At 42.6% G+C, this 72,089-nt stretch overlaps 2 protein-coding genes across 4 annotated transcripts; both read right to left on the reverse strand.

Annotated features, from left to right (window-relative positions):
* Positions 1 to 3,263: 3,263 nt before the first annotated feature.
* Positions 3,264 to 25,080, reverse strand: LOC149466459 (catechol O-methyltransferase-like). Of its 2 annotated transcripts, none has more exons than XM_089672469.1 (5): positions 24,923 to 25,080; positions 19,510 to 19,682; positions 15,899 to 16,092; positions 8,471 to 8,602; positions 3,264 to 4,467 (listed from the first exon to the last, which is right to left on the reverse strand). In XM_089672469.1, the coding sequence occupies exons 2-5, from the start codon at positions 19,646 to 19,648 to the stop codon at positions 4,288 to 4,290; spliced, it is 645 nt and encodes a 214-aa protein (XP_089528595.1). In that variant the 5' UTR covers positions 19,649 to 19,682; positions 24,923 to 25,080; the 3' UTR covers positions 3,264 to 4,287. The 2 variants fall into 2 exon arrangements, with proteins under 2 accessions (XP_089528595.1, XP_089528596.1); XM_089672470.1 differs by lacking the exon at positions 24,923 to 25,080 and adding an exon at positions 21,432 to 21,450.
* Positions 25,081 to 31,830: 6,750 nt separating this feature from the next.
* LOC149466460 (catechol O-methyltransferase-like) lies at positions 31,831 to 58,327 on the reverse strand. 2 transcript variants are annotated; one of them, XM_089672472.1, is made up of 6 exons: positions 58,113 to 58,327; positions 50,853 to 51,024; positions 45,776 to 45,969; positions 44,333 to 44,464; positions 39,372 to 39,409; positions 34,733 to 35,003 (listed from the first exon to the last, which is right to left on the reverse strand). In XM_089672472.1, the coding sequence occupies exons 2-6, from the start codon at positions 50,989 to 50,991 to the stop codon at positions 34,967 to 34,969; spliced, it is 540 nt and encodes a 179-aa protein (XP_089528598.1). In that variant the 5' UTR covers positions 50,992 to 51,024; positions 58,113 to 58,327; the 3' UTR covers positions 34,733 to 34,966. The 2 variants fall into 2 exon arrangements, with proteins under 2 accessions (XP_089528597.1, XP_089528598.1); XM_089672471.1 differs by lacking the exon at positions 39,372 to 39,409 and having other exon boundaries at positions 31,831 to 35,003; positions 58,113 to 58,319.
* Positions 58,328 to 72,089: the final 13,762 nt, after the last annotated feature.

Here is a 72,089-nt window from a genome sequence, read left to right on the forward strand (position 1 = left end):
GACGCTTACTTGTGACACAGCAATCATAGGAGGCTTGGGTTTTGTATAACTATGCCCCTTAATCCCCTCACACAGTTTGACCACACTAATCGTTCCCTGCACTGTGCATAACATGTAGTATTACTGCCCTCCTTGGGGTGCCCAAAGGAGTTCCAGGCCTGTTACAATCTTAGCAATGCTTTGGGGTTTGTTGTCTCCTGCTCCTCCTCTTCCCCTCACAGAGAAGAGTGACTGTAAATCCCACTCCTGTCAGAAGGAGCTGAGGCCTGATATCTGCTGGAGGATAGATTCTGCTTTCCCCTCCCTCCAGTAGCAGCCTTCTGTGGGCAGAAGAGAGTACATTCTGAGAACATACCTCAGTGTCAGCACAGCATCGCTGGGGAATAAGGGCAGACTGGTCTTCTTCTTTTCTCCCCTTGTCATGTGACATATCACCTGACCTCAGACGGGAAGAAGAAGAAGCTGCCTTCATTTTTAGCGGTTGCCACGCTCAGGGGTGTATTTGCAACAAGGCAAACAAGGTGTTTGCCTAAGGTGGCACTTTTCAGGGGGGTGCCCCCCACAGAAGTGACAGTGGCAGCCAGTGACTGGGGAGCAGTGGAGGCAGAGGAGCAGCAGGAGCTGGGTTCCACAAGAGGCAGCTGGATAGTGTCAGACTCTCCTTTCTGGTCCTCATCATAGCAGTGCCCAGCAGATGTCATTCTGTGAGCTCTGCCAGTGAGTGCTGGAACAGAGGAGGAGGGTGTAGAGCAGATGAGTCATCCGCGACAGGGGGGGGGGCTGCTGGAGGGTGTCTGATTGTCTAAAATGGGGTGGGGGGGTGGGTCAGCCGATGTTTGTGTTGCCTAGGGCAGCACAAAAACAAAATACACCCCTGGCCACACTGAGTTGTGAACTGTGAGTACAGAGAGGGTGGGGTGACAAGTCAGTTCCAGACCTCCCTTCTCCTACACAGCCCCTGCCCCTTAGTTATCTCCCTCCCTTTGGGCTCTTTTATACTTGTGGTGGCTCTCTGAAGAGCGATCTGAAATGGATGTCTTTGTATAGGGAATTTGACAGGCAGTGAGATTAACGCCACATAGGGGAGCGCAGTCTGCAATCTTTGCCCTGGGCACTGGATGGCCTTATCCTGATACTGCATGTGGCCACCAGAGCTGAGAGTTTATGTAGGCATCACTCCAAGTCACAGCAGGTCTGGTCACCTCTTTAGCTCTCTCCTCCACTGGAGGCAGCACTTTGCTCTTGCACTCATACACCACCATAAGGCATAGATAAAATAGCTATCATAAATAGTATTTATTGTATAGTTATCACAAGTAACAGAGTACCAGTTGATACCACACGAATAAGAACATCCTACTGTGTATGGGCCAAAAAAATGGCAAAATATGCCATTAAAATTTACATCAGTTGGCGCCACTCCGAGAATCGATGTGGCGGCGTGATGTCTGCATAAACTTGGTGTAAATACGTTTTTGCTGCACAATCCCTGGTAGTATGTTCTTGCGGTGAGTTTGCATTCTGTCTGTTTGGTGGAAGGAGGCTCACACAATATGTCATTGCACAGCTGCATCGCGGTGGTGGAAATAAGATTGGCTTACTGATCTGGACTGTTATTGTTTAGTGGGGATTTTTTCATGTATATTTCATGTGTCTAAGCGCTACAATTATTGTTTACAATCCACATAAGGATTTCTTATATATTGACCTTCATCGCTATCTGCTCAACAATATTTTCTTTAGCGCTGACTTTGATATATTTTTGACATGTCATTAAGGACCTCCATTGCTGATTTCCAGAATGGCTGCAGAGAGGGGCAGGCCTATAACATGTGGGAAAAAGTACCCAATGAGGCACCACAATGTGCACACAAGGGGCTAGAGGTTGGTTAGATACCTGGCAAGTCTCTGTTGGGTGTAATAAGCCCTATGCAGAAATATAAATTGGATACATTTGTCTCTACCAAGATCAAAGTTTATCACACAGTCCTTTAGGTCATCCTCTGTAAGGTTAGGTATATCTGTCCATTTTTGGTAGATCTAGTTTGGTGGCATAAGCTCTCTCACTCCCTCCTCACAGGATTTGACTGACAACAATAGGAGCCTATGGCTCCCCCTTTCCTAAGCGTTTCCTGTGAGACCAGGAAGAGGGAGCAGTAGTGCTGCAGGCTGGACAATGCTGGATCAGTGGAGTCAGGTGAGTGTTTGGGGGGTGAGGGTGTGGCACAACAAATAGTGGGACATTTTTTACCTTAACCTCTTCCTGACCGCCCTATAGCAGAAGTACTGCTACAGGGTGGCCTGGGCTGCACAAAATTACGTATATATACATGATTTTGTATTTCTGGGTAGCCATTGGCGGCTACAGCTGTCGATCACCGGGTCCCAGCCAGAGATTTCCTGCTGGCACCCAGCAATCACCGAGGAATACTGACAGGGGAGAGGTCTGTATGTAAACAATACAGATCTCTCCCTTGTCAGCACCAGCATGCTGCTTTGTATTGCCCCCTCATGGGGCCCCCTGCTGACCCTGGGCCCTCAGGCAGTGCCCGAGTGCTCCAATGGTCAGTCCGCCCCTGCTCCCTGGTAAAACACACACACAGCAAAACAGCACACAGTTAACCCTGTGATCACCCCAGATGTTAACCCATTCCTGCCCAGTGTCATTAGTACAGTGTCAGTGCTTTTTATTAGCGTCACTGGGGATGTCAGTGACAGTTAGTTCCCCCAGTGTCAGAATGCCCACCGCAGTCCCACAGTCCCGCTATAAATCGCTGATCCCTGCCATTACTAGTATAAAAAAAATTCCAGTATATATACCGCCATTTGGCTGTAAATTTCATTGGAGTGCAGTGTTGCATGACCGCGCAGCGCCGTATCACAAAAAATGGCCTGGTCAGGAAGACGGGTTAAATCCTCTGGAGGCCAAGTGGTTAATGCAGGAAACACATTAAGTGGTGCTCTAACTGGAACTGCCTCTTGCAGGCAAATGTATCCAGCAGCCATCTTCTCAGTCCCCTGATTCCTCTGATGATTTTCATATGAGAAAAACAGTACAACAGTGAATATTTAGGGTTCAGTCTCTAATGACATAACTGGTCACTGTGTTCAGTGTACTCTGAAGAGAAGGTACGTTGACCATATACTGTATTGGCCATATGCTGTACCTAATGATACAATGGACTAATAAGAATAATGATTTTTCCATAGTCAATTTAAAAAATAGCTTTCATTAAATGTGCAATTTAATCAATGAACAACCATTTTTCATCAGAGTAATGCTTTTATTTGTGTTAAACAAGTTAGATCATTTGAAACAATTAAATCCATAATCAAGAGATGATTCAAGTGTATGGCCGGCTATACTGCACATCCACTGCTTTTAAAGCATAACACACACAAAAGTGTAATATATTGCTGATTAACATTTCTTAGATGTGATGGCTGGATTACTTATCTCTCTTTAAGCTAAGAACGTTTTTTTTTTTAGCAAGTAGAGAAACTACCTGCTGGTCTTGTCAGAAACACAATTACAGGCATTCTCTTTCTTGTGTAAACTATCAGTGCCATCAATTCATCATGTAATGAAAATGAACAAAGGCAGACATGTTGGAAGTCCGGCCTGTGTGACAACCATAGAACTTCTATAGATACTATGAAGAAATGAGCAAAGCCTCCAAGAAATTGTATTTTTTTTCTTTACGATCACCGGGTGAAAATAAAAAAAACAAAAAAAAAAAAAAACAAAAAAAAAACCACACCTTGAAAAAACCTAACACAGCCACCACATCTAAAAAAACATATATTCAATTTGCCTGCACTGGCTGCTTTTAGGTGATCCCTGAAAACTCATTCCTTCAGGAAAGCCAATCACGTCTTCAGTTAAACATTTATCACTTCCATCAGCTCATCCCCCACAGATATAACCTTTTGTACCGCTTGCCCCCACCCTATTAGATTGTAAGCTTATGAGCAGAGCCCTCTTAATCTTGTTTTTTATTGTATTGTAACTGTACTGTCTCCCTTTATATTATAAAGTGCTACGCAAATCCTGTAGAATAATAATTCTTGTTTTGTGGTTTAGATATACTTTCATGTTTCAAGTCCTTGGTAATTTTACAAATGAATTACCATTGTTCTTGACCTCAGTGTAAGATATTTATGCAAACATTTATAATTGTACTGTACTTTCAGATGACAGCTGTGTCAGTATTCAGTTCCTTCAAGATTTTACCGAAGAGTATTTAGGAGTCCTTTTGTTGATAGTAGTCATACATGCAGCAGAACCTATTTCCTAAATACAGCCTTTTCCAGGGCATCTGGCTGATCAGTGTATTCTACATGAGCCGGGTAGTTGGTACAGTCGTAGCAACCGCTTGTCCTTACATATTCTAGGAAGTCTGGAGCACCAGGATACACAACATTGTCTGCTAATAGCACTGATCCTTTCTTGAGTAACCCGCAGTCCTGCATAGATTGAAGAAGACAGTTAACCATCGAAAATGGCAACAAACATTGCAGGTTTCAATTATTTATCATCATAATGAAAATACCAACACTGAAAATTGCTCAAAGACACACAGGCAAGCCGTACATATTAATACTGTAATGAAAAATTGACCTGTAGTACAGATAGCAGCTAAGGCCTATTGTGTACATGAGAGTCAAACTGAATCCAAGTAGACCTTCAGAAACTCAGCTTGGCATCTCTCCCCCCACCAGGCAAACTTCTTTTCTTTGCTGGCCTTTCTCCTCTCTGTTATTTTCCTTTTTTGTTTGTTTTTGTGGATTGTGGGGGGGTCTGGGTTTTTGACCCCTTGGCCCTCTCTGGATCTACTCGACCCTTTTTTCTTCCTTTGTGCTTTCATATGGTTTGTTTCCATTAGACCAATTGCCTATCATCTGTTGTTATCTAACAAATCTATGATTTTCAGGGATAATATTGCCTCAAGAGGGCGAATCTTTGTGTTTTCTGCTGCCTTTCTTGAATGTAGCTTTTATATTTCAGGATGTGATTGTGGGCCTCCCGGCCCTCTGTTTTATACAGTGTTATCTAGACCCCAGTGTGGGCCTCATATGTGTGTTTTTGTATGAGGTTTCCCTATCCTCTATTGTCTGCTGTTGCTTTGTATCATACGATTTGTCATGTTTCTTTCAACATGCTAAATAAAATCTTTGGTAAAAGAAACTCAGCTTGGTAAGTGATATGCTACATCACTTACAAAGGTCCTCAATATAGGAGGTGAATAATAAGGACAGTCCTAATGTGCTGACATAGCTCAGAATAGACCCCATTCACATGGGGCCATTTGCAATTAGATGCAGCAGACCCAGCAGGGTTCCCTGCTACCAGCTGCAGGTGAAAGGCCCATTGATAACAATGGGAGACCAACAGCTCTCAGAACTAGTCCTGGCCTCTCATGTATTCTCTTAAGCAATGATCACTTGGGAAGGGCTGCCCCTGGACACAGAGTCACCCTTCCAGGTGTCCTCTGCCCCCCCCCCCTTTCTCCCATAGCAGTGACCTCTGGTCCCCTTCCCCCCCAGCAATGTACTCTCCCCCCTTTTCCTCCAAAGCAGTGACCTCTAGCCCCCCCCCCCCCACCACCACGTGTCCTCCCCTCCCCCCCCACCTCCCAAGGACAGGTATTTTAAAAATCTGAACTCCCAGTAGTGTGGCTGGGGATTGGGATTTTTTGCGCGCCCCCCCCCTCCTTACCCTGGTGCCCTAAGGCAGCTGGCTAAGCAGCCTTATGCTGGTGCCCAGCATACGGCTATTTAGGCAGCCACCTTAGGGCACCAGGGTAGCTGGGAGGCAGAACAATCCCCAGCCACTTGCTGGGAGTTCAGATTTTTAAAATACCTGCCTTCCAATGATCCCCTTTATTGTCCTCCTGGAGCAGCTGAGCAGGCTAACATCTCCTCCTCACCCTCCCACCAGTGTACAACTGCTGCAGGAGGAAAATCCAGGGAATCAGTTCTAGTAAATGGCTCCCCCGCTGCCCCTCCCATCCTGTTCCCCTTTTTTTCTGCTGCTTGACCCTTCCCCCAAGTGCTTCCCTTTCAACAGGGCTCCTAAAAAAATTGTGAAAAATATAAAAAAAATTAAAAAAATGTAAAAATAAAACCTGCTGGACACCATCCACTGCCCTACTGACATTGTCCACTGCCCTGCTGACTGACACCATCCACTGCCCTGCTGACTGACACCATCCACTGCCCTGCTGACTGACACCATCCACTGCTCTACTGACTGACAACAACTTCTGCCCTACTGACACCATCCTACTGACTGACACTGTCCATTTTTAAGGTAAGCTAAGTTTGTATTTTTACAGTGACATTTGTTTTATTATATTTTTCTACATTTTCCTTGCTATTTAGTGAAGTCTTGCTAGGTTTTTTTTTTGTTTAATACAGCACTGAACCCTGGTAATCTTTGATCTCTTTCATGTTGTGCAGATAGATCTCCACCTTTCAAAAGTTGCCTACCCTTGTTACAATATAGCAGCTTATAGAGGAGACTTGCAACATTGTATCTTGTATGCTGATAGATCTCTTAAAGGGCCCTTTGACATGGGCTGCATGTTCCATGGATCGCTAAGGGCAGGCTGAAGTAAAACAGACTTGTGTCCATTTACACACGACTACCACCAAGTCCATCCAGGGAAAAAAAAAAAAATTATTTATTTATTACAGGTACATATATAGCACCATCAATTTATGCAGCACTTTACATATATATTGTACATTCACATCAGTCCCTAACCCTCAAGGGGCGTACAATCTAAGGTTCCTAACTCACATTCATACATACACATACAAGGGCCAATTTACCTGTCAGCATGTCTTTGGAGTATGGGAGGAAACTGGAGTACCCGGAGGAAGTATTTTAAGAAAGAGGTCTAATTAAATCCTCCATAATTTCTCAGCAGTTGAAAGAATTTAAAAATGTGCCTGTGCCCAAACTATAGATGTTAAAGTGGTATTAAGACTAAAAAAATGTGATGGCTGCATTGTTTTCCTTTTTCTGTTTCTTTATGTACATCTTATGATCCAGCCAGTAAGTCTGTTTTTCAAAAGAACAAACTCTTTTTGCAGATCGTATCAGTTACAGGTATGAGACAAACCATTTACTCCCTGACAAGGGTGCTTACAACGATCAGCTTTTATATATATATATATATATATATATATATATATATATATATATATATATATATATATATATAGCCTTTATTCCAAGGAAAGTTTGGATTTTGGCTTCGATTTGTTAGTGTATTTAAATATGTTGATCCATCTAATGCTCCCCTTCCACCCAGACTGACAATACTGCCTTCCCCTGTGCTCCTTCATCCAGCACGGGGCATCACCAGGTGAAATCAAAGAAAATATAGCCTAAGAAAAGAAAACAAATGCAGCCACCACATCTAATGATTATAAACTGCAATATATTACATTTTGGATTTAATAAGTAACTAAGTGAAACCTGCATTTTATGAGCTCATTCAGATGGGCAATGAGCCCCTTCCAACGTGCAGTGCCACTTTTTTACTGTGTCTGCATTCACCTTGGAGCTGTGTACAGGATCCAAAACACAAAATTCTGATCCGTGCACCTTCTCCCGTCAAATGTAGACATGCGACTGTCTGTGCTGCTGCTGTGTCTGCATCCACTTCTATGGACTGAATGCATGCAGCTCCGAGGTGGATGCAGACACAGAAAAAAGTGGCTCTGCATGGAGAATGGGACTCACTGCCTGTCTAAAAGAGCCCTAGCACACAACAGTGTTAAAGTGTTACTAAACCCAGGACCCTGCATTCACTATATCTGGTCTCCCACAGTACACACAACATGGAAGTGCAATTATTTTAGTAAATATAAAAGGATAAATACCTTTTCTCATCAGCAGTTAGAGCAGTCTTGTGACTTCTATTAGTGTCCAGCAGAGCACATGTTGAAGCTTGTAGGAATTTTCTTTCTGCTCCAAGAGGATGCAAAACCCCTGACCTCTGTCTGGACAGTGCTGATTGGCCCTGTGCTGATCACATGCACTCTCCCAAGAAGAAAAAAACCTCTCTAGCAATACACACTAAACTGAGCATGTGCAGAATGACTACAGTTCAGTATATCTTATCAGGAGACACAAACATTTCAACAAGAGGAGCAGAGAAGTCAGGATCAAATGGCCTTTACACAATGCGGAGGATTAACCCCTTAGGTTCCACAGTGAGTATAACAAGCATGCTTTACTGCATATACAGACTGATTTTACTGTTGTGTGTCTAGTAACACTTTAAATCTGTGAAGGAAACAGTAAATGAATTGCATCCTGGAAGACGGACACCTAGTCTGAAATTAGTCAACATTCTAATAAGAGCAACATTTGGACCATGTACCCCAGGGCAGCTCATATTCCGTCAAATGTTTTCCAAAACAATTTTTCAGCAGTTGTATTTAAGATACTTACTTCAAGTAATTTGGTATCCACAAGGTATCTGTCCTTAAAATGGTCCATAAATACAAAGTCGACATGCACCACACCATAATCGGTTCTTAGCCTTGGAATGATATGCTCTGTGGATCCTTCTAATATCTCTATCTGGAGACACGAAATGCATTGTTATAGAATGTGATTTCATATTGACACAGTTATGGATCTTTTAGCAGCTTTTCCATCATCAGAAAAACACAAATGCAGGGAGCATCATTGTATACACAATAGTAAATATTGATAACATGAGCAAATGATTTCTATGGCCTCTTCACACTGAAGCTTGAAAAAGCTCAGTACAGCATTTTTTTTTACTGATCTAAAATGCAGCCCGTTGTTTACAATGCGCCTGTACACATATGCGCGTAAACAAGCGCTGCATATTCTGGAGTATGAAAAATTTTAACCATTTACATTCCTGGTCAGTATTTTGCACCAGTGCACGCAAATACGCGCATATGAGTATAAATACTGATTTTGCCTAGGAACGTATATGCACGTATATTGATATGTGCAAAACAAACACCTGAAATTATGTCCAGAAATGCTAATGCTCAAACATCAGTACCCTGTGTAAGAGGCCTAGGACTATGATTAACAGCAGCGGGAGCCAGTGGCTTCTGCTGCTCCGGCCTCAGCCAGTCAGGAGAAGAGTCCCTGGAGAACCGAGGCTCTCGTGGACATCCCTGGATCGAGAGGGGGCTCAGGTAAGTGCTAGGAGAGCTGCTACACACAGAAAGTTTCTTACCTTCATGCATAGAATGCATGAAGGTAAAAAACCTTGAGCCTTTAGGACCACTAAAGTAGCTGCTGTCTGACAAAGTAAAGCACGCTAAAAGATCTAAAAAAGCAACACATCTAAAGCAATTCAAGAACATATGAGAAACAAAGTAATTGACATGTATCAGTCTGGAATGGGTTACAAAATCATTGCTAAGGCTGTGGGACTCCAGCAAACTATGGTGAGAGGCATTATCCACAAATAGAGAAAACTGTGGTGAACCTTCCCAGGAGTGGCCGACCTACCAAAACACAACAACTCATGCACAAGGTCATAAAAGAACCCAGTACAATATTTTAAGAACTGCAGGCCTCACTTGCCTCAGTTAAGTTCTGTAGTCAAAAAATCAATAAGTAGGAGACTTGGCAAAAATTACATCCATGGGAAAGCTCCAAGACGAAAGCCACTACTGACCAAACAGAATACAAGGGCTCATCTCATTTTGCCATTTTGATTATCCAAGACTTTTGGACAAATATTCGGAGAACGAATGAGACAAAAGTTGAACATTTTGGAAAGTGTGTGTCCCGTTACATCTAGCATAAAACTAACACTGCATTTCATAAAAAGATCATATCAACAGTCAAACATGGTGGTGATAGTGTGATGGTCTGGGGCTGCTTTGCAGCTTCAGGACCTGGACAGCTTGCTGTAATTGAGGGAACCATGAATTCTGCGCTCTACCAGAAAATACTAAAGGAGAAAGTCCAGCCATCAGTTCGTGACCACAAGCTCAATCAAACTTGGGGTTATGCAGCAGAACAATGATCCAAAACACACTAGCAAGTCCACCTCAGAATGGCTCAAAAAAAACACAAAAAACAAATTGAAGATTTTGGAGTGGCCTAATTTAAATTTGATTGAGATGCTGTGGCATAACCTTAAACAGGACGTTCATGCTTGAAAACCCTCCAATATAGCTGAATTATAACAATTCTGCAAAGAAGAGTGGGCCAAAAGTCCTCCACAGTCATGTGAAAGACACACTGCCAGTTATCGCAAACATGGTTGTTGCCGCCAAGGATGGTACAACCAGTTATTAGGTTTAGGGAGCAACTAATAAATTAAATGATTTAAAAAGCTGCATTTTGTATTTATCTGGGTTATCTTTGTGCGATCTTAAAATATGGTTGATGATCAGAATCATTTAAGTGTGACAAATATGCCCCAAAAAAAAAAAAAAAAAAAAAAAAAAAAAAAAAAAAAATCAGGAAGGAAGCAAATACTTTTTCATAGCACTGTAAATTGACCCTAATATGTGTACGTATGAAGGTGAGTTAGGGACCTTAAGGACCTTAGGTTGTAATTAGAGATGAGCGAATCGAACATGACGAAGTGGAATTCGTTCCGAAGATTTGGAAAAATTCGATTCGCGACGAATCCGAAGATTAGCAAACTTCGGATGCACGAATCGAATTTTCCCAAAAATGGCAGCGACATGTGTGGCGACAGGAGAAAATGGACAGAGAAGATGGGGCGGGGATCTCTGGGAAGGCGCGCAGACAAGGCGCGCTGACCCATAATGCATTCATGAGTCATGAATCATGACATGTGATCGCATTAGCCAATCAGCAGCCAGCCAGCACTGTGTAATGGTGGAGCTATAAATCGCGGCCATCTTAGAATTCTCCATTAGCCTCCGGTCATTCAAGAGAGACAGACCTGTCTGTATTAAGGGACAGAGTTAGGGCCACAGAGACTTTAGGCCCACAGAATCGTTACTCAAGGACACAGAATTGTTACTCAGGGACACAGAATCGTTACTCAGGGCCACAGCTATCAAAGAATCGAAAATTTAAAGTGACATACACCCTTTTTTTTTTTGGTGGCTGTCGTGCACAGTTGGTGCTGCAGTTTGCCGATTGTGCAAAATAAACTGACTTTCTGCTTCACAACCACTATTGTACGTTCAAAGAGTTAAATCCATTTACACGCCGGCTGGCGGTAATATTTTTTGGGTGATTAGTGCATTCCAGTGACATAAACGTACAGTTTACAGCCAACGGCAAGCTGCAATTGACCGATTGTGCTAAATAAACTGACTTTCTGCTTCACAACCACTATTGTACGTTCAAAGAGTTAAATCCGGTTTTATTTTTGGGGTGCTTATTGAATTAAAGAGTATGTCAGACAACACGCAGAGGAGTGGCAGAGGAGGCAATGTTTCAGGAGCGAGCAGACGTGGCAGCAGAGGAAGGGGTCGAGGCAGCACTAGTCGCAGCCAGAGGCCAGTGCTCCCGGTGTCATCCAGCGGTCGAGTCTCCACCGACAACCCTGCCGTCATCGATTGGTTGACTCGGTCGTCTTCCTCTTCCCAGGTCACCTCTGACACCTACAGCCAACGGTCGGTGGGTATGTCCGACACAACCGTTAGTTGGCATGGCCCGGGAGCAAGCCCACTGAAATCACGTGTCCTCGACCTGCCCCTGTCCTTTGGTGTTCCCTCACCAAGCGAAGTATCGCATGCTGTGGACTCAGCCCCACTGTACAGTGAGGAAGAGCTAACAGAGGGCGGTCAGGAACGGGGGGAGACATCCGCCTCTTCAGCAGCCAGGCGAAGAAGTACTGGCGAGGAGAGTGGCTCGGTAGCCGGTCTAGAGACAGGTCTGTCTCCTGACCCACACGCAGCCGAGGGGGCTAGTAGTGACGCGGAGACCCTAATTGATGATGATGAGGCTGATCGCACTTGGCAGCCTCGTCGTCATCAGGCTATTGCTTCCGCATCATCAGGAGAAGAGGGTGCCAGCTTGGCAGCGAGCAAAACAGTCGGTGGGTTGCCCAGGAGGCAGCAGGGTCGCAGCAGTGTCAGTGGAGGCAAACGGCCACGGAGTACAGCACCAGCTCCACTGCAGCCTACCACCACGGCCAGTAGTGGTGCCGGTGTGCACGGAGGAAGTAGCAGTCAGCCAGTGAGGAGTAGCGGGGGCAAAGTTTCCTACTCGGCGGTGTGGCAATTTTTCGTCACGCCGCCCGAGGAAGTAAACAAAGCCGTATGTCGACTATGTGGCCAGAAAGTCAAGCGTGGCCAGGGGGCCAATGTTGGGACTACAGCGTTGCGTCAGCATATGCAGCGTCGCCATTCGGTGGCCTGGGAAAACCGTGATAAAGATACGGCGGTTCTGCCTGCCCCAGCCCCCGCTCCATCACCCACTCCGTTACTTGCTCCGTCACCCGACGTCAATCGCCCTCTATCAGCCAGTCAAGGCTCCAACACCTCTGCTGAGGGGAGTTGTCGCTCGTTGGCATCTTCCGCTCGTTCTGATGCTCCTTCTCCTGCTACTCCTCTTCACGGATTCCGTCAGCAGTCTTTCTTGGAATCCGTTTCCAAGAGACAACAGTTTGCGAGCACGCACCCGACGGTGCAGAAGCTGAACGTCCTCCTGTCCAAGTTGCTGGTGCTGCAGTCCCTCCCTTTCCAAGTGGTGGACTCAGCACCTTTCCGAGAAATGATGGCTTGTGCCGAGCCGCGGTGGAGAGTGCCAAGCCGGCATTTCTTCGCCAAAAAGGCAGTGCCAGCCCTGCATTCACATGTAGAAGAGATGGTGGGCCAGTCTTTGAGCATGTCGGTCTCTGCCAAAGTGCACGGCAGCGCCGACGTGTGAAGCTGTAACTACGGTCAGGGACAGTACATGTCATTTACGGCCCACTGGGTGAACGTGGTGCCGGCACAGCCGCACCAGCAACTTGGACAGGTCACGCCGCTTTTGCCTCCACGTTTGCACGTCCTTGGTCCAGCAAAGATGTCCGCCTCTACCACCTCTTCTTCTGCCGTGTCCTCAGCCACCACCCCCGTGCCAAGTCCCATTACCCGACCGGCACATCACATGTGCAGGGCGCAACGGTGTCACGCTGTGCTGCACCTGGTATGCCTTGGCGAACGTAGTCACACAGGGGAGGAACTTCTGAGTGTAATGAACAGAGAAATCGACAGATGGCTGTCTCCGCACAAACTGAAAATCGGAACCATGTTGACCGACAACGGAAAGAACATGGTGTCTGCTCTGAGTCAAGGAAGGTTGTGCCATGCGCCATGCATGGCTCACGTGTTCAATCTGGTTGTCAAGCGGTTCCTAAAATCCACCATCCCACTGCAAGACATCCTTAAAATGTCACGTAAACTTTGCATGCATTTCAGCCATTCCTACACCGCAAAGCACACCCTCCTTGAGCTGCAGCGGCAGAACGGAATTCCACAGCATCGCCTGATCTGCGACGGTGCAACAAGGTGGAATTCAACCCTACATATGTTAGACCGCCTTTACGAACAGCGAAAGGCCATCACCGATTTCCTGATGTTACAAGCGGATAAAGGTACTCCCCTGTGTAACTTAGATGTCAGCCATTGGCAGCTCATGCGTGACACCTGCCGCTTGCTCAGGCCCTTTGAGGAGGCCACGCTATTCGCGAGTCGGCAGGAATATGGGATGAACGACGTCATTCCTCTGTTGCACGTCCTGGAACAAATGCTGTTAACAATGGCTGGTCAGGGTGCGGTAGACGTGGCGCACAGATCTCAACGCCACATGACCCCTGTGGGGGCAGGACAGGAAGAAGAGGAGGAGGTAGAGGAGGACATTGGTGCTCAGGAATAATTGAGTGAAATGGGTGGTTTTTCCACTCAGCGGACAGGAGTGGAGGAGCAGGAGCATCTGGTAGAGGAGGAGGAGGAGACAGAGGACCCAGACGCACCGTGGCAGTATGCTGTGGAGATGGAGGCAGGGAGTCCCTCGCATTCCTTGGCACAAATGGCCCATAGCATGCTCGGTTGCTTGCGTAGCGACAGCCGAATAATAACCAGACAGAGGGATGACTTTTGGCTGTCCACCTTGTTGGACCCTCGCTACCGTTCAAAAATGGTGGCCTTTTTCACACCTGCTGAGAGGGAGGCCAAAATAAAGTACTATAAAAACCACCTATGTAGTCATGCAGTATATAGCCCTATCGGCCACTTTCTGGCATCCAGTTGCTGTAGCCCCCATCACCACACTGTGCCACGGGCCCCTGTACCGCCTTCTCATACTGCTGCCAGATCCATCCTCTGCCATGTGTGTCTTTGTCGTCTGCTCACGCTGCTGGGTTCCAGTTTTAAACCTAGGCCTGTGTATGGCTTCCGAATACTGCTGCCTCCACCGCCACCCTGCGCCATGTGCCTCTGTCGTCTGCTCACGCTGCTGATGGCTTCCGCTTTTTAAACTAGTCCTGTGTATGTCTTCCGAATACTGCTGCCTCCACCGCCACCCTGCGCCATGTGCCACTTTCAGGTCTCCTTACACTGTTGGTGGGTTCAATTTTGTGATAGGGTGCTGTATGGCCTTCCATTGCTGCTGCCTCCACCGCCACCCTGCGCCATGTGCCTCTGTCGTCTGCTCACGCTGCTGACGGCTTCCGCTTTTTAACCTAGGCTTGTGTATGGCTTCCGAATACTGCTGCCTCCACCGCCACCCTGCGCCATGTGCCACTTTCAGGTCTCCTTACACGGTTGGTGGGTTCCATTTTGTGATAGGGTGCTGTATGGCCTTCCATTGCTGCTGCCTCCACCGCCACCCTGCGCAATGTGTCTCTGTCGTCTGCTCACGCTGCTGACGGCTTCCGCTTTTTAACCTAGGCCTGTGTATGGCCTTCAATTGAAGCTGCTTCTGCTCCGCCACTCTGCCATTGGACTCTTGATAGTCGTCTCCCCACGCTGCTGCTGGGGGGACTTTTTAACATAGGCCTCTGTATGGCCTTCAATTTTAGCTGCTTACGCTCCGCCACTCTGCCATGGGCCCCTGTACCGCCTCCTCTTGCTGCTGCCAGGCCCGTAATCTGCCATGGGCCCCCGTACCGACTCCTCATGCTGCTGCCAGGCCCGTAATCTGTCATGGGCCCCTGTACCGCCTCCTCATGCTGCTGCCAGGTCCAGAGTGTGTCATGGGTCCCTGTACGGCCTCCCATTGCTGCTGTCTCCATCGCCACACTCTGCCATGTGCCACTTTCAGGTCTCCTCACACTGCTGGTGGGTTCCATTTTGTCATAGGGTGCTGTATGGCCTCCCATTGCTGCTGCCTCCACCGCCACACTGTGGCTCCACACTCTGGTTTTGGCCCCGTGACTGCCCAAATGAGTGAAGTGTGCGGTGATTCTAAGATCGACGGCACTCATCTGCATGTCATACTGACTGACAGTATTATTTCTCTTCCCCAGCAGACTCCAAGGGCATTTAAATTAAAGGTACAGTGTTCTGCACTAATATAAAGGCTCTCTGAAGCCTAGAAACACCCTTTTTATAAGTTAAATTCGCAGCGAATATATTCGGCACGAAGCGAATTTAATCGGCGAATTCGGCGAATCAGCCGAACCGAATTTTTGAATAATTCGCTCATCTCTAGTTGTAATCTCCTTGAGGGCAGAGACTAATGTCAATGTATAATGTATATACAGTATATGTAACAGGCTGCATAAATTGTTGGCGCTATATATAAATACTTGTAATTAATAAGCCGTGAAGTTGTTAAGCAGCTACCATATATTTTGGCATTTTTTTGGTCAGGTAATGCTTTCATTATATGGCAACATTATATCATCTTTTAACAGCAAATTTCCTAATCTGATCAAGTTTTTTTAATGTTTTATATACAGTATACCTTATCCTTGAGTCCAGCAAATTCAATCATCTTCCTTGCCACAGCAGCATTAACTGGGTTAATTTCGATGGTGAAGAAACGGGCGCTAGGCTTTAGTAACTGGGCTATGCGAAGAGCAGAATACCCACAGTATGTGCCCAGCTCCAGCACCAGGGATGGGTTCGTTTCTTTGAACACCTTATCCAGGATTAGGCCTGTTACACAAATATAAAAGCTGAAGCATATTCACCACAGAAATAGTTAGCCATAGCTGGAAACTACGATGCAAGGTGGAATAAAGTTAGCATTTAGTAAACCAAGCTAGATTAGCATGTTTTTTTTACATGTTTAGGTTTAAATGTGTGCCTGTGTTTAGAATATTATAACAATCCCAGGGGCCTATTTAAAATGGAGAGCGATATCTATTTTCTGCATGCCATCAGTGTAATTTAAAACACAATTTTGTCCGCATTTTACTTGTTTTATGAAATGCAGAGCACAGTATAGAGCCTCCAAAGTCCTCTGAGTGTTCTCAGAATGCAGACAATGCACCCAGATAACAGGATAGCGATATCACGTCCTTTCAAAGTCACAGGACAGATTTCCTCTTTCTGGCAAGTTTTCTCATGCATTAGAACAAAAGTGGTTTCACTTGTTTCAGAGTTCCAAAGCAAGCTAGGCACAGTCTCTTAGAACAGTAACAGATACCTTTGGATAACTTCAGTCTGACAATTTGACACACATAATAACCTTCATTTTCTAGAACATTAGCCTGAAAATATTCTTGAGAAAGCCATTTGATTTTGGTCAGTTCTGAACCCGAAAATGTCGGTACCAGAAAACGGGCTTTAGCTGTGGTAATACAATTACGGATGTTTCGGTGATAACTAGTTCACATTTTAGCAGGTACTGTGAAAGTTTACCAGAAGGACTTTGGAAAAATAACTTGTATTTTGAGCTTTGCAGTCACGTAATAAACTATAACTCTTCCATTTTAAAGAGTAATACTCATTTGAAATATTAAAGTAGAACTATAGGCCAAACATTTCTTTTTCATTTTGGATGGAGTAAGAGAGGGTTATAACCCCTGTCAAATTTGTTTTTGCCATCTGTTTACCATTGGGGAGATTTCCCTTCAATTCCTGCCAACTGCCAAAACAGGAAATGAGAGGAAATCCCTGTAAATTAAAGGAAATCCTTGGGGCCCCCCAGGTCACCAGAACTAGTGTCCTCATTGGAAGATTTCTCCTCTATTACCTTTCTGAGGACAACCCAAAATGTTGGAATTTCTTTTACTTTCAATGATAATGGTAAACAGGACAAATAGAAAGGGTGAATCTCTCTAACGGGGGCACAGACAGCAATAAAAACTGACAGGTATGCTAAACCCACTATCCAAAACAAAAAAATAGTTTTGCCTTTAGTTATACTTTAAAAGCTATATTAAATATTAAACCCATTTATACCTAGTGCAGATGTCTGACACATCAAACTATGTTGGAGTTGAGAAGTTGTATGTGTATTGTCCTGACAAGTTGAAAACCATCTTTATCTCTCTATGTCAAACACATGTAATATGTATTAATAAAAGTCAGTCCTGCATTGACTATTTTACCTTTCATTGCTCTCTTTTAAGCATACAATACAAAACACATGACAGTCGCTAGCAGCAACACCTAGTCATATATTTGTTTTGCACATAGTATTCATATAGTTTGATTGGCAAGCATGGGATTGTGTTATATACAATACCCATGTTAACATAATATTGGGGGAAATTCAGTAAAGATCTACCAACCTTTACAATGGCATGTGGCAGATTTAAAATTCGCTATCGTGTGGCAGATTCAGATTGAAGTTTGTTTAACCACTTCCAGACCGGACACTTTTACCCCCTTCCTGACCAGGGCAATTTTCAGCTTTTAGCGCTATCACACTTTGAATGACAATTGCGCAGTCATGCAACACTGTACCCAAATGAATTTTTTACCATTTTTTTGAGACAGATAAAGCTTTATTTTGGTGGTATTTATTCACCACTGGGATTTGTATTTTTTTGCTATGTAAATGCAATGTCCAAAAATTTTGAAAAAAAGTGTTTTTTTTATAAACTTTTGCAAAAAAATAATATTTCATCATAAATCTTAGCCAAAATTTATTCCGTTATCTTTTTAGTAAAAAAAAAAAAATCCAAATTAGTTTAGAAGCAAAAATTATAATTTTTAAACATTTTTATTTTTTTTTTATATTTTTTATTTTTTTTTCAACATACTGTCACCCTAGCAGTACAGTGTCACCATGGTGACACTGTACTACTTGTGGGGGGTGATGAAGATTTTTTTTTTTTTTACACCGATTGCTTTTACACCCATATAGGATGTAAAAGCAATCATTTCTCTCTCTCTCTGTGTGCATTCTTGCACTCATTGAGAAGTACTGAGTGAGCTGTGATTGGTCACAGCTTGTCACATGGTACAAGGCTTTTGTGAATAGCCTTGTACCATGTGACCTCTGTGATCATTCACAGATTTCACACGTAGTAAGCAATGATGTCAGAAGTGACATCTTGCTTACTACTTTGCATGTGATCACTGATTGGCCAATCAGTGATCACATGATTGGGACCTCGTACAGAGGTCCCGTCCGACGATATGTGTTTCACTGTGTCCGGAGGACACAGCAGGCACCGGATCGCGGTGCTGCGCGCTCCCAGGGAGCGTGCACAAGCAGGGTGCGGGGAGGCTGTTTATAAACGGCCACCCGACCCTGCAGTGCCACCGTCCAGCCGTTTATATACAACGGCCGGTCGGGAAGTGGTTAAAACAAAAATCCAATCCGGGTTGCTGCATCTTTAATGCCCTTACAAAAAATGCATGTTATATAGAGCAGGGTTTCTCAACATTTTTTCGGTCAAGGCACCCTTTTAAAATTGACAATCCTGAGGCACCCTTTAAAATTATAGACAGTCTTGAGGCACCCCATTCTAATATGGGGTGCCTCTAGACTGTCCATAATTTTAAAAAGGCACCCCATTCTAAAATGTGAAAAACTATTTTAATAGTTTTATACAACACAGCAACATCCACACATGTAGGACACCCAACATTAGAGGTGATTTATTCTTCCAAAGCAAATACACTTTTGTACACTGGTACTGACTAGTATTCCAGTGTTTCTCTTCTCCCTCAGTTTTTCTCCATCACTGAGCTAATGTGACCCCAGCACTGATGGAAAGGGGTGGGGGAGGGTGAAACTTGGATGCTGTGCAGGCAGCTGACATCCACCTTATCATCTGATGTCATTGGTTGTCAGGACGCAGGCAGCTAGAAGGTCATAATGGTGCACAATGGGAACCTGTGGCTTTGTGTAACTAGAGGCAGGCTTGATCCACCCGCTGGCTCGTATACAAGTTTTGGGCAGTTTGACATTTTGCCAAGGCACCCCTGAAGAAACCTCAAGGCACCCCAGGGTGCCTGAGCACCCTGGTTGAGAAAGGCTGATATAGAGTTCAATGAGAACAGGCCTAAAACACAAGAAAAACACACTACACTGAAGTGAACCAGCTCTATAGTTCATGCTTCTATGAGCATATACTTATAGAACACAACCTAATAAGTCCTGTTGCATATTACCTTTCTCGTCTCCCACATTCATGGCCCATTCCTTCTGGCTGCAATATTTATCAATATGATCCACGACACTTTGAGGGTCACCGCTCACTGCATTCTTTTTCACAAACTCCAGGATCCTGTGTTCCTTCTCTCCAGCCATGGATGCTACAGAGCTTCTGTTCACCGATGTCTATCTGTCATATAAACAGACATAGCACTGAACACATTTAACTTACTGTTAAGGAACGTATGTCAGGGCTGTGTACCAAACAGAATTTATCAGCAACAAATCAATATATACAAATATGATGAAATTTGGAGAGTACAGTCCTAATGAATGTTGCTGAAAAGTCCTTCCTTTAACCACTTGCCCTCCAGAGGATTTACCCTCTTTCCTGACCAGGCCATTTTTTGTGCTGCATTATTTTAGCTGACAATTGTGCGGTCATGCAATGCTGCAGCCAAATGAAATTTACGTCCTTTTTTTCCCCACAAATAGAGCTTTCTTTTGGTAGTATTTGATTGCCTGTGAGTTTTTATTTTTTGCGCTATAAACAAAAAAATCCAACATTGGAGGAAAAAAAAAAAAAAACTATATTTGACTTCTTGCTATTAAATTTCCAGTAAAAAATGTTGCCATAAATTTAGGCCAAAATGTATTCTGCTACATGTCTTTGCTAAAAAAATATCCCAATACGTGTAAATTAATTGGTTTAAGTGAAAGTTATAGCATTTACAAATATATATACTGGGATTTTTTATTTTTTTTTACTAGTAATGGCGGCAATCAGCAACCTCTAGTGGGACTGCGGGACTGTGGCAGGCATTCTGACACTGGGGGGGAACTGACTTGGTGTCACTGACATCCCCAGTAACACCAATACAGTGATCAGTGCTAACAAAAAGCACTGATACTGTACTAATGGTACTGGGCAGGAAAGGGTTAACATGTGTGGTGATCAAAGGGTTAACTGTGTGCTGTTTTACTGTAAGCTGTGTGTGTTTTCAACTGTAAGCACACTGCTTTGTATGGCTCTGCTATGCAGAGCCATACAAAGCAGTGTGCAGGAGCCGACAGGGGAGAGAACTGTATTGTTTACATACAGTTCTCTCCCCCCATTGGTAATGCTCAGCGATCACAGGATGCCCGCGAGTGATCACCGGCCAGGACCCGGTGATTGACAGCTGAGGCCACGAATAGCGGCGCGGGTAGGGCTCGTGCACGCCCCCTACCCGGAAATGCAAAATCACGTATGTATGTATGTGATTTTGCGCACCCCTGCTGACCTGTAGCAGTATCTCTGCTATAGGACAGCAGGAAATCGGTTAAAGTGTTACTAAGCCCACAACCGTAAAATCAGTCTATATATGCAGTAAAGCATGCTTGTTATACTCACTGTGGAACCTAAGGGGTTAATCCTCTGCATTGTGTAAAAAGGCTGATTGATCCTTTCTTCTCTGTTCCTCTCCTTTTTCAAGCGACCACCTCTTATCTCCAAACTGAACTGTAGGCATGCACATGCTCAGTTTGGTGTGTATTGCTAGAGGTTTATTTTTCTTGGGAAAGTGCATGTGATCAGCACAGGGCCAATCAGCACTGTCCAGACAGAGGGTCAGGGGTTTTGCATCCTCCTAGAGCAGAAAGAAAACTCCTCCTACAAGCTTTAGCTAGTGCTGGGCTGGACACTGATAGAAGTCACAAGACTGCTCAAACTTCTGATGAGAAAAGGTATTTAGCAGTTTATATTTGCACTTCCATGTTCTGTGTACTGTGGTAGACCAGATATAGTGATTGCAGGGTCCTGGGTTTAGTAACATTTTAAGACCTCCAACTCATCACAATTGCTTACTAAAATACACATCACAACTGTATACACATCAGCCTGACATGCTTCCTACTCATACAGAGCTACAGCGCTGTAATCAGCAAAGCTTACTCTCACCTAGGCTCCAGTTCAGGGGTTAGACTTCCAACATTTTTTGTAAACAAGCTGGTAAGAAAAATATAGAAGGTATGGTGTAAGTTAAACTCTAGCTTTAAAGCACCATTGATAATCCAATATATGTAACCTGAGCCTAGGAAAGGAAGGGGCAGTACTGCAAATGAATCATTGCACAAAGCCTTTTAAACACTAAGGCCACTTTTACACTATTGGGGACATTCATTTTTACAGGCACTCTAATGCACTATTACAACGCACCTGCACTGCAGCACTTTTTTTAAGGCTTTGGGTGGAGTAAAGGATTATAACCCACGTTAGGGTTTTTATTGATGTGTCTGACCCCACTGGGGAGATTCCCCTCTCTAATGGTTCTCATGACCATGGTCATCAGGACTTAAAGTGATAGTGATCACTGTAACTGGACTCTTCCAATGGGAAACTTGTTCCAGAGACAGCCATCTGGAAGGTTATTTCCCCCACTTTGGAGAGGTCTCCTTTTACTGTCAGTTTTGCTTTGGGACAGAACAAAGGAAAGTCTCCCCAATGGGACACACAGTCAAAAAACACAGAATGGGGTTTTAAGCCTTTCCTACTTATACTAAAACATAACCAAACCCCAGGGAGTAAATGTTTGGAGTGTCCATGAAGGTGCTCATTCATCCAGGTCATGGTAAAGCAGGATAGCTTGAAGTTTGTCTTTCAAAAGGGACTTGCAATGAAACATCTTCAACATTACAAAATATCTCCAGTGGTATATTTTCTAGATTTGTTTTACTGAATAAAAGTAGAAAGGATTAGTACTTCTTTTTAAATGATCAATTAGACTGTGTAAACTTTGCCAATGAGACTAAGGAATCTGCAAAGATTGTTTGGTAGCCGGATTGTGTGTGTAGAGTCTATGGGCACCTTTAGTATTGGGAAGCTCGGACAGTTTGACCTTTTAATGCTTCTTAAGGACCACAGCCGGGAAATACTGCAATAACCTACAATCAAATGTTATTTCTTCAGCAACTGCACAGCCTTTTTTTGCACATTTTGTTTAACAAAACCCATGCAGGTACACCAAGTTGCTGGATCTGTACAAGATACCCATCTGAACTTCCATTCTATGAGGACATTGAAGCCGACTTCTAGGCATCTTCAATGACTTTGTGTCTCTTATTCATACGCACACTATGTTCCTACTGATTTTCTGTCAAGCTGAGAAGGCCAGTAAAAGAGTAAATGCAACTTCCATGCAATCATTTTGACCTGTATCCTTAACATAAGGGTAGAGTAACATGTGAGTGTTGTTTGTAAGTCTATATGAATGCATGTAGTTGTACCCAAGGTCCTTAGCTCTTTTCTGGCTTTGCACAGCTACCCTTTTTTTTTTTTTTTTCCCAACACAGTGGTTACCGTTTCTGTTGTACTCTAAATATGCAAAACTAAATAGCACCTTAAAAAAAAAAAAAGTTAGGTGGCTGTTCAGCCAGCACAACATGTACCCACCCTATGAAGCAGCCAATTGCATTTTGAAGGTAAAAAAAATCTATACAAAGTCGAATATTGCTAGATTTCAAAGTCATTCTGTATTTCATTAACAGAAACAAATATACTATGATATACAGTAGTTCACTTATGCAAACATTCGATCCTGCTGACTAGCATATCTAAGAAACCAAACATTGTGTGACTTTTTTCAACAGACACTGCACTGCAATAAAGCGAATATTCTAGGACTCCAGATATTAAAGCAGCGTTGCTCTCTTCTCTTACTTTACTTTGGTGAATGGCAAATGGAGTGCGTTCTACATGTGGTCTGGATCGCACAGGAACTTGTTAGCATGTGCGGGCATGGTGTTAACCAGTCCTTACACACAACATAATATTTGCTTTCATGGTTTCTTTGTTCTACTTGTAAATGGTAAAAATTCAATCATTTATTGAAAAAAAAAATTAATGTCCAAATGTAGTGGAGACAATTTTCTATACTGTCACATGATGTGCTGGAATCTGTAACTGGTATACAGCAGTCATAAAGTTATAAAGTGATGCCAATTTCCCTTAGTCAAGATGGCGGCGCCAGCACCCGATAACCGATTGAAGAATCAGCTTGGGGTGAGGACACCGCTGGATTCCTAGACAGGTACATAAGTTCCCTAATATTAAAAGTCAGCAGCTACAGTATTTGTAGCTGCTGACTTTTAATTTTTTTTGGCAGGGGGGCCAGGGACTGGATTCCACTTTAAGCACAACACAATATCTACACACTATTCTGTTTCATGGTTTCTTTGTTCTACTTTTAAACAGTAAATACTCAAAATGTATTGAAAACAAAAAAAATAAATGTCCAATTTTAAGAGAGGACACACACACTGCACTCCAGACTAGGTACAGTCCCTTCCATTGTCCACACTGACCTTGTCAAAGTGCTTCTGCTTCATTGTTTAAAACTAGACTGGGCTATATTGCATAACATGTCAGATAAAAGTGAGGTTACAAACAAGGCAGGGGGTCCTATAACAAAATGGGTGACTAATGCACAAATCTCTTGACAGACACAAATTCGCATGCAGGTCAGCACTGCTGGAAACCGTTTTCTGTCTTGTCATATGCAGTGCTGTAATCTGTTCTGGCATTAGGCTACGTTCACACTTGCCCACAGTCTGTGGACTAGTTGCAGGTGCAGGAATCACAACTATTCCCACATCCAAAACCACCCCCAGTGCTCTTATGAGATGGACAGGGCTGCCATTCGTTCTGAATGTCACCCCGTGCTTCTCAGCCCACAGCACATTTGCGGGTTTGGGAACCACATAGTCAAAAAAAACATGCAGTTTCCCTGCCCCCCTGCGTTTTTAAAAAGCACATTCTTTCTGCTTGATACATGAGCACAGCAGCCCATTCAAATGAATAGGATACCACGCCCAAGCAAACGTGGCTGCATGGCCCGCAGTACTGTGAAGCTAGATTTTTAAAGACGTCAGAGTGATAGAGATGTTACTATACAATCTCAAATCATCGCTACTACTGGTGGCTGAAGTCCTCTGTGGTGATATACATGCTCCATAGTCTCTGTACTCTACAATAGCTGGGATTTCATGCAACACTTTTTGTTGTAAGAGCATTTGTTAATTTTTCTAATCATTAGTGGGGGTCAAATTGATGTTAATTTTCAATTGTAATAATGAGAAAATTCCAAGGAACAGGATGGAAACTTTTTCCTGAATGCACGAATCTCAGTGTGTGATTTTCATTCAGTAAAGTCCATTCATTCCAAAATCAAATGTTAAAAGCAAACAAAACCTTTTGAACGACATTCAAATTTGCACATACAAAATTCTACTAGTGTATAGCCAGCTTTAGCCATAGAACATGATCACAGGGTAAAGGAAGTCAGATATACACAGGTTCTTAGTCCAGGCAATGCAGACTTGTGCTGTCCATGGGTACAGAATCATTGAGCTGTGCGCTCGCAGTCTGCATTTAACACATATACATTCTCTCACCTTTTGTGATCCTTGTACACTCTCCTCTGTAGTCAGGAAGGACTGGTTCCCTATTACACCACATGTGATATATATCCTTTCAGTGGAGCAGCCCACACTGAGAATGACTAAGCAGAATGGGTGTGTGCAATCCTGAGCCCAGTGTTCTCCCAGGCAATGTGTGTGCTCAGGAGGTGGTGGGGGAGCGCATTGTGAGCTGTGTGCTCCTGTCCATTCACAAACATTCCCTGTGACACCAATAAACTAGCCAGTATATTCCCTTTAGACTTGGAAGACTAAGTATACACTAGTAGAATTGTTGTAAGAATGTTGTTTGTTTATCTAATCACGAGTGGGATCAAATTGCTGTTCATTTTTGACCATGGTGATGAGAAAATTCAAAGGAGCAGGATGGAACATTTTTCTTGACTTGTAAGAATTCCTAACAGCCTAGGTGACTTTTGTTCAGTAAAGTCCATTCATTCTAAAAGCGGATGTTACAAGCAAAAGAAATCTTCAACTACTTTTAATAACAGTTGAATGTTCTGAGAATTTTTGTACATATTTCCCTAAGAATGTTCATAAGAATAACATATAATTAGCATCTAAAGCTGTATATTTTAAATGATATGCACAACGCCACTGGCTAAAAGTGATGAGGCATTTCTCTTCCTCCAAGCTGATGGAAATGGGCATAGCAGCACAGTTTGGGACTCAGGGCTTTGGATTTTTAGAGCCCATGTAGACCCACAGGCATGTGTTATGCTCTGTATAAAGTGTGTTTATTGGTTTGCATTGAGCAAGGGCAATGGGATGTGTTGTTTTAATGCATTGTACTGTATTACTTTTTTCTTTATCTTATATGGTGCAGATGGATCCTCAGTCAAAGCAGAAGTGACCTGCAAATACATAGAGATGTTGCTGTGCCTGACCTTTCATAAATGTGTCAATGGATGGTAACGCAAAGGGGTCCCCAAATAAATCTGTTTTTCTCAAGTTAATAACTCTTAGGTGTATTTCCCAGAAAAAAAGGTCTCAGATATTATAAACTAATCCTCGGCCTCTCGTATGCTTCACTATGCTTCCATTACCATGTCAACAAAGCCATACAAACAAAAAGAACTGTGGTTGCATATGACATTGTGGGTGCACTTCACTAGTGAAGCCATAAGAAAGGGGCATTATTGGGATTGTGAAAGATCTGGGGAACTGCAAGTGGAAGCATGTTGTGGTGCAGAGTGTGCCTTGGAGAACAGTGAACAGGGGTGTAGCTAGTGTTGGGCACCCATGGCACATGCCCCACATCTCCTGCAGGGTGCCCTGGCCACCCGTACAGATGCAGTGATCTGTGCTGTCATTAGATACTGCAGATCATAAGCAAAGGCAGAGAGCTAGTCAGAGTGGCTCTGTGCATGTGATCACTGTGATGGCCAATCACAACGATCACAAATGTAAACACAGCTTGTGTTTACATTTCAAACCTTGTCCCTTCCTCCCCTGCTGCCCATCCTCTTCCTTTTTCCCCTACCATGCCTTTGCAGGTCAGGCAAGTGTAACGCTATTCCCGCTGACCAACTAAAGGGGGTCACATTGACCACCAATGTAAGGGTTGCACACCGATCGCCAGTTAAATAGGGGGATACACATCACCAATGTAATTAAGACACACTAACCACCAGTGTACAGTAATGGGGGCTTACTGACCATCAATGTAACTGGGGCAAACTGATATGGGGGTAAACTGATCACCAGTGAAATGGGGCAAACTGAACAACAACTCCAGGGAATGTTCCTTCCTGTTAACCAACACTGGCCTTTTTTGCCTCCAGCTGACCACTAATACCAGGTATTTTTCCTCTCCTTGACCAGCGATATTATGCATTTTTTCTCCTACTGACCACTTGTAGGTGCTGAAGAACTTTGTGATTTGTGTGACATGAATACAGTGAATAAACCTAGAGTTTATTTAACCACACCCACCTATGTTAGTGCAACTAGACTATTCCCAATTTTTCGCCACTACATATTTGATGCACCTGTCCATTTCTGCCACAGGAATAGTCCAGGCTGTGTACAGTTCTGGGCAACTATGTGAATGTCACAAGATAGCCTGCAGTTTCTTGTTTGTGTATTCTTACCCCCTTGCTGCAGTGCTGCTCCTGATTCCTTTCACATGTGTGGTTTGTCTGTGCTCACCTATGGGCGTCATCTGCTATTCTCTGGGCTTTATTTCCTTCCCTTCCATCACTTCCTGGCCCGCCTCCTAGTTTGCTTGTCTATATAAGACATGCTCAGTCTAACCCACTTTGCCTGAGCAACATCTTAGTTCTCTGAGCTCCTGGCTATTGCTATGCATGTATCTGGCTACCCATGCACCGACCCCGGCTTCGTCCACTGACTGTGCTGATCTCCACCCGTCCTGACCTCGGCTTGCCTATCGGCTTCCCTGTTGTCTCCTGGTTTACACTCTGCTCACGTGATTGGTGTCTGCATCCTCAGCTGGGTGTACCTGGGGGCTGCGACCTGGTTCCAGCTTGCTGCAAGTCCATCCCGACCATCAGGGGCTCTGGTGAAGAAGCAGGCTGGGGCTTAGACTCTGTGCCCTGGGGAACGCCGAGTTGGCGGTCTACAAGGGCTCACTACCATAGATTCATAACAGTGAATGAGGCCAAACAGCTCCAGAAAGAGTCTCCCTAGAGCTGTAAGGGCCTTCGAGTGAAAAAAATGCTTTAATTCACTCATTCATTAATTCACTCATTCATTCATAGTATCAGCAAGCAGCTCCAGTTTTCAACCTTTGCACTAATTATCAATGTGCAACTTTACAGGAACTTTCTCCAGAGCAAGGAGACTCAGGAGCTTGATTATTATCGTTTAACACATGCATTATTTGTTTGCCTTTAAATAATTTTGTCCCTATCTCACTCCATAGCTAGGGGATGCTCTATATAGTTGGTCCCACCCTTTTTCTTCACGCCTAATCTCCATTCCCCACATGTACAGCATTCAGCTGGAGCAAGACACACTATGATTTTTGACCTACAGTATCTGTTGTTCATTTGTTAAGATCTACACGTTTTCTGGATTAAAAAGCTTTCTGCGATCTGAATTATGTCATTTGGATTTAGTCCCTGTCGGCTAGTTCTACTGAGATGGTAAGTTACAGCTATCGTTCCAAAACTGGATCAGTTGTAGAGGTCACACTTGCAGTGCTTAGTTTGGAGAAGCAGAACAGTTATACCTGTGCTACTGACTGCAGCTGTGTGCAAAGATGATAGTGCAGAGGCTAAAAGCAGCGGCAGTATAATAGAGTATGCATCTGCTGCACTCTACTGGTAGCTGCTAATATAACAGTGTTATATATAATTATGTATTACCACTTCCTGTCTCTAGAAGGCTGGTTTTTAAAGCCCAGCAGGAGGAAGTGGAGAGAGACTGAGAAAGTCTGGGACAAATGTCCTGTCCATGGTAGAGTTATTCCTGAACCCAAACCAGAATACAAAGAGTACTATGCAAGTGCTCAAATGTTTAATAGTTTACTTTTGTTGCCCATAGTTTCTGGGTGTATATATATTTACTGTATATATCCAAGACTGGTGACAAACACTTTTTTTTATCTCACATCTACATTGCCAGATAACTAAGTCTGTGCTACTGTATGTAGTGGTCATCTTCCAGTATATTAGTAGGTTAACTTATTTATTGCAATTGAATTTATGTACAGCTTTTATCTTAGTTAACCCTGTCCCTTCTGGTCTGGGATACTATAGCTAGTTTTAGCTTAGGGCTCAATAACAAGCATAGGCTAGAGACAGGGTAGGCATCTGACAGTCACTTCTGGTAATTAGAGGTCTGATTGCATGACAGATTAGAAACTACTAGGGACTAAGATGCTGAGTAGATAGGAAACACTCAGTGCCACACGACAGTTCATAGGTCGGTCAGAAGCTGTGTTCCAGGCTGATTGGACAATGATTGGAGGATCTCCCCATCATCGCTGATCTTGTTTTCAGGTCTCTGACACAAAGACAGATGCTACATTGTGATCAGAAGTCCCTGCATGTGAACTTTGCTACAACATTCATCTGGAGGTATCTTTATTAATAACTGTATATACCCTGTTAACTGTGCACAACTCCACCAGGACTCTTGTTGGGCCCTTTGCTGGAAATATCTGTTTGTACACTGGATGTATGTACTATAATTAATCTTTTCTTATATAAAGCTTGTATTTCCATACTGGCACACATCCATATACTTATAGTTAATGTTATTTGCAGATTTCAGTAGTTCTTCTGCTTCCAATTACTTTGATTAGATCACTGGTTAATTCCCAAGAAAAAGGAATCCCTTCTGTTCACAGATGCCCTGTCCTGGGTGGAAGCACTGTCGTTATTATCAAACCCTCTCTTCCACTTGGCAAAGGTTCTGGTTCTCTAATTTACCTACAGGTTTAACACAATGTTCTGTTTGAGTAGGGACATTTCTCAAACCCCACCAAAAAGTGATACAAAAGAATGAAAATAGAGAGAGCCTGAGCACCAGGACAGCGGAAACACCAAGCAATTGTCCACATTATAGAGAATAAACATCTCGAGTTATTTTTAAGAGGCATGGTGAATGTTTTGAAGACTTCATTTTTTTTAACATATGTTTTGGAAAATGCGGATAGAAAATAAACATGAATTCTTATATTATATTCTTATATTATTATTATTATTATACAGTATTTATAAAGCGCCAATAGTTCACTCAGCGCTGTACATTACAAAGGGGGACAGAAGATGTGACAGAACAATACCAATACAATGTAAAACATGAGGGGATTGAGGGCCCTGCTCTTTCGAGCTTACAATCTAGAAGAAGTTGTCAATTTAATAAGTTTTCTCTCACACACAGCATGAGCATACTTTGAATTACAACCCAAAACATTCTACTACTCCTGAGTATGGCGATATCACAAGTGTGAGACTTTTTCACAGTCTGGACTGATTATTATGGGATATGTATATTGTGTGAGTGTGTATATATAAGTATTGAACACGTCACTATTTTTCTCTATAAATATATTTCTAAAGGTGCTATTGACATGAAATTTTTACCATATGCTGGTAACAACCCATGCAATCCATACATACAAAGAGAACAAACAAAAAAGTTCAGAAGTCAAGTTGTGTGTAATAAAATGGAATGACACAGGGAAATAGTATTGAACACATGAAGAAAGGGAGGTGCAAGACACCAGCTGAAATCTATAAGTAATTAGAAAGCAATCCTGCCCCTTGTCAGTGCAAATTAATAAGAGCTGGTTTAGTCTCAACTGATGGCCTATAAAAAGATGTCTCATTACCAAGGTGTCACACAAGAAACCTCTCATCATGGGTAAAAGCAAAAAAGCTCTCAAGAACTTCTCAAACTTATTGTTGCAAAACACACTGAAGGCAGAAAGAACTTCTGAATGTTTCAGTGAGCACTGTTGGGGCCATAAACCAGAAGTGGAAAGAACATTATTTCACCATAAACCGGCCATGACCAGGTGCTCCTCGCAAGATTTCTGAGAGGAGTGAAAAGAATTATCAGAAAAGTTATCCAAGAGCCAAGGACCACTTGTGGAGAGCTTCAGAAAGACCTGGAATTAGCAGGTACAATTGTTTCAAAGCAAACAGTACTTATTGTTTTAATGCCCTCAACCGCGCCATGGCCTGTATGCACACTCACCACACAAGACTCCATTGCTGAAGAAAATGCATGTTGAAGCTCATTTGCTGCACAACATTTAGACAAGCCTGTGAAATACTGGGAAAATATAGTCTGGTCAGATGAGACCAAAATTTAACTTTGGATATCATACTACACACCATGTTTGGAGGTCAAATGGCACTTCACATCACCACAAAAAACACCATACCATCAGTGAAGTTTGGAGATGAGAACATCATGGTGTGGGGTTGTTTTCAAGCATACGGCACTGGCAAACTTCATATCATTCAAAGAAGAATAAACGGAAAAATGTACCAAGACATTCTTGATAAAAATCTGCTGTCATCTACCAGGATGATGAAGATGAAACGAGGGTGGACATGTCAGCAAGACAATGATCCCAAACACAAAGCCAAGGAAACTCTCAATTGGTTTCAAAGAAAATAAAGCTGCTAGAATGGCCCAGCCAATCACCTGACTTGAATCCAATAGAAAATATATGGAAAGAACTAAAGATCAGAGTTCATAGAACTGAAGACTGTGTGGAAGAATGGGCCAAAATCACACCTGAGCAATGCATGTAACTAGTTTTTCCATACAGGAGGTGTCTTGAAGCTGTTATTACCAACAAAGGATTTTGTATGAAGTATTAAATAAACTTCAGTTAGCGTGTTAAATACTTTTTCCCTGTGTCATTCTATTTTGATACACATAACTTAATTTCTGAACTTATTTGTTTTGGTTTCTTTGTATTTATGGATTGCACCAACATGTGGTGAAAATTTCATGTCAATAGCGCCTATAGAAATATATTTAGTGAGAAAAACGGTGATATGTTCAATACTTAGTTTACCCGCAATATACATAGGCACATTCATGAATGTACATGCATAGACAGGTAGAGGTCCCTTTACACATTAAAAGGGAAGTCGGCATCCTCAAGATTGATAGAGTTGGCAGAGTATTCCCTTGCTAATTCTAGGAAAACTGTAATGAGAAAAATGTTAATTGGCCAATTAACATTTTTCTCATTACAGTTACAGTTTGCATAGAATTACCATAGGAATACTCTGCCAACTCTATCAGTCTTGATGACTTCCCCTTTAATGTTTCCTCTACCTGTCTATGCATGTACATTCAAGAATGTACAGTATGTATATATACACTACTGTAGAATCGTTTTAGGCAGGTGTGAAAAACATGCTGTAAATTAAGAATGCATTCAGAAATAGAAGTATTAACAGTTTATTCTTTTTTTTTATCAATTAACAAAATGAAAAGTAAAAGAACAGAAGAGAAATCCAAATCAAATCAATATCCGGTGTGACCACCCTTTGCCTTAAACCTTTTAAGTATACTTGCACACAGTTTTTGAAGGAACTTTCCCTGCAGTTTTAATTTGAAAAAGTGCAGAGACATTTTTCTGTGTTTCCCACAGATACAGCAGCCCATTTAAATGAAAGTGTGGCATGCAGAAACCACTTCTATGTGAACCTAGCCTTAATAATCATGCACTTACCAGTCCAGGGATCCAGCACTGTCCTCACCTGGGCCAGTTCTTTGATGGTCTTTGTGTCCACGGTGCCACCGTCTCAGAAGTGGGAAGCTGGCTGTGATTTCCTGTTGCTTCACAGTTAGCTTCCCACTGTGCAGGGAAGAGTAGCACTGTGGGTAGGGGGGTAAACTTCCGCTTGGATAGCCTATGTGATCCGAGTGGAAGTGAAGCAAGTACCTGTAGAAATAGGTACCCACTCCAAGAAAAAGAAAAACATCCAAAAGTAGTAGAGAAGGGAGGATGAGGAGGAAAAGTCAAAAGCCGAACTTCCCTTTAATTGGTTTCCAGCTCTCAATGTTGGCGTGAGGATGCTTACAGTAATGGCAAAGGTACATGTTAGCACTTTATGATGGGCCCTAATGGTTTTTAGCAATTTAATTTTTTTTATTTTAATGTGTATATTAAATAACTGAGCTGATATATAACTTTCTTGTTTTTGACAACCATTTTCATTTTGAAAATTAACATTTAGGGCCAATTTACACTATGTGCAGTGACAGATGTTTTACAGCACAGTAAAACATCTGTCACTGCAGAATACACAGGAAACAATTGTTTCCTATGTTTCCCATTCACACTGCAATGCAGCCTAGCGCTGCACTGCAGCATGCAGCAATAAAATGCAGACATTCTGCATTTTTTTGCAGTGCACTGGCACGAATTGCACTGCAATGTCAAGCAGCGCAGCATATCTCACCACCCAACCTTGCAGCGAATGAAGTGTACATTTTGTACACTTCAAATAAAGCTTATACAAAAAAAAAAAGGGGGGGAGCATTTCATTATGCTGAATCGCGCACCACACTGCCCCCTAGGGCTGTCGCAGCGGTAAAGCATGAATTTGCCTTTAATACAGGGTGCTTCCAAAACAGCTCCCTTGGGTTTTCTTATCAGACAGCTGTCTGCTCACTAGTAACCATTTCTTTCTAATCAAACATTGTAGATTCCCTTTAATTTCCCCTCTGTATCAGGTGAAATCAATTGCTTTAAACTGAATGTAGTATAATACCAGAACAAATATACAGTTTTGGTGATTTTTCTATGAGTAGACAAGAGTGGTAAAATCATTAAAAAAAAAAAAAAAAAGTTAAAACGCAAAGCCATTTTGATTTTGAGTCCATGTTGTGTGTCCCACTCATTTTAAATGAGTCGACAGTGCACCTTACACCTGAAATCTGGGTAAAACAAACTTCAATAATGAATTAATCTAAATATAGGAGGAATGATGGTGTCCTTTGTATATTTTTTCCGTATCTGTGCAGTAATCCAACACAAGGCAGTGGATAAGGGGGTACCACCAGTCCTCCTGTACGGGGCCCAAGCCAGCAGGGGGGGTCCAGGCAGCTGCGTGAATCGGATGTATGCAAGGATGGTGATAGGAACGGCGGGGTGGCAATTACTGGAACTCATCCCCTGTATGGCTCTCACTGCAGCAGCTGAAAGCCGGCTGCTTCTCCTTTCCCTCCTGCTGGCTTCAACTACTACAGAGAGAGCTATACAGGGGGTGGGTTACAGTAATTGCCCCACCCCTAGTGCGCCCATCACCCTCCCTGTGTGCCATGTGTTTAGCCCTGCTGCCCAGGCCCTTTTGTGTGCCCCCAACCCTGCAGTGCTGCTGGCTTTGCTCCTCTCCTTCCCACCTGAAGTTGCAAGCATACAATAGGATTTCAGGATGGAGAGTGGGGAAGGGTCCGGTAAATATGTTACATTTACAAGCCCCTTCCTTTCCTTAATGGACACAATGAGTAATCAGTACCGCTGACTCACTGTGTTCATTCAAACTGAAGTATAGTAACCTGTGTTTTTTTTGGGGGGAGGTGCCCTATCAGGTTGGCTGTATGGGGCTACGTGGTTTCTAACAGCAGCCCTGATCCAGCATGAAACACCGGTATATTGCCACTGTGCATGAGTTTCCTGTAAAGACCTATCACTGCTGCTCTCTCGCCTACTGCAGGATGACTGGTCTTGTCGCTTCCTTCCTATAGTTTCACACAGACAGCCTGTAGTGGGTGGAACTGCTTGGTCCCTCTCCCTGCTCTGCTCTCTGCACAGCCTATGTTACTGCTACTTTTACAAGATTAGTATCTGGGTTTAGAAAGACATTTGGTGCATACAGAGTAGATTTATATCCTCTAAGGCTGTCAAGGATTATATTTCAATGAAACTGTGTTGTATCTTCAGACATGCTCGTTACCATAATACAACTCTTTGCATGAGCCCTTAGGATTCCTGCAGGCTTTGGAAAGGCAATTTAGTGAAGAGGTAGCACTCCAATGAAAAACTTAATTACACAGTTTGTTAACTAAGTTTTATAGGCTATTTCTTTATATTTAGCTGAAGAGAGCAGGTTTGCTGAAGTCATTCCACAAAGACATAATTGAAACAACATATTAACAATTTCTGGATAAACATCAGGATATCAAACTTGGTCAGCATTGCCTTTTTTATGTACATTGCCTGTTAAGTATAATTAATTGTATTTTATACCTTATCTATGAAAAATTATGAATTGTTTCATATTGTAACCCATGTTAATATACCTGTTCTTAGTCTCATAAATAAAAGAATTTATAAACTGATTTGCCAAAGTTTCTTTATGTATATTCAGATTTTTTTTTTTTTTGTGTGTGTTCATTAATATTATATAATTACTACTGTTGTTTACCGCTGCCTCCTATACACAGCCCTCTCCATTGCATCAGGTTTATCTGAGTACTCTAAATGAGCAGGATAGTTGGTACAGTCATAGTGGCCGCTTGTCCTGATATATTCCAAGAAGTCTGCAGAATTCGGAAAGGAAACATTGTCTGCTAATAACACCGTTCCTTTTCTGAGGACACAGCATTCCTGTACAAAATGAAGGATAAATTAATTAAAGTGGAATTAAGGGCAAAACCAAAAATGACATATATGATGCAACCTGGCACTGGCAATAACACAGCAGTTTTTCTGAGTGCCCTCTGTAACATACAGTAGTTTCACTATTTGTTGATCTGGCTAGTAAGTCTGTTAGTTTTCAACTTCCTTTAACAGACCAAGCTATCCAGCAAAAGAGGCTGGAGAGTTGAGACAAACCATTTAACACTGACGGGGCGCTTACAATGATCAGCTTATGTAAAAATGTATCCCTGAAAGGAAAAAAAAAAGCTGTTGCCATAATTGCTTAAAAAAAGTGTTTGCTGTGGTAGGCTGTTATTTGTTAGTCACTTACAGGTATACAAAATGCATGTTAGCCTGGGATCACATATATGCGGTGCGGTATACAGGTGAAACTCGAAAAATTAGAATATCGTGCAAAAGTTCATTTATTTCAGTAATGCAACTTAAAAGGTGAAACTAATATATGAGATAGACTCATTACATGCAAAGCAAGATAGTTCAAGCCGTGATTTGTCATAATTGTGATGATTATGGCTTACAGATCATGAAAACCCAAATCCACAATCTCAGAAAATGAGAATATTACATGCAATCAATAAAACAAGGATTGTACATAGAACAATATCGGACCTTTGAAAAGTATAAGCATGCATATGTACTCAGTACTTGGTTTGGGCCCCTTTTGCAGCAATTACTGTATCAATGCGGCGTGGCATAGAAGCTATCAGCCTGTGGCACTGCTGAGGTGTTATGGAAGACCAGGATGCTTCAATAGCGGCCTTCAGCACTTCGGTCTCATGTCTCTCATCTTTCTCTTGGCAATGCCCCATAGATTTGAGGAGGTGAAGAGCATTCTAATGTCCCTAATGGTCAATGAAAAGATGACTAGCATCATAACTCCCACCCTAAATTTCTCAAGGTGTGGGTCCCATGGTGGTCTTATGCTCTGCCAAATCTGCACCCGATCAGTTTGTGTGTTCTCGGTTAATTTTACCACCCTCCAACCTGGAGGAACTCCCCTCTTCTGCCTTGCTTTCTCCCTTTGTCTACTTTTCACCCTTCTCCTCCCACCTCTTCTTCTTTTCTCCCCCTTTCTCTCTCCTCCCCTTCCTTTTTTTTTTAATACCTTTTTTTTGTTTTGCCTTCAATTTATATTTTCCCCATTTTCATGGTGGACCAGCGAGTCCACACCCCAAAACCCTTTCCAGTCCCTGGATCTAAGATCTCAGGCATCCAGTGTTCACCCCCGGCCAAGCCAGAGGGTTATTGTAGTTTGACAGTTCCTATTCCTTTGAATTTTCAATGTTCTCCATACTATTCCATGATGTGTCTATTGTTCATTTCCTCTGCGTGGGAATATTGCAACTATCTTTCCTCTTTTGCATTTCAATGAAAATATTGTACCAGAAAATGCTGCTGTCCAGAGGTGGTCATGTTGTTCTTTCAAAGTAACAGTGGGACAGTAAGGGTAGCCACCCTAAGACAGGAGGTGTGTAACGGGTTGGATCACCAGGTGAAAATAAAGAAAAAAAAAAGACTAAAAAAGAAAACAAATGCAGCCACCACATCTTAGAAATGGTAAGCTTCAATATAAAACATATTCTTAGGGTTAGATATACTTTAGTATCCACAGTGACTGTAAACATAAGATGCACAATACTTTCACTGTTTCTCCCTGGACAATAAACAGTTCCTTCGGTCCCACATCTTGTCATTTTAAGGAGAAAAGACATTTTTTGTCAGGTAAGTGTAAAGAACTTGAGAATTTAATGATACTGATAAATTATCTCTAGCACTGTTTTTCACAGGCAACATCAAACTAACAGCAAACATAAGGGTCATCTAAACATGTAATTTATGGCCTGCTAACAAGGTGCTTCCTGGCCTGGGTCTGCATTCAAGATGGCTCACCTTCATATCCTTATATCATATTTATTTATTATTTATTAATTTCAGGTAGTTATATAGCAATGTCAATTTAGGCAGCGCTTTACATATACAGTGGGGATCGAAAGTTTGGGCACCCCAGCTAAAAATTTGTATTAATGTGCATAAAGAAGCCAAGGAAAGATGGAAAAATCTCCAAAAGGCATCAAATTACAGATTAGACATTCTTATAATATGTCAACAAAAGTTAGATTTTATTTCCATCATTTACACTTTCAAAATAACAGAAAACAAAAAAATGGCATCTGCAAAAGTTTGGGCACCCTGCAGAGTTAATATCTTGTACTGCCCCCTTTGGCAAGTATCACAGCTTGTAAATGCTTTTTGTAGCCAGCCAAGAGTCTTTCAGTTCTTGTTTGAGGTATCTTTGCCCATTCTTCCTTACAAAAGTCTTCCAGTGCTTTGAGATTTCTGGCCTGTCTGTCACGCACTGCTCTTTTAAGGTCTATCCATAGATTTTCAATTATGTTGAGGTCAGGAGATTCTGAAGGCCATGGCAAAACCTTCAGTTTACGCCTCTTGATGTAATCCCCCGTGGATTTTGAGGTGTGTTTAGGATCATTATCCATTTGTAGAAGCCATCCTCTCTTTACCTTCAGCTTTTTCACAGATGACATCAAGTTACCATCCAAAATTTGCTGAAATTTTATTGAATCCATTTTTCCTTCTACTCTTGAGATGTTCCCTGTGCCACTGGCTGCAACACAACCCCAAAGCATGATTGATCCAACCCCATGCTTAACAGTTGGACAGAGGTTCTTTTCATTAAATTCTGTGCCCCTTCTTCTCCAAACGTACCTTTGCTCATTCCGGCTAAAAAGTTCAATTTTAACCTCATCGGTCCACAGAACTTGTTTCCAAAATGCATCAGGCTTGTCTATATGTTCATTTGCAAAGTTCAAACGATGATTTTTGTGGTGAGGACGTAGAAGAGGTTTTCTTCTGATGACTCTTCCATGAAGACCATATTTGTACAAGTATCTCTTTATAGTGGAATAGTGTACCACAACTCCAGTGTCTACCAGATCTTTCTGGAGGGATCGTGCAGTCAAACGTGGGTTTTGATTGTTTTTCTCACAATCCTGCGAGCTGTTCTGTCTGATATTTTTCTTGGTCTTCCAGATCTTGCTTTAACTTCCACTGTTCCTGATGACTGCCATTTCTTAATTACATTCCGAACAGAGGATATTGACATCTGAAAACGCTTTGCTATCTTCTTATAGCCTTCTCCAGCTTTGTGAGCATCAACTATTTTCAGTTTCAGTTTTCTAGACAACTGCTTAGAAGAACCCATGGTGCTGATTGTTGGGGCAAGGTCAGACGAGTCTGGGCATTTAAAACCTTTGAGATTGACATCACCTGGTCTTCCCAGACGATGATTGAGAACAATCCATGACACTGGCAGGTCTCAGCTTGGCAAAGGGGGCAGTGCATGCTATAAATTCTGCAGGGTGCCCAAACTTTTGCAGACGCCATTTTTTTGTTTTCTGTTATTTTGAAAGTGTAAATGATGGAAATAAAATCTAACTTTTGTTGACATATTATAAGAATGTCTAATCTGTAATTTGATGTCTTTTGGAGATTTTTCCATCTTTCCTTGGCTTCTTTATGCACATTAATACAAATTTTTAGCTGGGGTGCCCAAAATTTCGATCCCCACTGTATATATTGTACATTCACATCAGTCCCTAACCCTCAAGGGGCGTACATTCTAAGGTCCCTAACTCACATTCATATACAAGGGCCAATTTAGACAGGAGCCAATTAACCTACCAGCATGTCTTTGGAGTGTGGGAGGAAACCAGAGTACCTGGAGGAAACCCAGGTACGCACAGGGAGAACATGAAAACTCCAGGCAGGAGGTGCCGTGGCTGGGATTCGAACCAACGACCCTAGTACTGCCAGGTGGAAGTGCTAACCATTTAGCAACTGTGCTGCCCATATGTGAATCATTGTTCAGCTTCTATCTGCCTTCTTATACAATGTTGTAAAACTCAACAATACTACATTATATTTAATTATTATTTATATATATCCCTTATTCCACCTCCCCATCTCAATATACATTGACCCCTTACTGCACCCCCCATCTCTATGCATCATTAAGCATTATCAAACCTCCACATCTCCATATGCATCCTTAACCCCTTTACTGCACCTCCACCATCTCCATATACATCAGTGACCCCTTAGACCCCTTACTCCCCCCCCCAATCGCCACACATTGATCCCTTAATTCACACCCCCCTCCCCCATTGACATATATTAACCCCTTATAGCACCCCCCCATCTCTATGTATCATTAACCTTTTATTGTATTTCCTCATCTCCATATACATCATTAACCCTTTACTGCACCCCACCCCCCAATCTCCATGTGTCATTAACCTGTCTTGCAGCTCTCTTCTGATCTTCATAGTCAGTGCCTGGGGATCGGAGTAAACATTCACTTCTTATAATAAAGATAAAAGCAGCTTGCATAAGGAAAAACCTCTAAATCCTTAAAAACATAAAAATCAAAAAATGCAGCACTAAAGCAAATATAAATATCAATAGATCTCATATAAATAAATAATAAATAGCAGTAAATCTTATATAGATTAAATGTAAAGTGACCGGTGATAGTAAACAAATCAGAGCGCTTTAGACGCGGTAAAGTGACAATAGTGCGTAATCTTAAATCAATCTAATAACAGTAAAAATAAACGCACAATATAAACGTATAGCAGTCCACAGACTACTTTTCCTTATAAGTGCCTATGAGACATCCAGTGCTTGGAAATAGTGATTAATTCTCACTGGGGTTGCATTCAAAAGGTGCTTGTGCTTCTGTAGATTAGAAAGAGATATGCTTGCACTCACCAGATGCACAATTTAATTGCGCATTTATAGTACACTCAGTAGGGCACTAGCTGTCATCTAGGAACCGATATACATGAGGCACTTCTCAGGTAATCAGTACGCCTTGGGAACGGACTCCCTACACTAAAAATAGGTATTGCTAATTGGTATCGAGAAAAATCGGTACTGGGTCTTACAAAACTGGTATCTGTGCATCCCTAATCAAAAGGAGGAGTATGGACTGGAATTTGGAAGGGTAAATTTATTTATATTATCCATTAATAGTACAGAGAACACCTGGAGACATTCTGCATAATCTGAAAACTATTTGAAGACATTCTACACATTCTAAATACTATCAGCTAAAGTCTTTGCATATAAAACCATACAAATAGGTTTGGGAAAAAAATAACTTATAGAGCCTAGGAGTATTTTTACCAGTCTAGTACCCTCTAATACACTGAGGACGCATATATACTACTATCTCAAACTCTTGAGCTACTGATTTAACACAAAGAGCTGTAGACAAAGTAAAAACCTCTGGAAACATATATACAACATGATACATTAATTTCTCCATGAAAAACTAGTAAGAAACTCATGGAGCCCTACTAACTGAAGTGGTGAAATTACTTTACAAATATGAGACAAAACTTGTAGCATTAATTTTTTGACACAGGACTAACAATCACTAAGGCTTGCTTCACACTTATTCGGTTTACTGCTCCATACCTCAAAGCACATTAAAGTGATTGTAAAGGTTATATATGTGTGACTTGCGAGCCAAACCTACTAAATTACTTCAATGGATCGCCAACATTAAACACATAACTTCAACTGTGCAAATTAAATGATATACCTATAAATGTAGCGCTCCTTATTACCACAATAACAAAATAATATATCCCTTCTGTGATATAACACACCATAAATTTAAACTAAAAAATCAATTATAACAAGTGACAGTGTTACATAATCAAAATATTGTGACACAAAACAATTTGAAATTTTAAATAATAGTCCCATCAATCAATATAGTCCAATATTAGTGATAAGGTGATCATTAATCATCAATTTGTGACTTTCCGTGAATCCTCCAACTGATAAAGATGTATGCTCACCTCCTTTAATGCCTAAAATTAGGCTATACACACTTGTGGTTCACCCTCCTTGGAACCTGCCAGAATGATTTCTATATAGAATAGTTGTAAGGGACTATTATTTAAAATTTCAAATTGTTTTGTGTGACAATTTTTTGATTATGTAACACTGTCACTTGTTATAATTGATTTTTTAGTTTAAATTTATGGTGTGTTACATCACAGAAGGGATATATTATTTTGTTATTGTGGTAATAAGGAGCGCTACATTTATAGGTATATCATTTGATTGTAAAGGTTCTTATTTTTTTTTAAATAACAAAAATGTCATACTTACCTGCTCTTTGCAATGGTTTTGCACAAAGCAGCCCTGATCCTCCCCTTCTCGGGTCCCCCTCTGACACTCCAGGCCCCCCCCCCATGCACTTGTGCCCACTTGCTCTGGGGACACTTGTGCCCACTTGCTTGCAAGCTGCCTCTGTGTGAAACATTCAGAGCGTGGCTCAGACTCCCCCATCCCCCTCCCTCTTCCCTGATTGTGATTAACAGCCAATGGCTTTCGATGCTGTGTCTCAGCCAATTGGGCTCAGGTGAATATAAGGGGGCTGAGGGTGGAGCTGCACACTGAAGGTTTTTTTACTTTCATGCATAGAACTGGTTGTGCCAAACATCTTCCATTTGAGAATTATGGAGGCTACTGTGATCTTGGGAACCTTTTGTGTAGCTGAAATTTTTTTTGTAGCTTTCCCTAGATCTGTGCCTTGCAACAATCCTGTCACTGAGCTCTGCAGGCAGTTCCTTTTTACCTCGTGGCTTTTGCTCTGATACAGTATGCATTGTCAGCTGTGAAGCCTTTTATACAGAGGTGTGTGCAGGGGCGGACTGACAACTCATGGGGCCCCCGGGCAATAGGGGATCATGGGGCCCCTGTGTCCTTGCCCAAACTCAAAAAAGCCTATGAAAAAGGTACCAGGGGCATCTCATGGAGCTCCCTACTGACTCTGGGCCCTCGGGCAGTGCTCGAGTTTCCAAATGGTCAGTCCGCCCCTGAGTGTGTGCCTTTCCAAATCATGTCCAATCAATTTAATTTAGCACAGGTGGGCTCCAATGAAGGTGTAGAAACATCTCGGCAATAATCAGGAGAAATGGGAGGCACCTGAACTAAAATTGTTGTTGCTAAGGGTCTGAATACTTATGCCAATGTGATATTTCAGTTTTTTATAGTTAATAAATTGCAAACATTTTTAAAATTCTGTTTTCGATTTGTCATTATGGGGTAGTGAGTGTAGATTAATTATAATAATTTAAACAACTGTGGTATTATGCTGCAACATAACAAAAGTGAAGGTGGTCTGAATACTTTCTGAATGCACTGTACATGAAGAGTAACTTGCAACACATCACAACGCACATGTGTGCACAGCATAATTTTTTATCCCTCAAATGTTATACTAAGGTTATTATTATATTACCGTAATTCACATGCAGCAGCACACTTATAATCTAAAAATATAGACCCAGTAAAAAGACAGATAGGTGAGGCTGCTATACATGCCTAATCTTGAGTGGTTTTAAAGCAAAGGTGTAGGCTCCGCTTTTCTGCCTCCTCCCCTCTGCTGCCACATTTGGCACTTTTTGGGGGGGAGCAGGTACCTGGTTTTGATAGTTCAGCTTCCCCGCAGCCCTCTGGGACACTTCCAAGGACCCAAAGGAATGCAGCCCATTCATAAAGCACAGCACGCTTCGGGCATGCACAGTAGGAAACCGGTGGTGAAGCGACAAGGCTTCACTGCCAGTTTCCCTTAGTCAAGATCGCGGCATCAGCACCCGACAGCTGATTGGAGAATCAGCCTGGGGCGAGGACACCGCTGGATGCATTTTTTTGGAAGGTGATAGGGGCCGAAGCTCCACTTAATTTGTGTTTTTAATCAATTTGTGCTGAATTGTATTAGATTGTGTTGGCAAAAAAAATTACCACCTATTCTAAAATCTCTTACAATATGTATCAAGGCTAGGTTCACACTGTAGTGGGTTTGTGGTCCACGTTGAATGGGTTGCTGTGCCTGAGTTTGCTGCAAAAAAAAAAAGTTGGATTGCCTCTCACTGTGCTGTGCTGATAAAAAGTACTTCATGCAGTACTTTTTCTCAGTGTACAGTGCCTACACAACACCACAACGCAGTGGTGTGAAGCGGGCACATAGGAGACAAGGCATTTTGTCTTTTCCATGTGGTGGGACTGCACTGGAATAACCACCCAATGCAGTCCCTCCGTATCTGGTGTGAATACACCCTAACACACATGCACTAACTCAATGCACTACCATGTGTTAAGGCTTGCTGTGTTAAGGCAGCCCATCAAACGTAAATGAGCTGGCAGTGCATGTCAATGCATGAAAAAAAACAGGAATGACTTCATTTTTTAAAGCAGTGCACCACAATGTGTAACATGTGCACTGTGGTGTGTTGCAGTGTGGGTGTGTTGCCTGCTACTGTATTTGTTCATTGGGGGCTAATCTAAATCAATGTAATTCATTCTAAAAATTGCAACACATTAATGTGAATGGGCCCCTATTCTTTTTTTGCCCTCCTGTTAAACGAAAAGATTTGTGTACACTCATTAAAAGGAAAATGGAGAGCTGTTGTATTCAATATATAACAAATACTTTTTCTTATTTCCAGGCCACAGAAAGTAATATCATTCTGGTGCAGGGGTCTCCAAACTTTCTAAACAAAGGGCCAATTTACTGTCCTTCAGACTTTAAGGGGGCCGGAGTTTGGCCACTTGGAGTAGAAAATGCCATAGGCTTGGTGGTCAGTGGGAGTAAAAAAATTACATAGCACCTGTGATCAGTAGGGAGTGGAATCATGCCTCCTCATTGATGTCAGTAAGAGGAATAGTGCCCCATCGTTGGTATCAATGGAAGGAACAGTGCCCCATCATTGCTGTCAGTGAAAGGAATGGTGTCCCATCATTGGTGTCACTGAGAGGAATAGTACCCCATCATTGCTGTCAGTGGGAGGAATGGTGCCCCATCATTGGTATTAGTGGGAGAAAGTATTCCCCATCATTGGTGTCAGTATGAGGAATTATTCCCCATCATTGGTGTAAGTGGGAGGAATAGTGCTTGAATGTTGGTGTCAGCTGAAGGAATGGTGCTTCATTGTTGGTGTTAGTGGGAGGAATAGTGACCCATATCAGTGGGAGGAAAAGTGCCACAAAAGCTGGATAAAGGCAAGCAAAGGGACACATTCGTCCCGTGGGCCACAGTTTGGAGACCACTGTCTTTTTAAAAAGTGTACTGATAATGTTTAGTGGTGTACAGCTTCAAAGAAACATACTACTCATATCATTTTAAGAAAATGTATTACTCATTATATTATTTGCAATAAAGAAAATATTTTCCTTACCTCGAGTAACTTAGTATCTGACAAATATCTGTTTCCAAAATGATCAATGAACACAAAGTCAAAGTGTTCTACTCCATGCTCTGCTTTTAGCTTGGGGATGATGTGTTCTGTGGAATTCTGCAATATCTTCACCTACAGAAGAATTATATGGATTAGGATTCAAATATATGGGCAGAATCCAATTAACCCACATAGAGATCTTGATAACAGCTAGTTGCAGGCAGATGTGCTGAAGGCGTAAAGCATATGTTATTTCTCTTATGGTTATAAACCAGTGTGAAATATGGAAATTAAAGTTTTTTTCCATTATTTCTGTGGTTATATGGGAAAACATTATATGCAAGATATTATTAGAGTTACTTATAAACAGTGGTTACATATCCTATTGACTTTTTACAGCTTGCAAACATTATTCATCATCATCATACAGATTTAAACCCTACATGGTTTACTTATCGTGAACTAAGCACAGACTGGTCATATTGCATGTAAAAATTGCAATGCACATGTCAAGGTCTATGGCCATCTGTAGAGACATGTCTGATTTAATGATATCATGTAGAAAATAATTACTTAGTTATTAACAAATGCATATATTTATTAAAGACATAAACATACAATATAGAAGCAAAATGCAAATTTCTAATGTACTGTATATAGCTGTACAGCTATTAGTCCCCACCCATAAAAAAATTGGTGCACCTAAAACTTTTGTGGAGGCTTATAAAACTATTTTGTGTCTATGCCCGGGATGCTCAACCTGTGGCCCTCAGAGCCATCTGATGTGGCACTCGACCTCAAACCAGGAAAGTGCATTTCTATTAAATCCTGTAAGTTTGGTGCAAGAGACAATAGAACTCTATGGCAAACTGTAGCTAAGCCGCAGGAACAATGCGATGTACCTGCGGTGCGGGTAAACGGCAGTGCATCAGTGTCAAAACAGCCTTATAGGGGGCTCAGAACAGTAAGGGTTTGTTTGCATTTGTGGTTTGGGGGGGTGGTAAAACCCCAAAACTGAGATGTTTTACAACACCCTCCCAACCACTGGTTTAGTGTCAGGGGTTGCAATGATGACACTGCCCCATGCTTCAGGGGGCCCGTGCGGTCTCCCTGTCACATTCTGTTTTACACTTGGACAGGAGTTGCAGCGGGGATATACAGGAACCAATCCTCTCCATTTTACTCCTACAACTGATGAAAGTCGCCTTCTCCTCCTCTCCTGCTGGCCGGAATTCAGTGGCTACAGGAGGAAAATGTTCATTATGCTAATCAAAATCAAAAAATTGAAATTCTGAACCAATTAATTTCATTGTGGCCCATGACTGGTTACGAAATCACTTAAGTGGTCCTTGCTCTTCAAAAGGTTGAGCACCCCTGGTCTATGCTGAGAAGTTAAAGCAGTCTTTAATAGCAACTCAGTGTTGCTTCATATGCAAAGTGTACCTTGTCTTTAACTCCCGCAAACTCAATCATTTGTCTGGCCACATCAGCGTGCGCAGGATTCATCTCTATGGTGAGCAGCAGAGCTTCAGGCTTCAGTAAGCGAGCTATACGGATGGCGGAATAACCACAATAAGTGCCCAGCTCTAGAACCATGGAGGGGTTCGTTTCTTGAAGCACATTATCCAGAATCAGGCCTAAAAGTGGAGTGACACAGTAAAATTTTCATCTGTAATGGAGGATTACCTAGGTGTATAAAAATGTTTGAATGAATGCAGTAATAAGCGATGCATGAATGTTAAGATAATATAATACTTTATTATCATTGTATACATACAAGGTACTCTTAACAACAGCAAAATTAAAAAAATATTTTTCAAACACATGCATACTTCCTAACGGATGCTCATATATCTATCCTTTAATATGGCAAAAATATAAATATTTTAAAAAAGTAAACATTTTACATGGAATTCCTGAAACACTGCACCTAATGGATTTATAGACAATACAATACAGTATTGATCCCAAATATGCATTTTCCCCATAAGCCTTAAATGTATGGGTTTTGTATGTAAACTTTTTTGCTTGAGGTGATTGTAGCCGTATTAGTGCATTTGTGGCAGAAACAATTGAGTACTGTCCGTGATACTTTTTTTATTTGCACTAACATACAATTTTGAGGACAAGCTTTTGGGGTATGTCCCCTTCTTCAAGGTCCTGCCTGGACTTGCTGTATATCTGAGTGGGATTAGGAAAAACCTTCAACCAAACAATCAGCAAAAAAACCTGAAAAACCAGATTGAGGGAATGTGTATTCAGTGCCTTTCCTATCTTGGATCTCTTGATGTTGTTAAAAGGTTTCCAGGGCTTCCAAGTTTAAAGTAGCAATGACAATGTAACCTAAGGTAAAAGGTAAGTATTTCATTAAGAGGGCAATAAATTAAAGGTCCCTTTAAGATCCAAATGACAGGGTAGCACTGACTTTCACCAGTGGCACTTCTTTTTCATAAACTGACTTGAAATCATATCTAAACCTCAAAAACAAAAATGTAATAGAGAACAGTTTACCAATCCTTAACCCTAAGTTCACACCTAAGCATTTTCTGCAGCGTTTTGCATTTTGCAGAAATGCAGTACAGTCCATTTAACATGATTTCTTATGGGACATGTTCACATCTGTGCGTTTTCACCCAGTCCGTTTTTTGCAAAGGGTTAGGGACTTTTTTGAACGCAAAAAGTTGCATTTTTGGTTTTATAGACTTCAATGGAAACACTGCAGAAAAGCATGTATTGCATTTTTGCTGCATTTTTTATGCATTTTGCGTTTTGTATTTCAAATCTACCTAGCAACAACAAAAATTAAAAAAATGCAAAATGCATCAAACACGTGACAAAAAAGCAATGCAGAAACAGCTCAAACATAGCCTGCATAGGTGTGAACCTAGTCTGAGGCTACATTCACACTTTTGCATAGCGGGAACAAGTATTTCCACTTTTGACAGGCGATTTTGCCTGTCACACAGGGCAGCTCGTTCTCTTGAAGGGGCTGCCCTATGTGCAATTGTTGCCTGAAAAGAAGCTCCTGCTCCTTTATGGGTGACAAGCTCCACCCAATTTTGAAAGGTGTGGTTTGGCAAGATTGCCATGAGATCCTGTCGCGCAGCAGAGTTGCATTGCATTTGGGCCATTGAAGGATAGTGGCAACCAAAGATGAGCAGCATGTTGTACAGTGATTGCTATGAGATCTTGAGATGTGAAAGGGCCATAATGTGGTGGCTGCATTAGTTTCCTTTTTTATCACTTGGTAATTCTGCAAATAACATATCCCCTGTTCCTGGGTGGCCACACTCACTCCTGCTCTGTATCTATGGAGGGAGCAATGCTGCTCCCTAACCTTTAACTTCTCTATTAAAACTGAAATGATGATTAAAAGTGTGTCAGGCAAAAACCCCCCAAAATTCCAGTTTTCAAGTTTTGGGCAGGCTGAGGAAGAATTAGAATTGCTTTTAGGTTTCTACATTCACTTCCTGCCTGAGTGACAATGGTTTCACCAGAAGGAAATGAAGGAAAACCTACAACAACAACAACATGGTAAGGCTTAAAAATCTTACAGAGGTTCTAGCTCTTCTCCGCTAAAAAAAAAAAAGTAGTTTTATTTTCTGTTAGCATTTAAACAAAATCTTAACCCCTTTATTCTTCCTAACCTTAACCCTTAACTTGACACTGAATTAACCTGTTCCCACGTGGCACATAGCTGAATGACGGCTGAGCGGGACTTTCGCCGATCCGGGTGGGCATCATATCAGATTCTTCCCCAAATGCGCCTCGGACACAGACGATGACAGATCTGTGTACCTTCACATTTCAAGTACCATGTGATCTACTGTGACCAATCACAGCAGATTACAGGACAATTGTAAACAATGGATGGTTTCCTTTCATGCCATGCATTGTATACAATTGTGTCACTAGCTGTGATTGGTCACAGTGATCACATGTACAGACTGGCCCAATCACAACCCATCTGTGCCATGTGATTAGTTATGGCCAATCACAACAAAAAAAGCTGAATGAATCGATTTAATTCAGTTAAATGCTTGCTTATAGCAAATAATATCTTTGCTGGAAGCAATCATAATGTTTAAAAAAAAAATAAATACTGATCACTTCCCCAGAGTAGTACAATGTTACTATGGTAACATTATACTACTCTTGTCACAGTGCATCATGAAAACAATCTTTAAAACATTTTTATTAAAGTAATAAAAATAAAAAAAACACAGAAATAAAGTTAAAAAAAATATTTTTTTTTTGTACTGTCATTAGTCAGTGTCCCTGATCAGCACCACACCAGTTATATGATGAGGTGACAGTAAGTAAAATAGAAAAAATAATTTTGTGAAATTTTTTTTTTTAATTTCCTAATTTTTCAAAACATTATGACAAAAAAATTACAACTTCAAAAAACCCACCATGCCTCTTAATGAATACCTCTGACTGTCTGCTTAGCAAAATGGGTCATTTGAGGGATATCTGTACTATCCTGGCATTTTTGGGCCTCAAGAAATTAAATTGGCTGTCAGTACTTCAGGATTGACCTATTTTCAGATATATTTTCAGATATATCCCATAGTTTGTGAACTCTATAACTTTCCTACAGACTAAATAATAAATACTGATTTGGGTTATTTTCACCAAAGAAATGAAGCAGAATACATATTGGCCTAAATTTATGAAGAACAATTATTTATTTGCTAAATTTTAACAGAAACCAAGAAAAACATGGGGTGTTTTTTTCCAAATTTTTGGTATTTTTTAGGTAATTTAGCAAAAAATAAAAACCCCAGCGGTGATTAAATACCACCAAAAGAAAGCTCTAGTTGTGTGAACAAAATGCTAAAAATTTAGTTTGAGTACAGCGTTACATGACTGCGCAATTGTTATTCAAACTGTGAGAGTGCTGAAAGCTGAAAATTGACCTGGGCAGGAAGGGAGTAAAAGTGACCAGTATTGAAGTAGAATTCTTAGCTAAACCTAAGTAATCTAAGCGGAAAAAGGGTGGAAGGTAGAAGTAGTAAGGACTAGGGAAACCTACAACCTAAATCCTCCTGTAAAATAGGGCAGGAAAAAGAGATTAAACAGTAATGGCCTGCTAGACTGCTCATCAGCACACATAGAATATCACATTCAGCTGACCCTAATAGAGCCGATGTAAACATAGGCAGGACACACAGGACTGACAGGAGAAACTGCATACCCTTGTCTGAGGGGGGGCCAGTTTTTTTGTTTGTATAATTTCAATTCACATTTAAAGACACAAATTATATTTTAGTTAAAAACTGAGCTTCTACATTTGTTTGGAGTTCTGCTTTAGGGACTTATTTTTCAGAAAACATTGTGTTTATAATTATCACAACAAATTAGGATATAAGGGCTCATTCTGACACCCGCCTTGCACGCTGAATCGCTGTTTTCTGCATGTACATCTACGTAGAAGATGCGCACAAGCAACTTATAGCAGTGGATGCAGACTAGCAGCTGCATGGACACAGTCACATGTCAAAATAGGACATACGTTCAGGAGCAGGTTTATGGATCCAATAACAGACAGTATGCTTTCTGCATCTGCATCCAACTCTATAGGCCGCCTGCACGCAGTTCGGGGCAGATGGAAGCGCAAAAACAAATGCGGACTGCACACAGAACAGTTTTCAAACTCCTAAACAGTACACTCATATTAAGATAACGGAAAATTGAATGTATTCTTACCGTAGATTTCCTTTCCTGATGAGCTTCATGTAAGCACAGCTGGGGGTGGGACCCATTCCCAGCTGTGCTGACATGGAGCCGTCAGAAAAAAGAAAAACTGAATGGCACTAACACCTGGTTCACATATCTGCGTTCCTGCGGTCCGCGTTTTGCGTGGGCACGAGAGCCCGTTCATTTGAATGGATTCCCATGCCCCAGGACACGCAGGGAAGAAGTCCCTGCACGTTTTCTGAAAACGCAGCCCACACGGGAACCTCGGTTCCCAGTATGGTTGCGATTTCCAGTGCAGGCGGCGTGCCATTAGAATTAATGGCACCCGCCCACGGGTCCGCATTCTTCTGTGCGGGTGGTGCAGCTGCACACCCGCCCATATGTGAACCTAGCCTTATAATTTTCCTGTCCTGACGAGCTCCATGTCAGCACAGCTGGGTATGGGCCCCATCCCCAGCTGTGCTGACATGGAGCCATCAGGAAAATATTTTACCCTAACCTGTGCCCAGTATACTACAAAAAGTGTAGTGTTGTTTCACTGTTGTAGAGAAATACCCTTCCTGTCTAGGAGACTACACAGAAAGTAATGGTAAATCTCCCCTTTAGGGACAAAGATCAGTAAAACCAAGACAGAGATTCTATCTACACCACTCCATCAAAACCTAAAAAAATAAATGCTCCGGTTGGAATTGGGATTTAACAGGTGCAATCTCACATGTCATTTTAGTGTCAAATATAGTTATGTTTATATACTGTATAAACATAACTAGTAAGACAATGCACTAGTACGTAGATCCCATTGCACTTGCAGAAATACCTTTTTCATCTCCCACATTCATGGCCCATTCCTTTTCTCGGCAATATTTATCAATATGGTCCAGCACACTCTGAGGGTTGCCACGTACTGCATTCTGCAGCACAAACTCCAGAATCCTCTGTTCTCTGGTTTCAGCCATAGATACTGCAAAGCCTCAGTTCAATCCTGGTACCTAGAAAGTTGAAATGACAGCAATGGCTCATTATCACCATATACAAGGTATGCATTTTGTTGTGTTCCCTAGTGCAGGCAAAGGTCATGCCATTACAAAGCAATGCACAAAAGTGAATGTTATGTAAATGGAAAACCTTCCTCATGTTGCATAACCCCCTTAGGGATTGCTGATGAATTTGGATCCCCATATAGTCCTGCACAGCCAGACAATTACCATTTCCTACACATCTTTTATCCACAGACAGAAATCAGGCCTTGAGCATTGGTTTTGTTGTTTTATAGAGGGAATTAAACTTAGGGTTAGGGTTTAGGGATGTATAGGATGCCCAAGGCAACTGAAGTCTTAGGACAACTTATTGAACTACTCACAGCTTCTTTTCTCTGACACCCAGTCTCTGTTGGAGTGCTAGCCAGTAGCTCCAGTTGTACTACCCCAGGCTCTAGATGAACTCCTCTTTACCCAGCAATCTGAAGGTTTTCTCCATGAGCAGGGGATCTGGCTCCTGTTCCCCTAAATAAGTAGAAGGCTAATCTGGTTTTCCACCAGAGTGCTCTTTCCCCTATCCACCAAGGGGGTGCAGGTGTACTCACTCAGACGCTCTCCTGTACCACTTGCGGAATGGCTGCTGCTACCAGACCTATCAGCTGGGCTGTTCCTTCCCTGCCACGAAGTCAGCCACGAAGTGGTAGGCCATGTAAAATGAGAGTGGGGTCAGCACATGCTGAAGCGCAAAGTGCACAGAAGTCACCAACTGTCTGCAGAGTCAATAGCTAAAGACCTCCAAACTTCATGTGACCTTCAGATTAGCACAACAGTGCGCAGAGAGCTTCATGAAATGGGTTTTCATGGCCGAGCAGCTGCATCAAAAAGTGCAATGCTAAGTGTTGGATGCAATGGGGTAAAGCACGCCACCACTGGACTCTAGAGTAGTGGAGACGTATTCTCTGGAGTGAAGAATCATGCTTCTTTGTCTGGCAATCCAATGGATGTGTCTGGGTTTGGCAGTTGCCAAAAGAATGGTACTTGCCTGACTGCATTGTGCCAAGTGTAAAGTTTGGTGGAGGGGGGATTATGGTGTGGGGTTGTTTTTCAGGGGTTGGGCTTGGACCCTTAATTCCAGTGAAAGGAACTCTTAAGGCATCAACATGCCAAGACATTTTGGACAATTTCATGCTCCCAACTTTGTGGGAACAGTTTGGGGATAGGCCTTTCCTGTTCCAACATTACTTCTCACCAGTGTGCACAAAGCAAGGTCCATAAAGACATAGATGAGCGAGGTTTGGGGTGGAAGAACTTGACTGGCCTACACAGAGTCCTGTCCTCAAACCGAAAGAACACCTTTGGGATGAATTAGAGCAGAGACTGCGATCCAGGCCTTCTCATCCGACATCAGTGCCTAACCTCACAAATGCGCTTCTGGAAGATTGGTCAAACATTCCCATGGACACACTCCAAAACTTTGTGGACAGCCTTCCCAGAAGAGTTGAAGCTGTTATAGCTCCAAAGGGTGGGCCAACTCAATATTGAGCCCTACAGACTAAGACTGGGATGCCATTAAAGTTCATGTGCGTGTAAAGGCAGGCGTTCCAATACTTTTGGCAATATAGTATATTTACTTATTATTTATTTATTTCAGGTACTTATATAGCACCGTCATTTTATGCAGTGCTTTACATATATATATTGTACATTCACATCAGTCCCTAAGGGCTCATTCACACTTGACTGTTTTACCAACGCCTGCCAAACGCCCCTATAGCGTTTGGCAAGCGTTGGTCCGGCATTTGCGGAGCGGTTTTTTATGCTCGCAAGTTTAGCGGCGGTTGCTAGGCATTTGGTAAAAACACTTCCCAAACGCCTCTCTGCCGCCTGCACACAACACTACTGTGAACGTAGCCTAACCCTCAAGGGGTGTACAATCTAAGGTCCCTAACTCGCATTCATACATACACATACTATGGACAATTTTAGACAGGATCCAATTAACCTACCTGCATGTCTTTGGTGTGTAAGAGGAAACCGGACTACCCGGAGGAAACCCACACAGGCACATGGAGAACATGCAAACTCTAGGTACAGTTGTGGCCAAAATTATTCAACCCCCAATGCTGTAAAGGGGTTTAGGGACTATAGTGTACATTTGGAATTGTATTCAGAATCAAATCCTACAAGGACGTTGTAACTACCCAAATGCAACTAAAATGACATCAATTGTTTATGTAATACAGTAGTAAATGGTTCTTATGTGGTTTCTTCATTGCCACAATTATTCAACCCCTTAAAGACTACCACTCTGAAGAACAGAGGTTCATACAGGTGCTTTCCATCAGGTATTGAAAACACCTGTGGATGTCACCGAGCAGCAATCAAGCATAATAAGCACCAATTAGGCAGCTTTAAAATGACTGTGATACTCAGCTCCTTCTAGACATTTACTGGTGTGGTTACAAACATGGTGAAGGCAAGAGAATGGTCCAGGAAGACAAGAGAAGAGGTGATTTCTCTTCACAGGAAGGGCAATGGCTATAAGAAGATTGCAAAGATGTTAAACATACCAAGAGACACCTTAGGAAGCATCATTCGCAAATTCAAGGCAAAGGGCACTGTTGAAACGCTACCTGGTCGTGGCAGAAAGAAGATGCTGACTTCGACTGCTGTGCGCTACCTGAAGCGTAGAGTGGAGAGAAGTCCCCGTGTGACTGCTGAGGAACTGAGAAAAGATTTGTCAGATGTGGGTACAGAAGTTTCAGCCCAGACAATAAGACGCACACTGCGTAATGAAGGCCTCCGTGCCAGAACTCCCAGGCGTACCCCCTTGCTGTCTCCAAAGAATAAGAAGAGTCGACTGCAGTATGCCAAAAGCCATGTGGACAAACCACAAAAGTTGTGGGATAGTGTTCTGTGGACTGATGAAACAAAATTAGAACTGTTTGGGCCCATGGATCAACGCTATGTTTGGAGGAGGAAGAACAAGGCCTATGATGAAAAGAACACCTTGCCTACTGTGAAGCATGGTGGAGGGTCAATCATGCTTTGGGGCTGTTTTGCTTCTGCAGGTACAGGGAAGCTTCAGCGTGTGCAAGGTACCATGAATTCTCTTCAGTACCAGGAGATATTGGATGGAAACGTGATGCAGTCCGTCACACACCTGAGGCTTGGGAGACGTTGGACCTTTCAACAGGACAATGATCCCAAGCATACCTCCAAGTCCACTAGAGCATGGTTGCAGAGGAAAGGCTGGAACATTTTGGAGTGGCCATCGCAGTCACCAGACTTAAATCCGATTGAGAACCTCTGGTGGGACTTAAAGAAAGCAGTTGCAGTGCGCAAGCCTAAGAATGTGACTGAACTGGAGGCCTTTGCCCATGAAGAATGGGCGAAGATACCCGTAGATCGCTGCAAGACACTTGTGTCAAGCTATGCTTCACGTTTAAAAGCTGTTATAACTGTAAAAGGATGCTGTACTAAGTACTAAGATTGAATGTCACTTGGGGGTTGAATAAAACTGATAATGCTGTGAGCACAGAAAAGACATTTGTGGTTATTTCATTATAACTGTTATGTTATATTTGTCTGACCTACAAGTGCCTCTTTAATGTAAATGTAAGCAAGATGACTGAATGATCAAAAGCAATGTCAAACTGGCCAAAACACTCAATTTCAGTGGGGGTTGAATAATTTTGGCCACAACTGTAGGTGGTGCAATGGTTGGGATTCGAACCAACGACCCTAGTACTGCCAGATGGAAGTGCTAACCACTAAGCCACTGTGCCGCCCCATATATGTTATACTTACCCTGTATATGGCATTAAATATGGTTCAATGCTATCAGCTCTGTCTCCACCCCACACCAGGGGGCATGCAAGTGATAAAGGTTGGGAACTACTGCTGTAATCATAGAGTGTAAATTCTCCACCACATGTCCTTTGGGCTTGCTCTAGCAGGGTGTGCTAGAGATACAGTAAGTCATTCTGTGTTATAGGCATTTGCTAACCTAGCCAATCAGTGGGCCTGGAGAATCTGCTGAGACATGCTGGGGAAACAATTAAATATCAAAGGCACTTCTTGTTCTGCCTCTTTCCTCCTGGGCTTTTGCCCTGTGAGGATGTCAGCCGAAAAGTTGAGTTCTCCTAGGCCCTGGGCCTAACATGGAAAGATGCAGAGATCTGTCCCCTGAATTCTGCGTACTGTAACTTGCTCCTGACTCCTGAACTCTGCGTTACTTATTTCCCCGGAACTCTGTGTCACTTACTACTATACATATTCTAGAGGTTTTATTATAGAGGACCCAATCATGATCATCATCATAGATAGCTGTGCATCTGAGTTCTTGTAAGTAAGCGGATTATAGAGGCGTATATAGAGAAGTATACAATTGTAATCAGCCCAGGAGATATGGGTCTGATTTTTGCACATAGCATTGAAAGGTAGAAGAGGTGTAATTGTATATTGTATTTTATATTTATAAAAATCATTAGAGGGTATATGATGGTAAATCTTTTAGATGCACATCTTGGAATTCATGAGTTGTGCACCATCAGAATTTTGAAGCTAAAATAGCAGATGACTGGCGTCAATGTTTTGAACCCTATGGAAGGGATAAGGGTGGACAAGAATTATATATTAAATTGTCAAGAGGCCATTTGGTAACTGCTTTGCCTAGACAACACAACAGCACATCAATGTGTATGCAGAGGCAGCATGACCCATGCAAAACAGTGCAATGAGCTATTTTGTTTCAAACGTAGCTTTTAAATTGTATACTGTATCATCAAGTGGCCAAAAATTGTACTGTACCATTTAAAACAATCCACTCTAAGGCATCTATCAGTTTACTAGTATTACTGGAACAAATGATCAATTAGATGCATATATGTACAAGTAAAGTAACAACATTTTGGACTGTTGCAGAGGGAGAGGAAGTCAGTGAGAACTTAGTCCTTTATGGTTTCCTGGGTCACTGGGAAGTGATCCGGTTTGATAGTGCTGTCCCATGTGACTCTGGTGGCCATCTTGGATTGGGCAGAGTCTATTTAAAACCCTAGCCCCTGGGTTTGGCACACATTTTTATGAGTGGACAATGTAGGGACAGGTTACTCCTCTGTCAGGGAAAGCGAGTAGTGGTAGGGAAAGGTTCCAGATGAGTATAGACAGGATGGGACAAGCTATCCTCCCTAGGAATCTTCCCCATTGGGTTCAGACTGGCCAGGACGCATTATGACCATGGAAACAGATGCATCAGAACCTGATCCACTCCACAACCTTGCACAGAACTGTGAGTGTTCTCAGCTGGGTGCCCTCCTTCTGGACTGCTTGTATTTGTTGTCATTCTTTTAATACAAGTTTTGTTAATTGCAGTGTATTTACTGCTGCTGCACCATGCTATACCCACCAACAAACAAGTAAAAGATCATTTGTGTAACAAAGAGGCCTAATTAACATATATGTGGAACACCCTGCTATTGTTCAGACTGCAGGATGCTAAAAGAGACACAAGATAGCAGTGTCCTGCAACTCCATGGCACAGATTCTGGTGAAAAGCTTTATGGATTTTGTAGGCTGAACTGCAGGACTTTGCTAAAAGGCAGCCAACTGGGGGACCACATTTCCCAGAAGAGCAGGCGTGTGGGCAGAGGCATATAAATGTAAAAGCCCGGGAGCGGAGGCAGGAAGTGAACTTGGAGAGAGCTAGAAGGAAGGAGTGAGGAGAGAGCTATGTAGAATGACAGAGAACCGGACCGGAGAGAGAGTGAGAATGGAGAAAGAGGGAGGAACAGCCAACCACTGACGTCGTCCAAGCATCAGGAGAACTACCCTGTCACCTGAAGTGATGCAGCCACTAGTTAACTCTTCAGGAGGAACTGCAGGACCACTGGGGGCCCCCATCTACAGCGAGACCACCAGTGACTGAGATGATGCAACAGATCAGGTGAGAGAGCCCAATTTCCAACCAATTAAGTTGTCACTGACATTCTATTGAATCATCCAGTCTCTATCTAGCTACAGTTATTGTTCACAAGTTATAAAAGTCAGAGAACACTGCATTGCCTGCCCTCTGTGAGCCAAGCCACAACACTGTTTCCTCTGCAATTGGATTAAGTCCATCAAGGGACACTTGTCATTGTTCCCATTTGCTGTTGTGGCCTAGTGAGGAATGAACCCCTTGTCAATAAGTGCTTGTTCGGGTGACTTGTTTCCAAGCCACTTGAGCAGGAGGTCTATGTCTTCACTACATGACAGGTCTAAGCCTCTGGTAGTGTTTTGGAAAGAAGATTGCCAGGCTCTGTAACATTCGAGGCAGTCATTAAACTTTTCAAGTCCCTTTGTGACTAACTTGCATTGTGCAAAGAACTTGGCAAAGTCTACTGTGGCTTGCTTAGCTGGCTATGTATTGCTATGGTAAAAAAGGTGAAACACCAACCCTCCCGACTGGGGCAGCATAAAACTCAAAGCGTGCTGTGTGTGTCTATGAATTTACAAAGCCTGATTTCGGAACTCACACACGAGTGCCTCCATAGCAGCCAGTTTTCTATTGGGACACGCAAAGAAGAGGAGGACAGAGAGCGCTGGTGGGGGACCCCAGAAGAGGAAGTTTGGGGCTGCTCTATGCAAATCCATTGTACTGAGCAGATAAGTATAACATGTTTATTATTTTAAGCTTGGGGTTCAGCTTTAAAACAGCCGTTCTTGAAAAATGACAATATTGGTCATTGACAAAGCCCTGGGGACACTGTTAGACTGGACTTGACACAGCTTGCATTGTTATTTTGTAGTGTATAATCCTGGTACAGTGATCACATGAATAAATGGCCTTTTGTTTCAGGTCCAGCTGACGTTAGCTGAACAGTAATCAAATACACTACAGCTCAGACTTGTAGAAGGCTCTGGCAGTGAGTTTCCGGATATATTCTGGTCTGACTGCCTACCTTAGAAAATATTTCTAAAATGCATGTTGATGTTTCTACAGATTTGTAGTACACAAGCCTCTCGTTTTTCAAGTAGAAGTAAAATTATTATTTTCAAGTACCTATGTTTCCTGACATTTGTTTATCCCAAGTGCAATCTTTACAATAAATTATACTCACAGTGTATATGTAAGTGTCCTTCTCAGCGCTCAGTCAGGAAGTGACTGAAATCACATGCTGTTTTCTTCTAATGTTCTTTAGAACTGGCCAAGCCACAGCAAGGAGATATTAAGCAATGATAGTGCAAATCGCTTGTTATTCCTGGCAGGATGAAAGCAAACACGTCTGCCCACTGGATTTGCCTTACCTGGCAGACGAAGAATGAGTCTCACAACTTATCGTGTTCAGCACATAATTAAATAATTATTCTGCTTAATACAAATCAGTCGGTTCCGTCTCCCTCACAGAATGTGTAATCAGAGCTGAGCTTGGCAAATAAATGAGTTGTCAGATTTGCCAAATCCTGCCCTTTGATACAGGACTGTTCTGAACTGGGCTTTGATGAGAATTTCCCTAGATCACATGCCAGGGTGGTCTGCCAGACTGTTCATGCAGAATAAAGGCAATAGAATGTTTGTGGCACGTTACTGATAAAGCAGAAAACTACTGTCATACATAGGTCAAAATGGGCTGGATCAGCAGGAACAATCAATGGGATTGTACACCCCATTAACACCCATCATACCATAAGAATATACCTAAATAATAAAATAAATAAACAACAAGGATTGTGGAAAAGTTTAGGCTGCAGCCCCTTTATTGGGTTTAAATCAATTTTAACTGCTTCCCCGCCGTCCTATAGCAGAATTACTGCTACAGGGCAGCAGGGCTGCGCAAAATCACGTACATATACGTGATTTTGTATTTCCAGGTAGGGGGCACATGCGCTGCCCTACCCACACCACCACTGGCTACGGCTGTTGATAATCAGGTCCCGGCTGGAGATTTCCCGACGGCACCTGGCAATCACCAAGGAACACTGACAGGGGAGAGGTCTGTATGTAAACAACACAGATCTCTCCCCTGTCAGGACCAACATGCAAAGCAGAACAATACAAAGCAGCATGTTTCCCTAGTAAAACACACATAGCACATACAGTAAAACAGCACACAGCACACAGTTAACCCTTTGATTGCTCCAGACGTTAACCCCTTCCTGCCCAGTGTCATTAGTACAGTGTCAGTGCTTTTTATTAGCACTGATCACTATTTTAGTGTCATTAGGATGTCAGTGGCAGTTAGTCAGTTCCCCCCCAAGTGTCACAATTCCCGCCGCAGTCCCGCTATAAGTCTCTGATCGCCACCATTACTAGTATAAAAAATGTTGTAAATTCCAGCATATATACCACCATTTGTAGACGTTATAACCGTCACGTAAACCAATTAATTTACACGTATTGGGATTTTTTTCAGCAAAGACATGTAGCAGAATACATTTTGGCCTAAATTTATGATGAACTTTTTTACTGGATATGTTTTACATCAAAAAGTCAAAAATATTGTTATTTTTTCAAAATTGTTGGTCTTTTATTGTTTATAGTGCAAAAAATTAAAAACACACAATCAAGTATCACCAAAAGAAAGCTCTATTTGTGGGAAAAAAAGGACATCAATTTCATTTGGGTCCAGTGTTGCATGACTGCGCAATTGTCAGTTAAAAGTTACGCAGCACCGTATTGTAAAAAATGGCCTGGGAGGGAGGGAGGGGGGGGGGGGGGTAAATCCTCTGGAGGGCAAGTGGTTAATTATGAAATGAACTTTAACCTTTAATACCAAACAGAACTCTGTTAACCATTACCAGACCAACATGCTTAGTCACTAAGACTCAAGCAGCAGTATCTTATACCAACCAAATAACCGTTTACCAACCACTGTCCACCCACAAAATGGACAACATTGCCCAAAAGCCAGGTCACCAACCTTGCCCCACCCTGCAACCGTGGCCTAAACAATCACTCTACAATCCAACATTCAAAATGCCCCTACCAGTATCTGAGAAAATGTATCAAAAAACATACCTCCCAAATTTCTGAAATTATAAAGAGGGACATCCTTTCACACACAGTAAATAGCAAAGGACATGTCCCCAGTTACAGGGACCTCAAAGATCTAACATGAAGAAAATGATTGGCAGCATAACACTTTTGACAGTAAAATAGTACCTTTCGTATAGAGATATACACAAACCAAAAAGATTGACAACTGAAGCTAAATGAGGGACAGAAGAATTTGGTCTCAAAGGAGGGACAATTGGGAGCTATGCCAAACACTGCTAAACCTCTGATGAAACTCTCCAGTTTACAATAGAGAAAAAGTGAAGTTACCAATAATGAGTATACAGTAAATCAGCATATCACTCCATTCACATGTTATGGTAACTTTACAATGAACTGAAGCCCAGGCTTAGAAAACCACTTATTTGTGGACAGAACAGTTACCATTTTATTTAGAATGTCTAAGATTTGAATCAACCCAAACCATTTCCTTCCAGATGAACAACAAAGATATCCAACACAGATCACAGTTGCAAATAGGGAATGTGAGCAGCCAGCTATTCCAAATACTTACCCCATATACCCTGCAAGAGAACGGTCATTTTAATAGGAGGAAAAATAAAATCATTCGCACCAGAAAACATAGGAATGTCAACTATTCATACTATTATTTTTTTTTGTATTAATAATTATAAAAGACGGGGCTTGTGTAATAAATGCAAAGAGCAAGATAACGTATGCCTATTGTGGCAGTGTGGCAATCTGTCACCCTGGATTCTCAACAAGGCAGGTTGAGGGGCTCCAGGGTAAGTGTTTGATACGGAGGAAAGTGGCTTTTCACTTTCCTCCTTTGTTTGTAAGGTCTGTTTTGGGATCTGGAGCCTGGAGATTTCAAAGAGATCTGGGAGGGATGAAATCTCCAATCCTGGGACCAGGTTTTGGGAATGGCCAGGAGACTGATTGCACAGGTGTGTGTGGGCCTTTTCATAGATTCAGGACCAGGGTTCTGGGCTCCACCCCGGCAGATAGGAGTCAGGTGGGCTTCACCTAGGAGAGGTGGAAGTCAAAAGCAGCAAGGGGCTGCTAGAGACTAGCTGTGTGCTAGTGGCCAGTGGTGTGCAAGAGCCATGTCTTGAAGAAGTCTGCAGGAGACAGACATCAAGCTGAGTATAAGCCAGGAGGCTGAATCGTTGTTTTGTGTGATGGTGGATACCCCTGTGTGGGAAACTTCTGTTATTGAACTATCATTTAAATAAAAGTGGGCTAAAAAAGGCCTTAAAAACGAAAGCGAGTAGCTGTGTGCGGTTAAAAGCTCTACCACTTTGAAGCGAGTTCCCACACTATCTACATTTTGATGTACTTCTCATGTAGCAGCTGCATATCCTGCAGCATCAACATCTTTCAAGGACAGATTTAAGTTACAATTCTGATAAAAGAAAGCCATTCACATGCAACAAAAAAAAGAAAGTCTTGCGAATAGTTAAAATTGTGAAATCAGCTCTGTTGGGCAATGTGAATGGCCTAAGGCATGAAATGATAACTGCCTATCCTTGTCTTGCTAATCCTATTATGCAAACACTTCTGTCTAGCAAAGTAACAACATACATCAACTAACCAGACTGAACTGAGTGGGAGCGCAGTTCTGGAGTGTTCTATGTGCAGAAGAACAGATTGATTTCATACCAATAGCGATATTACATGACACGTTGAATGCAATTTGTGACCCAATAGCAGCATGTAAACATAGCTTCTAAAGCCCTTTTAGGGACAAGAATTATATGCAAAGGCATTGCGTCTCTTTCTAAAAAGAGAAGGGAGAATGTCACCAGCACACCGGGGATCACCAATATGGGTTCAAAAGTTTTAATGAACGATCACATAGTTACTACAAGGCAACGTTTCGGAGTCTCACAAGACCCCTTCATCAGGCATGTGTGTTGGAATTACCGACACTAGATATAGAAAATCAGACCTCTGCTTTGCAGGAGATTGACATCGAGATCGCCACATACACCATAAGAGAGAAGCAGTCTAAAAGAGACAAATTTAAACAGGTAAACCAGGATTACCAAGAAGGCAGAGTTTATCCATGGTTAACTGAGACCTCTAGGCCCAGGACATTACGTACTCGACCTCTACCCCAGAAGCCAACAAAAGGAAGCCCCCACATTTCATCTGAGAGCGAGCGTCTAACCGACAATCCTTCTACAGACAGCAAAGTCGCTCCATAGCCCTTGTTACTGAAAGTAGCACACCCCTTTTCCAAAGGGTCAGAGACGGCGAAGAACCAGGAGGGGTAACAAGAGGTCGCAGATATCAAAACAAGCAGCAACCGCCAACGTACAGGCAGAGGAGTCCAGTAGTTAATCTATCATCCAGACACATCACAAAGAGTGAGTCCTGTCTCTTGTCTAATGGTCTGTCATTTTGTCCTGTATCGAGATTTAATGACTTCAACTTTGAAATAGAAATGCTCAAGTTTGAGAGGACATTGATAATCAAACAGTTCTTTCATACACAAGGACGAACTATGCCTTTCAAGCTTAAAAGCAAATTCATGCCCCCTGGACAGTACCAATCCATTGATTGCTACATACACACTCTGAAACATGATGTTCTCTCTGGCATGCCCATAAGGAGATACACTCATTTTAGTCCTGAGGAATGTTAAGGAGACCATAGATTTCCGATTTTCTTACTGAATTATGGGCCGATAAAAAAATTGGCCGATATTCGTACCGTTAGTGGGGAAAAATGTCGGCCGTTTTTCTTACTTTTAAGAGATTTTGAAAATCATCCAAGCTGGAAAATCCTGGGACGATTTGTTAGATCGGCCGATTTTCGTGGTAATTTATGGTCAAATTGGCCATTCTTCTGGCCGCTTTGACAATAAATTGACTATGAAGAAAAAGAAGAAATAGAAGAAATCGATTTTGCAGGAGAAGAAGAAATAGAATATCAAGAAGAAGAATAGAAGAAAAGAGGAGAAGATGAAATAGATTTTGCAGAAGACGGAGAAGAAAAAAAGTTGCAACATTGTATCTATTTGTATGCATTTCGGATACAGATGTTTCTATTCAAGTACAAATAGATACAATGTTGTTTCTCTTCTTCTTCTTCTGCATAATCTATTTCTTCTGTCAAATATAATAGCGGGTCTCTATGCAGGGACACCGCTATTATATTAATTGACGGCCGTAGAAGGGACTAAACCTGCCGATTTATGATTTTAAAAAAAAAAACGGACGATTTTCCCCACGTCTATGGCCTGTTTAATCCCAAAGGACACTTATTCTCATCAAGCCCGTGAATAAGAGTGGTGCTATTGTGTTCATTGAATATAAAAACTATAGGAAGGGGCATGTTATCATTGTTAGCTGCTCAGCTGCTAGCACAAAAAAAGACAACCCACTTTTATCCTCACAAACATGTAATAAAAAGAAAGTGCAGCGCTATAGTGAATAACATGGGTGACATGAAAAATTAAAAAACAATGGGTGACTTGCGTGAGCAAATAATTAGTGCATAATTAACAAAATAATTTGAACAATCAATCTCTTATGTATAGTGTCCAAAAATTGTAAATAAACCTGACATCAAGTGATAAGTGAATCCGTGACAATTCTTGCTCCTAATGCACTCACCAAAAACATGTAATGAATGCACATTCAAAATAGAAAAACTCCTCCAGCAGGTTAACCTTATCCACTGCCCGGTACAGGTAAAAGGTATGCACAGCTTTAATTCAACAAAGACAGTTGGTTCCCCCAGAAGGTGGCTCGATTCTCGAAAGTAAAATGGCCCAACCTTGAAGGAAACGGCTCACAAAAAGAGCCAAAAGGAAACCGCTTATGGTGCAGTAAATTTTATTAAACTATAAAAAAGAATCCACGTGGAGCATAAAAACAAATGTAATCCACTTACAAAGATGGCCGCCGGACCATTGTATGGACGCGGGGGCATAACGTCAGCACGTAGGCTCTTCCCTAAGGGATGCTTCTTTATATTTTAATAAAATTTACTGCACCGTAAGCGGTTTCCTTTTGGCTCTTTTTGTAAGCTGTTTCCTTCAAGGTTGGGCCATTTTGCTTCTGAGACTCGAGCCACCTTTTGGGGGAACCAACTGCCTTTGTTGAATTAAAGCCGTGCATACCTTTTACCTGAACCATGTGTTAACCTCTTGCCGACCGCGCATAGCCGAATGACGGCTTCACCGCGGCCGGCCAGTTCTGAGTGGACGTCATATGACATCCTCCCAGAACGCGCTCTCCTGCGCGCCCCAGGGGGCGCGCACCCGGCGATCTCCGTGATCGCTGTGTCCTACGGACACAGCTGATCACGAGATGTGGTAAAAGGCCGATCATACCGGCCTTTTACCACGTGATCAGCGGTGTCCAATGACACGCTGATCACAGGGAAATGCAAGTGCCGGTTCTCGGCTGCACTTTCCTCACGCTGTCAGATCGTGAGGAAAGTACTGCCGAGAACCGGCAGTTGTCAGAGCGGGGATCGGCACCGATCATCAGGGCACTGATGATCAGTGCCCTGATGATCGGTGCCCAGCAGTGACACCCGCAAGTTCCGCCCAGCAGTGCGCCCACTAGCTCTGCCCACCCGTGCCCAGCAGTGCCCCCACCTGTGCCCAGCAGTGCACCCACCTGTGCCACTCTGCAGTGCCACCTACCTGTGCCCAGAAGTGCCACCTACATGTGCCCAGCAGTGCCACCCACCTGTGCCCACCCACCTGTGCCCACCAGTGCCACCCACCTGTGCCCACCAGTGCCACCCACCTGTGCCCACCCACCAGTGCTGCCCACCAGTGCCACCCACCAGTGCAGCCCAGCAGTGCTGCCAGTCAGTGCCACCAGTCAGTGCCCAGGGGTTGTGCCAGTCAGTGCCGCCAGTCAGTGCCCAGCAGTGATGCCAGTCAGTGCCGTCTATCAGTACCCATCATCAGTGTCACCTATCAGTGCCGCCTATCAGTGCTGCATATCAGTGCCGCCTATCCGTGACCCCTAATTAGTGCTGTCTATCAGTGCCGCCTATCCGTGCCACCTCATTAGTACTGCCTATCAGTGCCCTTTAGTGCTGCCTATCAGTGCCCATCAGTGCCGCCTATCAGTGCCCATCAGTGCTGCCTCATCAACGCACATCAGTGAAGGAGAAAAAATACCTGTTTGAAAAATTTTATAAAAGAAACAAATAAACTTTTTTTTTTTTCAAATTTTTTGCACTTTTTTTATTTATAGCGCAAAAAGTAAAGCGCCCAGTGGCGATTAAATACCACCAAAAGAAAGCTCTATTGGTGAGAAAAAAATGATCAAAATTTCATATGGGTACAATGTTGCATGACCGCGCAATTGTCAATCAAAGTGCGGCAGCGCTGAAAGCTGAAAATTGGCCTGGTAAGGAAGGGGGTATAAGTGCCTGGTAGGCAAGTGGTTAATGTTTCATCTGTCAGTGGGGTTCCCCAATGACAGATGAATGAAAAAAAAAGAATTGCTGGCAATTAAAAAAATAATTTATAAAATGGCATGGGGTCCCCCCTTCCATCCATACCAAGCCCTTCGTGTCTGGTATGGATTTTGAGGGGAACTCCCACACCAAAATAAAAAGAAAATGGGGTCCCCCCAAAATCCATACCAGATCCTTATCTGAGCATGCAGCCCGGCAGGCAGAAAATGAGCGAGCGCCCCCCCCCCTCCTTAACCACACCAGGCCACATGCCCTCAACATGGGGGGGTGCATTGGGGGGGCAGGCCGGTGGTTGTGGGGGTCTGAGGGCAGGGGGCTTTTCAGAATCTGGATCCCGCCCCACCATGTGAATGAGTATGGGGTACATGGTCCCGCTACTCATTCACAAAAAAAACAAAAAGTGTAATGTGAAAAAAGACAAGTCCTTTATTAAATGAAAAAACTAAAAGAATTTCCCCGCAATAGATCCAACATCAATCACGATGCCCGCCACCAACCCGAACAAAGAATTAAAAAAAAAAGGCACCACTCCCAACAGTGGCTCCCAGCTGTCTGCCTCTGAGCTGGCTTGCCAGTTCTTAAATATGTAAGGGGCATGGCCACCCAGTGACATCACACATGTGGCCCCACCTCCTTGTGACATCATTGACCCAGCATGCCCTGGTTGATGACGGTGTTAAAGGGGGCTTCCAGATTCCGATAAGCCCACTGCCTGCAGACCCCCACAACCACCAGCCAGGGTTGTGGGGAAGAGGCCCTTATCCCCGTCAACATTTCCTTTCGTGGTCCTGACATTCTTCCCAAATGGGACTGTGTGTATAATTTTGCTCATCAGCACCTGCAGTCAATCGGCTGTAATGCTGATCAATGTATTCTGGCAGGAGGGAAGTCCCACCTGCCAGAATACAATAGTGCAGTGGGGGAATTCCCCCATTCACCTTGAATGTGTGGATGGGGGAATTGGTTGTTCTTTTTATGATAAACTGGCTGGATGATGAAAAAAAAATGTCCTTCTGTGGCCAGCTTTAGTTTTATATGTTTTGTGATGCACATTGACATTCTGCAATCCTCCGAACTGTCCCTCATTTGGAAGGGATGTCCCTCTTTTTGAACCCAATCCCTCTGCCCCCTGCAGCCTCAGTTGTCCCACTTTTTAGTCTGATGCATAGGTATTCAGGACTGCTGTTAGAAATCATGGGGCACTGTACAGCCTACTTGACAGCGCCCCCCCACCCTGCAAAAATATCAAATGATATCTTCACTAAAATGCCATGGTCGCAATGCTGTGTTTCGCAGCCTTGGCAGAAATTATAATCCCATCGAACAAGACCTATTGAAATGAATAGCCTTGCTTTGTATTCTCCCTGAAATCATGTATGGTGCTCTTGTGCAGGGTTAAAGCAGGCAGTGAGGAGACAATATACCTCCTCACCGCCTGTCAAATACTGTCTGAAAAGTGATCTAAATGCTGACTGCTCTTCAGAAAGCACAGCACATTTTAAAAAGTGCTTAACATTTTTTTAATTCTTTTTTAGAGTTTTGAACTGTTTTACTTTTTTTTTAGAATTTTATTTTTATTTTTTATTTCTAAACAGACCCCAAATGTCTGACATTTGAGACAGAGAAAGGGACTGGGGATATAGATTTATCAGTCCTTTTCTCTGCAACCTCAGCTGCCTTGGACAGTGAATGAACGGGAAGCACTCTGAGGCTTCCTTTTCATTAACAAACTGCAACATAATAAATACAGTTAGACAATGTGATGTATGGACACAGGAATGATCGGTATAGATTGCTCACTGTGTTCATTCAGGAAAGAAAAGGGCTGGTAATATGATATATTTACCGCAAACCCCCCCCCCTTTCCCCCCGCTCTCCATCTAGAAACAATCCACCTGTGTGCCAAAAACAGCTTCCAGCAGGAAAGGTGAGGACTTCGGGGGAGGGGGGGCAGACAGGGACCCAATTGCAGGTGGAAGAGGGAAATAGATCCAAGAACTGATGAACTGATGCCCCTGCAGCGCAGCCCAAAGGAGGAAGACGAGTAGAAGCCAGCAGCACTGCAGGGGAATCCACAAGAGTCACAAGTGTCAGCAATAAGGCAGTACAGCCAACCCTTTTGCTTGGCAGGTGCTCGGGCCCCCTTTTTAAACTGATGGGGCCCAGGCCCAGTACAAGAGGGCCAGCTGTACTGCTTTACCAGCAGCCATGCAGCTATCTATGAAAATGTATTAATTACCAAAAGTATTATTTGCACTAAAAACCTTCATCTAATCTCTGAATTTTCTTGTTTGCCATTTTGAAAATCTAGTATAAAAAAAGTGATGGTGGATTTAACCAATCATTTCTGGAATATAAATTCTTTATGGTCTACATAACTGGGGTTCTGACAGGAGTATGTCCATTGACTAAATACATTGTGCTAGATAGTGTGTGTCCCTCTTTCCCATTTCAGACGCAGGGGAAAAATGCAAGACATACAGAGGCTATTGAGTATGACATGTTTTTTTTCTACTTATATCCATCTACAATAGGTGTGTTGGATGCCAAGGTCCAGGGTTACACGTTTTTAACCTCTTCACTCCTAAGGGAAAATAAATCTTAACGCCTAAGCACAATTTTGCAATTTTGACGTGTTAGGAAAACCGTTCATATCATCACAACTACAGTGCTTTGTACATCCAGGTGAATTATACCTTGTTTTTTTTCAGTACAAATTGGGGTTTCATTTGGTGGTAAATGTTAATGGCTATCTCTTGTTTTTTTTTATTATCAAAGGAAAACTGGTCCAAAATAGTAAAAAAAAAAAAAATCTTTTTTTTAAATATAGTATGTTTTTTGTTACTACCATAACCTACCACCAAAGAACAACCCAAAATACATTTTCCAGCTCTTGAAAATCACAGTGATACCATATATGTGTGTGTTATTTGTTGTTTGTATCCACAGTACAGCCCAGAAACAATAATGCGCGTTATTTTTATTTGTTTGTTTTCTTACCTAAAACACACTGACACTAACTGACATGGATACCAATGTACTTTTTTTTTACAAAAATAAAATCCTGACCTTTGACCCTGACATTTGACCTTGACCTTGACCCAAGCACTAACCTTGGCACCGAACTAGATCAAACATTGATCTAGGTATTTTTTCTTTATTTTTTCTTTTAATTTTTTTATATTATTGCAGATAAGGCACTAAGTGGGTTTAATTACTACCTTAATCAGCCACAGAACCTGTGTAATTAATATGTGTTTGGGTTTAAAGGGATGAGGTGGCAACCCTACCTCTAATCTTTACCTGATTCTTCACCGCCCCTTACATTTAATCCTCCCCTCAGCACAAAACTTAAACTAAGGCTGGCCATACATTATACAATTTTTTTTTCGATTTTTGGTTCAGATTTACCAAAAACCATATAATAGGAGGTCAAACCTAACAACACGTTGTCTTGGAAATTCGCTTTAACGAATTTCTCCTTACCGTGAGTACTCGCAGTTGGATGCGCAGAAATCCCCCATAAAGCTGTGCGAATCTCGCTTATCACGACTGCAGCCAAACTACACGATTCCTGCCCATCCAAATACTTTGGTTCTGTTGAATTTGTGGGTGATTGGAGCTCCGTTACCCTAGAATGATCACACGACATTGTACAGACCACATAACACAGATCTTACAACAGTTAACAATTAACCTAAGCCTTTCAGCACTGTAATAATTACCTCACGTGGAGGGGGGTAGAGCAATTACCACAGTACCTACAGCCCACAAATACTTACCTAACACTATGCAACAACTTTTACCCACTAAAACATATACCCGTTTAATTTTTGGTTGGAAGATTTTTAAACTTGACCAAATCCAGCCAACCAAAACCCACCCCTCTGCTGCTCTCCGCAGAGACAAACCCTTGTCTTTCACCCACAAATCAAGAGTTTAGGACAAAAAACGAGGTCCTTGTTAAGCGGTATTTCTTGTTAGCTAACAGAGAGCGAAATCAGCCACACGAACACGCAAAAAGCGATCCTCTTAATGGCAGAGAGACCTGAAATGTGCCGGCATACTTTTTGCTAGTTCATGATAGTTCATTTCCCCCCCGTTCTTTGTTAGCTATGCAATAATACGCGTTAGTATCCACCAGGCTCGCCAAACTGTCTTGGAAATTCGCTTTAACGAATTTCTCCTTACCGTGAGTACTCGCAGTTGGATGCGCAGAAATCCCCCATAAAGCTGTGCGAATCTCGCTTACCACGACTGCAGCCAAACTACACGATTCCTGCCCATCCAAATACTTTGGTTCTGTTGAATTTGTGGGTGATTGGAGCTCCGTTACCCTAGAATGATCACACGACACTCTAAGGCTGGTTGCAATCCACATAAGGGCCGGCTTTAGGCTCAGCTCTCTGTTTTATTAAGAATACACACATGCCCCCCACATGAATAAAGTCAATCCCTCCCACCGAACAATACAATGGGGATTGCCTATACAGAGGATGTACATTCCAATTGGAGCATAGCCTTTGCTATTATCTATCACTGGTCCTCCCCCATGAGTCTTCTGAGGTCAGCAGACTTCCTCCCCTTCCCCCCTATGAGCCATCTGAGGTCATATTTCCTGTCCTACTAGCTTCTATTGGTATGCAAAATTCTCTGCACAAGCATCTCCCTAAAAATATCAGTCTGTACCTGGATGGGCCCGATACGATCTTTATTAAAACACATCCATCCCAGATACAGTTCAGATTAGTAATGGGTTGTAAGATATGCATAAGCCTACACGTGGAGTTCACACCGCTTGCGCATTGCGTTATGAAGCCCACGTGGTACCATGCTGCTGATATGCAGATACAGGCCCACGGTCTACTGACAGCAGCATTCGCATGGAATGCCGTGGTGGTATACACGCCGGTCTATAAGCGCAGATCTGCCATCTCATCCACTACCAAGCTGAGTACTGTAATACATACATTGTACATGCGCATGGCCCAATTGCAGCCTTCAGAGCTTTAATTAAGCCACACGAGAGACATATGAATAACACGAATATATGACACATTTAAAGTTCGACCAACAATACAAAATTTCCATGACATTCCCTCCTGTTTTATCATATTCTCCTCGTGTCCCTTCTTGATCTTCTTCAGCTTGATGGGTGTAGTCTCAAACTTCAAAGAGTTCCTGTAGTTGTCCCTGAGAATAAAGCTCCACGGGGTACCTGAAACAACAAGACCCGACGCAGACTCGACGCAAACAGGCTTGATTGAAGCGATGATCCTCAAGAGCGTTGGAACCTTCACTACAGGAAGGCTCTTGCAAAAACCACAAACAGACTTGTGGTATGAATAAAGCTTGTGATCCCACGGTGGTCTGGGGAGATCCAGCAATAGATTCTCAAATTGCCCCTGCAGACGGGGCCACACAAGGCTGGTCTCGACCCAGACAGTTTTCCAAATCGCAGACACAAACAATGATGAGGCTTGAAGCTTGCTTGAAGGTCTTGGAGAATGTGGTCTTCAGAGAGATAAATTAGAGGGAAGCCAGGACGTAATCTGTAGAGAAGGTGGTTGGTTGGTGAGGTCTTCCCCCGATCAGTGGTTGGAGTGGGATCCCCGGAGCGGGCATGGAGATGTGGTCGTCTGCCCGAGCTTGGCTTACACGGTCGATGAGGCAACAGGAACATCTCACCGCGGCATATAAAAGGCAGATGAAAAAGAGAAGCATCAGGATATACACTCCCACTTCCTTCAACCAAGATCCGATGGAGAACAGGAAATCTCCCAATCCTCCCAAACCCTTGAACGGATTCCAACCCTCACTAGCTATAGCTCTAGCTTTTCCCTGTAGTTCACTAACTTTGTCCATATGGGCCTGGACCTTGTCATCGGTGTCTTCTATCCAAGTACAACAATCCTCTCCGATGAACTCACAGAACCCCCCTTTGGCGGCTAAAAGATAATCAAGGGCCATCTTCTCCTGAAGCACTAAAATTCCCATCTGCCGTTGTTCTTGGGCAATTTCTCTGACAGCCTCTACGGTCTCGTTAAACATACTATCCACGATGACAGAAAAATTGTTCAGGCGCTTCATAAGTTCTATTCCCCATCCTGTCCATGAGGGGAACCAAGCCCATGCCTGGTCGCCCTCAGAGAACAGTTCCCTGCGAACTCTCCCTGCCATCCTTACCTTCTTGTGGACCATCAACTCTTCATGGTCCATCACTACATAGGATGCGGGGACTAGCTTTATGAGGGCACACGAACCTTTCGCGTTCTGGGGGAATGTTCTATAGGCTGCCGAACCACACAGAAAATAGTATGGACCTGTCAGAGCAGAGCAGGAAGAGTTCCTCGTTCGGCCTCTGGCACTGAGCAACAGTTGCACAGACTGGGGGATTGCTCCCTCAGTCTGCACATCACATCCGTCCTTCCAACACACGTGGTCTGGTCGGTCAGTGTGGTTACTCAGAAGGGAAGTCTGGTTAGTCAGATTGACAGTTATACCTCCCTCACAGGTGGTAGTCCCAACAAACTTGTTACCTGTGCCAAAGCTGATGTTAAAGCACACCTGAGGGCTGCCTAGCTGCCCAGTTACCCATAATGGACTGGTGAGGGCCCTACAGGAGCTA

Source organism: Staurois parvus, unplaced genomic scaffold (assembly GCF_062004578.1).
Source record: "Staurois parvus isolate SC_StPar_1 unplaced genomic scaffold, SC_StPar_1.0 ptg000129l, whole genome shotgun sequence".
Taxonomy (NCBI): Eukaryota; Metazoa; Chordata; class Amphibia; order Anura; family Ranidae; genus Staurois; species Staurois parvus.

Coding starts and splice junctions, on each gene's coding strand:
- LOC149466459 (XM_089672469.1), bottom strand. CDS start 19,648: ATGGCTGGAGAGAAGGAACACAGGATCCTGGAGTTTGTGAAAAAGAAT. Junction 8,603..15,898: donor TTGCTGGACTCAAGGATAAG/GTATACTGTATA, acceptor TCGTGTCTCCAG/ATAGAGATATTAGAAGGATC. Junction 4,468..8,470: donor TGGATACCAAATTACTTGAA/GTAAGTATCTTA, acceptor CAATCTATGCAG/GACTGCGGGTTACTCAAGAA.
- LOC149466460 (XM_089672471.1), bottom strand. CDS start 50,991: ATGGCTGAAACCAGAGAACAGAGGATTCTGGAGTTTGTGCTGCAGAAT. Junction 44,465..45,775: donor TTGCGGGAGTTAAAGACAAG/GTACACTTTGCA, acceptor ATTCTTCTGTAG/GTGAAGATATTGCAGAATTC. Junction 35,004..44,332: donor CAGATACTAAGTTACTCGAG/GTAAGGAAAATA, acceptor CATTTTGTACAG/GAATGCTGTGTCCTCAGAAA.